This window comes from Haliotis rufescens, unplaced genomic scaffold (assembly GCF_023055435.1).
Source record: "Haliotis rufescens isolate VD_foot unplaced genomic scaffold, xgHalRufe1.0.p SCAF_16, whole genome shotgun sequence".
Taxonomy (NCBI): Eukaryota; Metazoa; Mollusca; class Gastropoda; order Lepetellida; family Haliotidae; genus Haliotis; species Haliotis rufescens.
The window spans coordinates 8,674,471-8,735,094 of NW_025963846.1; the positions used below are offsets into that span (position 1 = coordinate 8,674,471).

The 60,624-nt window shown below is 40.2% G+C and overlaps 1 protein-coding gene across 7 annotated transcripts; it reads left to right on the plus strand.

The window, feature by feature from the left end:
• The first annotated feature begins 17,488 nt into the window (after positions 1-17,488).
• On the plus strand, positions 17,489-60,031 carry LOC124134242 (ETS domain-containing protein Elk-3-like). 7 transcript variants are annotated; one of them, XM_046498998.2, is made up of 4 exons: positions 17,489-17,655; positions 51,202-51,261; positions 52,724-52,843; positions 58,021-60,031. In XM_046498998.2, the coding sequence occupies exons 2-4, from the start codon at positions 51,255-51,257 to the stop codon at positions 59,067-59,069; spliced, it is 1,176 nt and encodes a 391-aa protein (XP_046354954.1). In that variant the 5' UTR covers positions 17,489-17,655; positions 51,202-51,254; the 3' UTR covers positions 59,070-60,031. The 7 variants fall into 7 exon arrangements, with proteins under 7 accessions (XP_046354954.1, XP_046354930.1, XP_046354923.1 ...); XM_046498974.2 differs by lacking the exon at positions 17,489-17,655 and adding an exon at positions 40,533-40,874; XM_046498967.2 differs by lacking the exon at positions 17,489-17,655 and adding an exon at positions 41,013-41,216.
• The last annotated feature ends 593 nt before the right edge of the window (positions 60,032-60,624 follow it).

Consider the following 60,624-nt stretch of genomic DNA (forward strand, 5'->3'; position numbering starts at 1 on the left):
GGAATCCCGTCAACGCACATGTTTTTATACTCATTATTGGGTAGTGAAATGAATGGGGCTTGCATAAAAGTCAACTTTTGCATGGAATGCATGCTTTTCTGTAGCAGTTGCGTTTTTGTGACTTGATTCCATACATGTACTACAATATTGAAAACCAAACTTTACTTGTTTGAAAAATACACTAAAATATTGGGGTCACAAGAACTTTTGTTGTTGAGTATATATTTGTTTGTTTGCTGTTTAACGCCTCACTCCGCAATATTCCAGCTATATGACGGCGGTCTGAAAATAATCGACTCTGGACAATCCAGTGATTGATATCATGAACATCGATCCACGCAATTGGGATATGATGACATGCAACAACCAAGTCAGCGAGCCTGTCCACACGATTTATATTTAAATATGTATTTAATAGTGTTTTGGGACACTTTTCGGTGTCAATTTTGCAGGTTTCAACGGCACATGTAGTTCAAGAAATGAGGAAATGATGGGCAGAAGTTTATCTTTGGCTTTTTATACCCCGCCGGGCCAGAATGGCCGAAGGGGGATTATGTCATGGCGCAAGTCCGTCCATCTGTCTGTCTGTCTGCCCGTCCCACAGAGGGTACTAAACTTGTGAAATCAACTCCTCCTACAGTTTCCAGAGAATATCCCTGACACTCTACACACAAGATGTCGACATGATGATGATACGCATATCGCAGTCCCGTTTCATTTCGACTAATTTTGACAGAGTTACTGCCCCTGTTTTATGGAGCTTCATTTGCCTAATTGTGAGAGCGGTACTAAGCTTGTGAAATCAACTTCTCCTCCAGCTTTTAGAGAATATCCCTGACACTCTACACACAAGATGTCTACATGTTGATGATACGCATATCGCAGTCCCGTTTCATTTCGACTAATATTGACAGAGTTACTGCCCCTGTTTTACGGAGCTTCATGAAATCTACTCCTCCTCCAGTTTACAGAGAATATCACAATATCTAACTATAACTATAACTATAGTTAGTTTCCTTGTATAAGGCTTTTGTGGGTGAGCGACATCCTTATGGCATCAGCATTCAGACTGGATTACTCCCAACAAAATGTTCTGCACAATTTGTTTCAAATGCAGTGCCATCTACTGTCGTTAATGTTGGATGTTGTGCTCTCAGAGCACTCTTGTCAAATATGTTGACATTTAAAAGTTATACATACTGTTTGCTATTTCCTTCTTAGTTGAGTGTACTGGCAACTAGTGATATTTTTCATGTTCATGAAACATGATACTACTTCTAGCAAGACCTTCTTACAATGTCATAGTATTCAACTCCTCAGCTGCTATAACAGTTACGTGTTGAAAGGGGGGCACAGGTGGCCCAGTCGTCTAAGGCGCTGCGATTCGCTGTGCAGAGTTGCGTCCCTTGGGCACGCCAGAAACCTATGATTGTGGGTTCGAATCCCGGTTTGCCCCAATTATGTTTCTAGGATTGTCAGCACTATACCTGTGCTCGTGGGTTTCACATAAGTGGTAAAAGTCTGAGACCTGCATCACTTCGGGCTTTCCTCCCACATTAAGCTGACACGCCGTGATATAACTGGAATACTGTTTAAAGCGGCGTTAAACCAAACTCACTCACTCACTCACTCACTCACTCACTATGTGTTGAAAGCATACATGTTGTATGTCCCCCTATCCTATACCCCATGTTGTCTTGTATTAATCTGTGCTCAAACAACTGATGATGTTCTTCAGTGTCAGCATTTAATGGGCTCTGGGGCCCAAGAGGTTATATCCTATGGTGTTTAAGTTTAGGGACACCAAAACTGTCATGTAGAACTGTGATGAGGATAGGCAGCTTGGACAGGGAGAGACTATTAGAATCTCAACTAGTTATTGATACTTGACAGTGAAGGGAACTTCTCTTTATAATCTGAAGATTTGTATTGTGCAGCGACAGCCGTAACACAGGATTTCTGGTAATGATGTAATGTAGGTAGTATTATTAATACTGATGACTATTGTTTGATATGTCCAGACGAGTATAAGCAGCCACACACATGTGCATAAACATCGCTACGTGAGTGCAATCATCTTGAAAGCAACCTTGAAACCTCACCTTGTTAAGGGGGCGGTAGGGTAGCCTAGTGGTTAAAGCGTTCGCTCGTCACGCTGAAGACCCGGGTTCGATTCCCGACATGGGTACAATGTGTGAAGCCCATTTCTGGTGTCCCCCCCGCCGTGATATTGCTGGAATATTGCTAAAAGCGGCGTAAAACCATACTCACTCACTCACTCACTCACTCACTCACCTTGTTAAGATCGAAATTTCCGAAACGAGGCGGAAAATATTGAAACGGAATTGTTTTGGAAAGAGTACATATTCTAGAACCCACATATTCTTCATTCAATTTTGGGTGGTAAAAGTTTGCTCATTGTTCACTTGACGAAACCTTGTTTGGGGGAATTATATTGAAGTAAGTGATCTGATTGTGGTGAAATTTATATTTATATAAATATGCTGCTCTACATGTGTAGTTGTTCACTGGGCGCTGTGCAGAGTTGTGTCACTTAACCATGACAGGATCCGGTTGTCAAGGGTTTGAATCTGACACCCTGTGATATGACTGAAGTATTGTTCAAAGTTGAATAACACCCAGCTCACTCACTTAAAGAAATGTTAAGGTGTTAAATATATTACATTTACTTTGACGAGAAAAGGTCTTGGTTCTCAGGTACACTCAGCATTGACTGCATCTGCTTGCTGACAAAGAGCAAAGCTACGTCTTTTAACACCATGAAAATCAGAAAATGTGCCCATAGCATGGATATTTCATAGTTTTTTATTTCTTCATTTTACAGTTCTAATGTCCCATTTATTTTACAGTACTGAGTACATACATTAGTCAGTTTACAACTTTCTAGTTCATATACTTGTATATTACCCTTTTGTTTTCTTTACGTTGTTTGCTTTTAGTATATATCTTAGTGTATTCGGAAGACACTGTTTGTTTAATTAGATGTCATCACTGTTTTGAAAATCTGTAAACTGACAATTAATTTTCAAGTATATTTCTTGCTATGGTCGATTCCAATGAAGTTGAATGAATTGAGTACTACTTGTATTTGGAACTTTTACTACATGCACAGGTAACATTGACTTGTATAGACTTTGTTTCTTTCAAATGTTCTGCCAAAAATATGAAAATAATATTTTTCGTTTAAAGTAATGATGAAATGTTTCTGTTGGATTTCTTCAATTATATATTTTAAAACATCTTATAGCACAGTATTTAATTTGATTTTGTTTCAAAGGGGTCTATATTGAACGTTTTGAATTATATTTTTCCTCATGTCACTTAAACCAGAAGTCAGATAACGCCTTTGAAATCGACAATTAATGGAATCTTAAAATTTTCTTTTGGCTAACAATAGTAAATTACATTTCAAATTTGTGAACAGAATCTGTAGGCAATGGATTAATATTTCAAAGTGGTTTGTTTAACTATGTTATTGCTCGTATCCCTTGACCAGAAGTGGTGTAATGTGATGCTTTCAAGAATAAATGGAATTTTAAGAGTTTTTGTTTATTGATGAGTGTCATTCACAACTCAAACACGTATGCTGTTTGTTCTTTGAAAAGTAGATATGTGTTTAAAACACCTTGGTCCTCCTTCACAATAATAATAATAATAATAAATGAGTGTCAACCAAGGGAAGTGCCATATCAAATCGGCCCAGACTCAGTGTTTCCAGGAGAGGCCTGAGATCTGAAAGACCACTGCAACGAGTGTACGTGCAGTGTGTTGAGAAGGTCAGCAACCCTGCAGAGTCCTTACCTTGGATGAGGTTGGCTGGCCTGAAAAGTGACACAGAAGGCTTTCTGTTTGCTGCTCAGGACCAGTCACTTCCCACTCGAAACCGTCAATGTGTGATTTTGCATCAAAATGTAGATATGAAATATAGATTATGTAATGAATTTAATGAGACTGTCCAACAGTGGATGTCAGTGGATGCTCAGCTTTGGCACAAACATATGATGGTGTAGATCGATCATTTTATTACCGTCTTCGCCATGCTTGTGGTTTTGACACAGAGGTTCATCCATGGTACGATCCCGGAATATGTAAAGGGTGTCATGGAAAATGATAAATACAAAATTCTTTGGAATAGGCCCATTTACAGCCTCAGACGTATCCAGGCCAACAAACCTGATCTTGTTCTTTTTGATAAATTCAATGAAATCATTTATATCATTGAATTTTCTGTCCCTTTTGACAGTAATGTGATAGACAAGATAGAGGAAAAACATGCCAAATATGCGGACCTCGCTTTCGAAATGTCATGCTTGCATCCCAAGTACCAAGTTGTCAGACTCCCCATTGTTCTCAGTGCCTTAGGTTTGGTACCTCCTAATCTGTTGACTGACATTGGGAGAGTACCCGGGTTTGTTACCAGGAATACAGCCCTTCTGACAATCTGGGTAATGCAGAAGGCTGCAGTGTTGTGAGTCTTTACATTCTCCGAAAAGTTCCCGGTGGGTGTGACTAGGCAGCGCTTCCTGGGAGAAGTCCCACTCGCTGTCTGGGCTGCGTGTAGAGCTGGTGATATCGATGAGCCTAACCAGCCTGACTGTGCCGAGAAAGAAGAGGATGGTGATTCAAAGGAACATTAAGAAATATTTTTCAAACTTTCTACTCCATCATTTCTATAGGTAATTTTTTCTTCTGTTTCACGTTTAAGTCAGCCTTCTAAGATGATGCACAGACTCACCCACATCTTTCATCTGGTGTGGTTGGTATATGTTACATGTCTTAATAGCATATGTCATGATGTACACAATAATCAGATGGAAAGTTTGTGAATAATAGTTACCACTAGAATCTAACATGATAGTGATAATAGTATTTAACAAAATGACTTTGGGATTTAAGAATAAAAACAACACCAATTACAAGAGGGTACCTGTACACTTTTTAATTCCGACGTAAGTATCATTTTCTTTGTTTGGTGTTTAACGAAGAACTCAAAATATTCAAAATAAGTATTGTAATTATATTACGGTATCTACCCTCCCACAGTTATATTGTGTAAATTATCCCCAATGTTACAATGTCACGAGTGACGCTTATGTATATTGTCCTGCATATCAGAAGAAATGTGCCTAACTTTTATAACTCTCACAAATAGCATAACATAGACATCCTAGGAGTTTTATATCCACGATATAAACCTTGAACTATTACACTTATATCCCCACCCAGGGGGCACGGGTGGCCCAGTCGTCTAAGGCGCCGTGATTCGCTGTGCAGAGTTGCGACCCTTTGGGCACGCCAGGAACCAATGATTGTGGGTTCGAATCCCGGTTCACCCCGATTATGTTTCTAGGTTTGTCAGCACCATACCCGTGCTCACGGGTTTCACCGAAGTGGTAAACGTCTGAGACCTGCATCACTTCGGGCTTTCCTCCCACATTAAGCTGCTGCATATAACTGGAACAATGTTAAAAGCGGCGTTAAACCTAACTCACTCTATCCCCACCTGGGATTGTCATAGCATCTTTTGTTTAACATTTTTAAATTAGAGAATAAATTTATTTCCTAAGACGTGGATGAGTTATCAAAGGGACGTAACTCTTACACGCTTGTTTACACTACTCGTTTACGATGTAGATTTTCTTACCCCATTTACACCTGAATACAGAACAGGGAAATTCTTTAATCTGGACCCCGTTAGTGCGACCACCTCGCATGATGATTGGATATATTTTGGAGGTAGAATATTTTCTACAGTGTATGGTGTCGGGTCATAAGTCTCCACTGCCCCATGCTTGCCGTACGAGGCAGCTAAAGTGGGTATCGGGTTGACATGCTCTGTGACAACTGATTGTGTGTCATACTACGATGTCGTGCAGCGTTACTCATGCTTTCCGTCACTGGTTTCACGCCATGGGTTCGATAATTTAGAGACTGAGTTTTATTTTGCTACACAATAACTCTGAATATTGGTTATCTTCAGATGTATATAACAAAGCAGATCAACTCAGCAACTCTCTCATCACTCACTGCGGTGGGGGACTGTTGTCCTTCGATATTAAACTGTAGTCAACGGTTGAGCTGAACATCTGCCTTTGTCAAATCAGCCGTCTTTTCATTGGGAGAAACGTTCGTAAAATATATACACGTGCGTTCGATTGGTAGTACTGATATTTTACCGTTGTCTCTCATACAGACAGTGACACAAAGCCATCTGAGGCAATACAAGTCTACAATACTTTGGAAAGTCTAGATTTCTTCAGTTACACCTGAAAATTAAGAAATGCTCTTGTCTCCTTTTCATAATATATAAGAAGGTGATTTAAAAAAGTTAAATATATTTATTTCAGAGACTAAACGTGCGTCTATCTTTGACGATTTGGTCGAGTTTTAGAAAAAAAACGATAAATACGTCCTGTCCGCGAAACAAAAACAGGCTGACCCAAGACATCAAGTGAGTGAGTGAGTGAGTGAGTGAGTTGGTTGATATTGCCGTTGACAGCTTAATACAAGCCACAAAACCATTTCCATAATCATAATCAATCTCTCTCTGAAAGCAGAGTCCATTTTACTATACCGATTATATCATAAGCATGTTTATGAATCACCAGATAGCGGTGATATCATGTGTTCACTAAAAGGTAAAGGTATCCTGGCCCATCTATGGGACCCGTCACAAACACATGCAAAGGCAAGTTCATTGTTCACCCGTAAAAAAAGGAAATCACATCCCCAAGTACTGTACGATGAATTGGATCACACTATTCAAAACGTCAGCGGCAGAGAATAATCAGTATCGATTATCTGCCGAAAAAACTTTCCATGGGGTGTAAAAAGGCAAACTAATGAAGAAATTTACATGAATAAAGAACTGAAAATCAGTATAGACACCAGATGTTCGCGTAAAGCGTAAACATGTCCTGCTTTACCGGTAGCACCCGACACTCACACATTTTTTTTTATATAGAAATAAGTGTTTGTATGGGTTTTTTGTATGATTTTATTTCTTTTTGGAGTACACAAACAATAAGTTTACAGAATATAGTTCACATGCAATCTTAAATACATACAAGTTACAAAGTATATCTATAGATGGTAACAAACAAACACTATTCCAGTGTCATATTGTTGGATTGTGCAAGTTCGTGGTTTTAAACGAATAGGTGGTGACAGAGAGACCAAAATGTCATGAACTGTGTGTATTTACATTGTGAATATGATATATTTCTGTCGATGTAAAATGAATCGGTTATTTCTTGTTTGATGTGTGGGAAATTTGGTATGGAGTTGGAAATGTTTGATTTGAATATGTTTTGCTTTGTTACAGTTATAATATGATTTAAAACATCATTTCGTTTTTGTTGATATCCTAATAAAATTGTCAATTTTGAACATTCTAGTTCTATTCCAGTTGTCTTTCATCCATTGTGTAAGGTTGTTCCAGATATGTTTTACAATTTTGCACTCAAAGAACATGTGCACTAAGGTTTGTTTTTCCCGTTAACACAAATTGCAAAGACATGATTCTTTATATCCCATTTTGTACAGTGACTCGTTTGTTGGTATAATTCTATGAATAATACTGCATTGGAAGCATTTTTTGTATGTTGTTTATCGCCGCAAAGAAGTACTCGCAGAGTCTGTCATCCCACCTGAGGCGTCGGGGTGTGATACTACACAATCACCCCGGAAAAGCGGCTCGTCACAAATGATGTTGTTAAATGCCGAACTCAGCAATATTCCAGCTATCTGACAGCGGCCTGTAAACGATCGAGTCTGGAACAGACAAACCAGTAATTGATTATATGAGCAACATTCCACGGTTTCGGAGTACGAAGACAAATAATCAAAATCTGTCAAACCTTCAAAATATATTTCCTAAAAGCACTTGATGACATGAATAGCCTTGTGAACAGACGTGTATTATATGATAAATACTAGTACATAAAATATGATATGACTTATTTATAAGCCGTCTTGTATGTTATTTATATGAATTCTATTAGTATTTATGCTCATGTACCACCGGTGGGGGTTGTTTTTTTAAGAATAAATCCACATCACACGAACAGAGTATCGTCATATCCTTATCATACCTATATTTGGCAGAACAAGTTTGATCTGACTCTTGTGGTCTGCTAATTATAGAAAACAGCCCTAAAAGGTTACCTACCACTCCTGTATGGCGGTTGCTAACCCACGTTTTGCCAACTAACAGATAAGCCAACTGTCTGTATTGTTCACAAGTACTACGGTTGCCATGGCGTTATACATTGTCCACCACAGCTGTTTCCCTATGCACGAGACAATCCTAAATTTAGGATGCAGTTAATGTAACAACATTTTGTTCTAATGACTTGGACCTGGTTTTTAAAATCAGTACATCTTTTGATAGGTGTAGTGGAATTATGTGTTCGATATTTTTTAATTGTGTACAGTGTAACCCCTTTAATCCGGAAACGGCTTGTACGGACCCACTCGGAGGAATGCATCTTGAATCGTGTATGTGTTATCAAAGGTACATTACCCCATACCAATAAATCGTTAATACGGAAATTTGGTAATCCGGACGATTCCAGTATAACGGTGCCATCAGGATTAATGCAATAAACAATATTTCAACTGTAATCGTGAGGATTAAAGCTAAAAACAATATTTCAACTGTAATCGCCAGGATTAATGTTGTATACCATTTTTCAACTGTAATCTTCAGGATTAATGCTATAAACAATACCCCATCTGTAATCGTCAGGATTAATGCTATATACCATATCCCAACTGCAATCGTCAGGAATAATGCTATATACCATATCCCAACTGTAATCGTCAGGATTAATGCTGTTTACAATTTTCAACCGTAATCGTCAGGATTAATGCTATATACAATACCCCATCTGTAATCGTCAGGATTAATGCTATAAACCATATCCCAACTGCAATCGTCAGGATTAATGCTATATACCATATTTCAACTGATCATCAAGATTAATGCTATAGACAATATTCAAACTGCAATCGTCAGGATTAATCCTATATACAGTACCCCAACTGTAATCGTCAGGATTAATGCTATATACCATATTTCATCTGTAATCGTCAGGATTATTGCTATACACCATACCCCAACTGTAATCGTCAGGATTAATGCTATACACCATATTTCATCTGTAATCGTCAGGATTAATGCTATATACCATATTCCAACTAATCATCAGGATTAATGCTATAGACAATATCCAAACTGCAATCGTCAGGATTAATGCTATAAAGAATACCCCATCTGTAATCGTCAGGATTAATGCTAAATGCAATACCCCATCTGTAATCGCCAGGATTAACACTATATTCATTATCCCAACTGTAATCGTCAGGATTAATGCTAAATGCAATACCCCATCTGTAATCGTCAGGATTAATGCTATAAAGAATACCCAATCTGTAATCGTCAGGATTAATGCTAAATGCAATACCCCATCTGTAATCGTCAGGATTAATGCTAAATGCAATACCCCATCTGTAATCGTCAGGATTAATGCTATAAAGAATACCCCATCTGTAATGGTCAGGATTAATGCTATAAAGAATACCCCATCTGTAATCGTCAGGATTAATGCTAAATGCAATACCCCATCTGTAATCGTCAGGATTAATGCTAAATGCAATACCCCATCTGTAATCGTCAGGATTAATGCTAAATGCAATACCCCAACTGTAATCGTCAGGATTAATGCTAAATGCAACATCCCATCTGTAATCGTCAGGACTAATGCTAAATGCAATACCCCATCTGTAATCGTCAGGATTAATGCTAAATGCAATACCCCATCTGTTATCGTCAGGATTAATGCTAAATGCAATACCCCATCTGTAATCGTCAGGATTAATGCTAAATGCAATACCCCAACTGTAATCGTCAGGATTAATGCTAAATGCAACACCCCATCTGTAATCGTCAGGATTAATGCTAAATGCAACACCCCAGCTGTAATCGTCAGGATTAATGCTAAATGCAACACCCCATCTGTAATCGTCAGGATTAATGCTAAATGCAACACCCCATCTGTAATCGTCAGGATTAATGCTAAATGCCATACCCCATCTGTAATCGTCAGGATTAATGCTAAATGCAATACCCCATCTGTAATCGTCAGGATTAATGCTAAATGCAATACCCCATCTGTAATCGCCAGGATTAATGCTAAATGCAATACCCCAACTGTAATCGTCAGGATTAATGCTAAATGCAATGCCCCATCTGTAATCGTCAGGATTAATGCTAAATGCAGTACCCCATCTGTCATGGTCAGGATTAATGCTATAAAGAATACCCCATCTGTAATCGTCAGGATTAATGCTAAATGCAATACCCCAACTGTAATCGTCAGTATTAATGCTAAATGCAATACCCCAACTGTAATCGTCAGGATTAATGCTAAATGCAATACCCCATCTGTAATCGTCAGGATTAATGCTAAATGCAAGACCCCATCTGTTATCGTCAGGATTAATGCTAAATGCAATACCCCATCTGTAATCGTCGGGATTAATGCTAAATGCAATACCCCATCTGTAATCGTCAGGATTAATGCTATAAAGAATACCCCATCTGTAATCGTCAGGATTAATGCTAAATGCAATACCCCAACTGTAATCGTCAGGATTAATGCTAAATGCAATACCCCATCTGTAATCGTCAGGATTAATGCTAAATGCAATACCCCATCTGTAATCGTCAGGATTAATGCTATAAAGAATACCCCATCTGTAATCGTCAGGATTAATGTTAAATGCAATACCCCAACTGTAATCGTCAGGATTAATGCTAAATGCAATACCCCAACTGTAATCGTCAGGATTAATGCTAAATGCAATACCCCATCTGTAATCGTCAGGATTAATGCTAAATGCAATACCCCATCTGTAATCGTCAGGATTAATGTTAAATGCAATACCCCAACTGTAATCGTCAGGATTAATGCTAAACGCAATACCCCATCTGTAATCGTCAGGATTAATGCTAAATGCAATACCCCATCTGTAATCGTCAGGATTAATGCTAAATGCAATACCCCATCTGTAATCGTCAGGATTAATGCTAAATGCAATACCCCAACTGTAATCGTCAGGATTAATGCTATAAAGAACACCCCATCTGTAATCGTCAGGATTAATGCTATAAAGAACACCCCATCTGTCATGGTCAGGATTAATGCTAAACGCAATACCCCATCTGTAATCGTCAGGATTAATGCTAAATGCAATATCCCATCTGTAATCGTCAGGATTAACAGTATATTCATTATCCCAACTGTAATCGTCAGGATTAACGAGGTTTCCGTGTAAGTTTTAAACTGCTGTAGCCTGTAGTATGTTTTAAAGTTAATTCATACCAGTATCGTTAAACATCGAAGATTTGAAACTCCTGTGCAAATAGACGTTTGTGTTATTAAACCTCAGTGTGAAAATACAATGATATAATACGGATGGGGCAGTATCGTTTCTACTGACGCATCAGTTACATGGTGACATGATATTTCTTGTTATAGTTCTGTGAAAGTACTTCTTCTTATGAGGAAGTGCTGTCATGGTACTTACTTCTCCCTCTTGTAAGGTAGTTCTGTCATGGGACTTACTTCTCCTTCTTGTAAGGTAGTTCTGTCATGGTACCTACTTCTCCTTCTTGTAAGATAGTTCTGTCACGGTACTTACTTCTCCTTCTTGTAAGGTAGTTCTGTCATGGTACTTACTTCTCCTTCTTGTAAGGTAGTTCTTTCATGGTACTTACTTCTCCTTCTTGTAAGGAAATTCTGCCATGTTACTTACTTCTCCCTCTTGTAAGTTAGTTCTGACATGGTACATACTTCTCCTTCTTGTAAGGTAGTTCTGTAATGGTACTTACTTCTCTTTCTTGTAAGGTAGTTCTGTCATAGTAGTTACTTCTCCTTCTTGTAAGGAAATTCTGCCATGTTACTTACTTCTCCCTCTTGTAAGGTAGTTCTGACATGGTACATACTTCTCCTTCTTGTAAGGTAGTTCTGTAATGGTACTTACTTCTCTTTCTTGTAAGGTAGTTCTGCCATGTTACTTACTTCTCCCTCTTGTAAGGTAGTTCTGACATGGTACATACTTCTCCTTCTTGTAAGGTAGTTCTGTAATGGTACTTACTTCTCTTTCTTGTAAGGTAGTTCTGTCATGGTACTTACTTCTCCTGCTTGTAAGGAAATTCAGCCATGTTACTTACTTCTCCCTCTTGTAAGGTAGTTCTATTATGTTACTTACTTCTCCCTCTTGTAAGGTAGTTCTGTCATGGTACTTACTTCTCCTTCTTGTAAGGTAGTTCTGTCATGTTACTTACTTCTCCCTCTTGTAAGGTAGTTCTATCATGGTACTTACTTCTCCTTCTTGTAAGGTAGTTCTGTCAAGGGACTTACTTCTCCTTCTTGTAAGGTAGTTCTGTCATGGTACTTACTTCTCCTTCTTGTAAGGTAGTTCTGTCATGGTACTTACTTCTCCTTCTTGTAAGGTAGTTCTGTCATGGTACTTACTTCTCCTTCTTGTAAGGTAGTTCTGTCATGTTATTTACTTCTCCCTCTTGTAAGGTAGTTCTGTAATGGTACTTACTTCTCTTTCTTGTAAGGTAGTTCTGTCATGGTACTTACTTCTCCTGCTTGTAAGGAAATTCAGCCATGTTACTTACTTCTCCCTCTTGTAAGGTAGTTCTATCATGGTACTTACTTCTCCTTCTTGTAAGGTAGTTCTGTCAAGGGACTTACTTCTCCTTCTTGTAAGGTAGTTCTGTCATGGTACTTACTTCTCCTTCTTGTAAGGTAGTTCTGTCATGGTACTTACTTCTCCTTCTTGTAAGGTAGTTCTGTCATGGTACTTACTTCTCCTTCTTGTAAGGTAGTTCTGTCATGTTACTTACTTCTCCCTCTTGTAAGGTAGTTCTGTAATGGTACTTACTTCTCTTTCTTGTAAGGTAGTTCTGTCATGGTACTTACTTCTCCTGCTTGTAAGGAAATTCAGCCATGTTACTTACTTCTCCCTCTTGTAAGGTAGTTCTATCATGGTACTTACTTCTCCTTCTTGTAAGGTAGTTCTGTCATGGTACTTACTTCTCCTTCTTGTAAGGTAGTTCTGTCAAGGGACTTACTTCTCCTTCTTGTAAGGTAGTTCTGTCATGGTACTTACTTCTCCTTCTTGTAAGGTAGTTCTGTCATGGTACTTACTTCTCCTTCTTGTAAGGTAGTTCTGTCATGGTACTTACTTCTCCTTCTTGTAAGGTAGTTCTGTCATGTTACTTACTTCTCCCTCTTGTAAGGTAGTTCTGTAATGGTACTTACTTCTTTTTCTTGTAAGGTAGTTCTGTCATGGTACTTACTTCTCCTGCTTGTAAGGAAATTCAGCCATGTTACTTACTTCTCCCTCTTGTAAGGTAGTTCTATCATGGTACTTACTTCTCCCTCTTGTAAGGTAGTTCTATCATGGTACTTACTTCTCCTTCTTGTAAGGTAGTTCTGTCAAGGGACTTACTTCTCCTTCTTGTAAGGTAGTTCTGTCATGGTACTTACTTCTCCTTCTTGTAAGGTAGTTCTGACATGGTACTTACTTCTCCTTCTTGTAAGGTAGTTCTGTCATGGTACTTACTTCTCCTTCCTGTAAGGTAGTTCTGCCATGTTACTTACTTCTCCTTCTTGTAAGGTAGTTTTGACATGGTACATATTTCTCCTTCTTGTAAGTTAATTCTGTCATGGTACTTACTTCTCCTCCTTTTTAGGAAATTCTGCCATGTTTCTTCCTTCTCCCTCTCGTAAGGTAGTTCTGACATGGTACATACTTCTCCTTCTTGTAATGTAGTTCTGTCATTGTACTTACTTCTCCCTCTTGTAAGGTAGATCTGATATGGTACATAATTCTCCTTTTTGTATGGAAATTCTGCCATGTTACTTCCTTCTCCTTATTGTAAGGTAGTTCTGTCATGGTACTTACTTCTCCTTTTTGTAAGGAAATTCTGACATGGTACTTACTTCTCCTTCTTGTAAGGTAGTTCTGACATGGTACCTACTTCTCCTTCTTGTAAGATAGTTCTGTCACGGTACTTACTTCTCCTTCTTGTAAGATAGTTCTGTCACGGTACTTACTTCTCCTTCTTGTAAGGTAGTTCTGTCACGGTACTTACTTCTCTTTCTTGTAAGGTAGTTCTGTCATGGTACTTACTTCTCCTTCTTGTAAGGTAGTTCTGTCACGGTACTTACTTCTACCTCTTGTAAGGTAGTTCTGCCATGTTACTTACTTCTCCCTCTTGTAAGATAGTTCTGTCATGGTACTTACTTCTCCCTCTTGTAAGATAGTTCTGTCATGGTACTTACTTCTCCCTCTTGTAAGGTAGTTCTGTCATGGTACTTACTTCTCCCTCTTGTAAGGTAGTTCTGTAATGGTACTTACTTCTCCCTCTTGTAAGGTAGTTCTGTCATGGTACTTACTTCTCCCTCTTGTAAGGTAGTTCTGTCATGGTACTTACTTCTCCCTCTTGTAAGGTAGTTCTGTCATGGTACTTACTTCTCCCTCTTGTAAGGTAGTTCTGTCATGGTACTTACTTCTCCCTCTTGTAAGGTAGTTCTGTAATGGTACTTACTTCTCCCTCTTGTAAGGTAGTTCTGTCATGGTACTTACTCTCTCCCATCGACTACTATTACTTGCATTACTTACATGTACTAATATATCATCTTGATGTTGCTCAGTTCTACTTTTGTATGACCCCGTGGTACGAACAGAGCACCAGCAACCTATGCTTGTCGGACGAAGCGACTTAATGGATCGGGGGGATATAGGCTCTGCGACCTGTTGATTGAGTGTTCTCGTATCTCGACGGCGAGGGACATTGTGACGGGCCGCTTTTCTTGGTCCAGACACAATTAGTAACAGACAGACACAAGAACAGTTGAAATATTGCTGATTCCGGCGTTAAACAACAAACAGTTCGGTATTTGGTACCACTGCTCTCTGTGCGTTAATTAATTCAACTACTTCCACTTTCTATGATCTAATGTCTGTGATATAAATTTCTATATGACTCCTTCACTGATAGTTATCTGCTTGGTGTAAGCAGGTGTTAGGGGAATGCAGGTGTGTCCACGTGGCATGTGCACGTTTCTTAACGGTAACCCTGCACGGAGCCTGGCACCTCCCGGAACTCCCGTCATGCTCGACCCCTACCCCCGGGATTAGCCAGGAGGTATTAGCGAGTGTACAAGACACGACATAGGCAGTCATGCAGGGACAGGGGCCCTGATAGTCTGGGGGCAAGACAGTCGTGTGCGTTGGTTCCATCTGTTTATATATGTTTGTTCCAGATACACACACGTTATTTATGCAGTAACATTAATGTATGCATGACGTTATAGATACTGAAAGGCACTGTGGAGGTATTACTCCCCAGAACAGAGACTCCCTTGGCCAGGAGTACTCCCCACTTCATCACAACGGTGTATTGGTGTGCCTTGTGTGGCTGCGTGTCATTGTTCCACGTTGCTTATGCATCCGCTCTTTGGTTTGCTTGGTCCAGATTCGAGGCCCGTGAAATATCATTACTCACTCGTAGTCTACAGAATACATGGATACTTACCATTTGCCCGAGCGTTCTGTGCCCTTAAAACTCATATGCGACGTCACTTGTTTCTTATATATTTTTCGGGGCGGTGGGGTAACCTGGTGGTTAAAGCGTTCGATCGTCGCGCTGAAGACCCGGTTTCGATTCCCGACATGGGTACAATGTGTGAAGTCCATATCTGGTGTCCCCCGCCGCGATATTGCTGGAATATTGCTAAAGTGGCGTTAAACCATACTCACTCACTCATTAATTTTCATGAATAGACAATTTAGTTATCGGTTGTTGATGCCTACATTATACAGGACCAACATTTCAATTAATGTACACTTGAATTTGATGGAAATCGTTGTTATTTTGAGACTCAAGTGAACTAGTCTTATTTACAATCCGACAGTTACGATTATGTCCTCAAACTTCAAACACATCCCTACGTTGTCAGAGTTCTTGCTTTGTTGAAAAAATATATACACATATATATAGACTTTCACAAAACTCTTTAGTGGAAAGGGGGCACGGCTGGCCCAGTCGTCTAAGGTGCCGCGATTCGCTGTGCAGAGTTGCGTCCCTTGGACACGCCAGAAACCTATGATTGTGGGTTCGAATCCCGGTTCGCCCCGATTATGTTTCTAGGTTTGTCAGCACCATACCCGTGCTCGTGGGTTTCACCGAAGTGGTAAACGTCTGAGACCTGCATCACTTCGGGCTTTCCTCCCACATTAAGCTGACACGCCGTGATATAACTGTAATACTGTTAAAAGCGGCGGTAAACCCAACTCACTCACTCACTCTTTAGTGGAAAATATTTTTTAAAATAAACCAGAAATCCTAATATCCTTTATGTAGACTGTATATTCGTCTTCGCGTGATGCACGTGGAATCTGTTCTCTGCAACTTACAGTGTTTCATGTCATGTTATGTTTAATTACAACGTATGTACACAGACCATTAAGTAAAATAGGTTTATGTTGGTTGTTCTAATCGCTATTAGGTCAGGAATGTTGGGAATGTCCGATGTTTCCGTCCTCTTTCGCCTTGGTATTCATAATGATGTAATTATGTTTGAGTTAATCTCAGATTTAAGGGGACCACTAGACTAACATTTAGTCTCTGAAATCTTATATTACACAATATCCTTCTTGACTCTAAAAATAAATAAAAAATTCCCTATGCTGATTTCAGTGTGGAATAGAGCTAGCTTGAGCTGGCTAGACTTGCTTTTGTATGCATTTCTAGATTATTTTTTTAAATAAAATAAATATATTCCACGGTCATGGTGCAGGACTAAGGGACCACCTACATGGTCTAGTGGGTAGAACGTCTGCCCGGTGAGTGGGGGTGCGTGGCTTCCACTCACGCTGAAGACCCGGGTTCGATTCCCCACATGTGTACAATGTGTGAAGATCATTTCTGGTGTCCCTGGACGTGATATTGCTGGAATATTGCTAAAAGCGGCGTAAAACAATACTCACTCTCTCCCTCTTCCATTTTATCCAGTATGTACCCCCTCAACTCCTTCCATTTGAATGTCAAATATCGGGTACCCTACTCGACTTACTGATTTAGTAATGATGATCATTTGTTTAAAACATTGGATAAAGTAATATTGTCGCAACCCTGTGCTATCCAAACAAACGAAAAGAATACAGAAAGATCACAACGTTATTAGAATAATCGGTAAGCCGAGCTGACATCAAGGAAGAGGAAGGTTCCGAAGGATAACAGTACTCACATCCGGGTACCTGATAGCGTGCCTGGACCACGTGACTGGAAACAAGACGATGGTTAATATGCCGATCCGGGAAGAACGGGTACACCACTGCAGGAGGATAATGTCAACCATGTTGTCGCGTGGTTGGTAAATACACCGTGCCCTTCCTGCACCATACATCCTCTGTCGGGACGCCAAGCTGCCTGTAAAAGACGAAAATGGGGATTGGGTGTTTATTTCGCGAACACCTGGTGTCATCACTATTTGATAGCACATGCTAATGGTATTGTCGGATTCGTACAACCAGATCTGGTGTCAGGTGAGATTTCTTATATATATAGAAAGGATTTTGTTTGTATGTGTGTCGGCTGGCTGATTTTGTGTAGTATCCTGGATGTGAGGATAACTGCTGAAAAAACTGCACTCGCCAACTCAAGCAGGCAAGCAAACAACCCACGACCGATTATATTGAAGCAATAAAAAAAGAATATCAAAACTACTATGCCATGACATCGAGTAAAACATAAGAAATACCCATGTACGATTTATTAGGGTTACTACTAAACAGACGGGCAAAAGAAAGTATACTTATAATAAGGTGAGGTGAGGTGAAATGGGATTGAACGTCGCGTCCAAGATTATTGCACTTATATATCGACGTGCATGTACGTGTGTGTGTTTGTGTGGCTGCTTGTACTAGTCCGGACTGATGCCGATTTATAGTGCTAGCTCACTGAGATACCATGCCGTAGTTTAACATGAATACCCCACTCAGACACAGTATACTGACTCCGAGCCGACCAGTCCTTGTGATAGCCCCTTAATGCCGAGCGCCAGACAGGGTAACAACAAGTACCATCTTTTAACGTCTTTTGGTATGACGCGGCCGGGGATCAAACCCCGAACCTTCCGCTCTCCGGGCGGACGCTCTACCACTAGACCACGGAGGCGGTCTACTAATAATAACCAACTCACTTACGACAATTTCAAACAAGGACATATTTCTCGAGTCTGAAAAATTGATTGACCAAATAGTCAAAGGCTGGCGGTCTTTTAGTCTCTGAAATGAAAATATTTTGTTTTGTTAAATCATCTTCCAATAGACCGCCGGGCAGAAAAAAAAGTCTCTCGTAAACCTAAGAAATAGGCCACGCCCACTAGCGGACTATTTTCGTTCTGTTATTTTGCTAAGCGGTGTCACTGCTTTGCATCCGTGTCTACTGTTGTTTGCGTTCATGATTAAAAAACCAATCCGTGAAATTAATTCTGTTTCTCATTTATTTGTGTGCACGCTGGTTTTAAGGTTATACCACCATTAACACAAAACATATGGAAGTCAATTCTGAATTGACCCATTAAACATTAATATGTACAGACCGTGCATATCCACGGGGCCGTTACTTATATTAAGCCGTGAAGATCCAGGTCTTCAGCCACCCTGACTTGGTTGATGCATGTCAGCGTATCCAAATTACGTAGACCGATGCTCATGATGTAAATCACTGGATTGTCGGGTCAAGAATCGATAGTTTACAAACCGCCGTCACATAGCTGGAATATTGTTGAATGAGGCGTTAAACAACAAACATTTATTACGAATGGTCTCTGGCATGAGAAATACTGATTTATGGAAATAACCCTGGCGTCATCACTGATTTTCAGTGATCCATTCATATAATTTTCACTATTTAAGACTAGACTAGGAGTCTCTTTTGGTGGATGATTGAGGCTGGTTGTTCTGAGTTGCCCTGTTTTGTCTACCGGTGAGTCACCATGTAGGAGGACAAACACAATCCTATAGAATTTCTTATACATCGTTATTACCATATTTTTTACCTGTTTTGTTTTCACGTTAAACGGCGTCTTTGTTTCACACAGCGATTAAACGTGTGGCTGGCTCTTACATCATCTGTTGAGAGACAGTAAGGTCTTGGTCGGTTAACGCTGCGAGATTTCTTCACTATCAACCGTTCCATGAAAAATAAATGAGAAATGTAAAAATTCAACAATGTGTACGTCAAAATGCATTTGAGCATTTACAACCTGTTTCATATTATAGCTGCATATGGGCTGCTTAGATGTCGACCTCTTGCGACAAAGCCAGACAATGTCCTCGTTTGATCTCAGCATATAGGTTTATTTAACAAATGTATATTCAACGTCAACGCCAGAGAAGAACCCATCAACTGCCGAAATAGATTCCATTGTCTGTAAAGGGCAAAATAGTTGTGAAATTATATGAATGGGTCGTGTTTAAGCTTTATGCAAAGCACAAACATTTATGTATAGAAATTTGTTTTTCAAATTAACTTATTATCTTATGACTGCCATTGATCGAAAATTCTAACTTATGGTACAAGTCCATTAGGGAATCTCCCATTTCTTCCCAGAATCTGTTGCAGGTTCCATTCCTTTAATAGTAAATGCTAACATGAAAACACTGAGAAAAGTCATCAATAGATACGAAAATACAAATTATCTCATCGGCCAATTTGATACATATGCCATCATGAATATTAATGACATAACGTTTCAAAACTAATATATCGAGATATGTATATTGTCAAAACAGCAAAATCAAATCCTAACAAAATCCAAAGTTTAGAAAATGTAACCTACCTATATAAAATCGGCATTATATGAAAGGTTTGGTAAGGGAACCATCCGCTTGTTTAATGGGAAGGAAATGTTAATCCCACTCGAGACTACTACATGGATAAATTCAGTATTAATTTTGAGAATCGCCAGTTGCTCGCTAATGTACAGTAAAACTCCACAAAGAAAAAGTGTTATGCTTAGTGAAACATTACAATTCTGACAGATCCATGGCCAATGGGAAACTGCCATGCAAACAGCGCACTAAAGATCCAAACTTGAACGATATGTATTGCCTTCTGAAGACGATGAAAGGGAAGTAAGAATGGTGGAACCTAAAAGCTCATGTACGCAAATTTTCATCAGAGCTGAGATTTTTTTTCAAGGCAATCATTTTGACACATGCATTTCTTTCTACGAACCAGGAGTGACAGTATTGCGTTCGTGATGCATCAGGGAGCAGTGCTTTCATCTGGCAGTTCTTTAAACTTAACTGAAATCGGGTAAACTGGCCAGGCTTTAAAGGAATTGAAATCCTGCTTGCAGTAATTGAATGATGCCAGGTGGAACTAGAGAAAATGGAAGTGTTAGAAATCAAGGCAAGAACAACGGCTTAGAAGATTGATATTCTGTCGTGTGTAAAAACACCCGCAACAAGCCAGACATGAAACATAACTTACTGATTTTAATGATTACCTAAGAATTAAAAAAAAAAATGAAGCCTCTTCCATAACGAAAGTAGACACTATTCATGGATAGCTTACTGTTATCCATAAAGTGTGTCTACTTTGTCATCCGTCAACTTCTAAGAAATGCCTATCAAACTATCCTTACCTTAACCATATGAAATATCTGTTACAAACATAACCCATTAAACGATTAAGAGTACATCATAAGCATATAGTTATGAATCACTTTCAAATGTTCCCAACAGAAACACATGCAAATAAAAGCTGAAAAAACCCTTTCCATATTCATAAGAAATCATCTCTGAGAAATGACTCGATTGTGCGATTTCGACTTTATCAGGAGCATGTGTTTATGACTCAAATAATGATAGTACCAGTTGTCCCACTGGTGGCACCCGTCACAAACACACGAAAAGGCAAGTCAATTGTTTACCTGAAAAAACACGGGAACATATGGTACAAGTCGAAAAAGAGTATTGCATCGGACATCATATTGGACACTGATATGTCACATTTTGAAATATCCTTCATTAAAAAACGAAAGCTTAACCAATGACGTGAATGTTTTAACTCCGATCAAACAACTTTTGAGAGAATATCATTGACCCCCTAAGTATAGTGGTCAGTGATCAGTGTGGGGCGGTGGGGTAGCCTAGTGGTTAAAGTGTTCGCTCTTCAAGTCGAATACCCGGTTCGATTCCCCACATGGAAACAATGTGTGAAGTCCATTAAGGTGTCCTCCGCCGTGATATTGCTGAAATATTGCTTAAAGCGTCGTAAAACCATATTCACTCACTAGTGGTCAGTGAAACAGACCAGCAGGTGTGAATTACACCGCACAGCAACATTCGGCATGATTAACCACACCGCCAACTGGGGGCTATGAAGATGGAGCAGTGATCTATGTAATCAACTGCGCCGGATGTACAGAGCATTAAGTGGAGCATCACACTGGCGAGGCAAGCATGCAAGTACAGATATAGTAACGGTCTTCAAGTGAGACCATTGGATGGTCCCTTTCAACTGATGCCTCTTTAACCCTACATTACACAGACATTTATCGGATTCTTGAAGCCATTAATAAAACTATGGTGTGGTATCCAAAACGAAGCCAAGTTTAAGTAATATACTGCTGGGGAAAAGAAAGTATACATACATTATCACAACGTGAGTAGGCTGAAAACAGTTACCAAAACACTGCAAACGTAAGGTTCAAAACACAACTATGATACCCGTGTCAAATACATCGCCATCGAATAACCATTTTTTGTTTGTTTTCATGTTCAGGACCATCAAAGATGGGTGTAACTTTCTTTTGCCCGGCAGTTTAGCTTCATCGCATAATTGCATATCTCAAAGATGCTTTTTTTAATAATTTAGAGGGAATAACGCTATCCACAGCGAACCTATTAACTACACAACGTTTCAACTAACAAGCTGTAAAGAGTGTCGAGCAATAGGCTACATTCATTCATTCATTGATTCATTCATTCACTCATTGATTCATTCATTCATTCATTCTCTATAAGAACCTATATTTCGACTTTTATGTTTCAGAAGCATTTTATTTTGGTTTCAATTATGAGTTGTAGTGGTTATTTCCAACAATTTTGTATATACTTTTTTTTGGGTGCGAGGTGAATATAGATTTATATGTTATGTCTTAAAATTTCAAAAGAATGTGTTACAATGGCCGGTGTTGACCTGATTCCTGGTTCTGAAACAGGTTTTCCTTGACCTACACATGCACTCGAAAAGACACGCCCAACAGACACCTGTTTGGTGGTTATCATTTAATTATCATGATTAGGAAAATGTTTTCCTCCTTGGCGCAGTTAGTTCCGCGTTAATCGTGTTTTATTGCAGCAATCACTCAGTCACACCTCAGTGGCGGCCGACTAATGGAGGAGCTGAATATACCAACTCACCTGGCGTCTCGGTCATCGGATCAGAAATTATGGCGACAGTAAATATATTTGAGAAGGTTTTGTCAGAGGTGGACTCATTCAATATCTTCGAACGCGTTCCTCTCTGATAGCTGAAAAACATAAACTGTCTGGTAAAATAAAGTATACACTTGAAAATTAGATTTAATAAAAACCCCGTTACTATGCTGAAAACAGTTGCTGAAACACTTCAAACTTCAGGTTTAAAACTCAACTATGATACCCGTGTCAAACACCATCAAATAACCATTACTTGCTTGCTTCATTATAGCCATCATCAAACATTGGTGTATATTTTCTTTTGTCCGACACTGTAGTTAAAGAACCTTTGAAAGATTGACTGATAAAGCAAGACAATCATAATTCGACCTGAATGCAATAAAAATTGTAAATACTGTATTGTTTAAATATGAAAAGATGGGTCGTCTTATTAATCGAACCCCTATGTTCCGAGACATGCCGTGCACGTGTAACTTAATAGCAGGACGTCAGGGTGTCCGGCCAAAGGTTTTCTAGAAAGAAAATAGCCATCCCGGTATACAGGTTAGGCCAAAAGTTTTCAAACATGGCGAATAAGTAAATGAGTTATGTTGAGCAACTGAGTTTTGTTGAACGACGTATTTCAGTCATATATTATTCAGTTGTATAGTGATGCAGGTCCTTTGAAATTATGAAAAAGATATCCGGATAATAATATTATTATGAAATTATATATCTACTTATGTAGATCTACATGTATTGCGTTGTCCCATGCCAAGTTTGAAGACTAGTGAGAACAGTACAAATTACGCTAAAGTACAAGTTCCAACTATTAGCACTTGCCCACTGGCAAAATAGTAATACATTCATTTGTATTGCAGTTCAACATGAATACCCCCTCCAGGCACAGTATACTGACTCTGAGTTGACCTGTCCTTTGTTTTAGCCCCTTCGCGCCGAGAGCCAGGCAGGGTAACAAAACGTACCATATTTCGTCATCTTTTCGTATGAAGCTGGGTTCGAACCATAAACTTCCAGTTCGACAGACAAACGGTCTATCCACTGGACAACGGAGGTGGTATTTCACAGTTCGAGGCAAACCGGTGACAAGAATCATTTTGTGAATTTTAGGTCTCGTGTATTGACATTTCTATGATGCTTCTCAAAAAGATCAAAGGCGCCGATTGCACCTTATCCTGTGATAAAGTACACTTTTTTAGTTACGTCATAATGGTCTGACGTCATTGCGCTGTTCACATTACCCCATGATCTAACGAATCCTTGGTGACTGTCAATCAACGTGGCGCATCAGTTATAGGTAAAAAAAAATTTACCTGTCGGTTATTTGAATATTATTACTTACGAAAAATACGGCGAGATGATGTCAACCATTCCTCATGCCGCGGGCTTTCCCCAACAGACACAAACCACTGTCTCCGTGACACAGCAGTCACAGAGTTGTCCGAGGCGGGCGTTGGTGCCCTAGGAATTCTGTATGTCTCTGAACACAGGCATGAGCTTAACTGGAAGAGTGAGTGAGTGAGTTGGGTTTATCGCCGCTTTTAACAGTATTACAGTTATATCGCGGCGTGTCAGCTTAATGTGGGAGGAAAGCCCGAAGTGATGCAGGTCTCAGACGTTTACCACTTCGGTGAAACCCACGAGCACGGGTATGGTGCTGACAAACCTAGAAACATAATCGGGGCGAACCGGGATTCGAACCCACGATCATAGGTTTCTGGCGTGCCCAAGGGACGCAACTCTGCACAGCGAATCGCGGCGCTTTACTGGAAGAGTTTCATAACCACCTCTTGTTCAGTGAAGGGCATGTATCAAAATGCTGCAGTCAAACAAAACGACCGATGTTGCTTTTACCCCGTTCGCCCCACGGCAACGCCATATCACGCCCAAGGCCGTCGATTGACGTCGGTTACGGCATCTCGTAGCGCAACCAGCTCGGTAAGCAATCTATTTCATGGCTTGCAGTTGCTGCAGTCTGATAACATCAGTGGTGGAAACACAGTCTCAAATTTTAGGACAGAAAACTTCTCTACTCACAACAACCAGTGGCACCGAACATCGGCGATGTTCACATGATTGTGTTAGCCCCAGCTCCACAAGGCACAATGCCCCATATCGAGTCACGTGATGAAGTGAATTATTCTTAACATTTAAATTTATATCCTTTTTATTACTGCATGTGGATAATCAAATAAGTCTTAGTTCAACATAAACTACCCCTCTTAGTGGTGTTTAAACATGTTTTAAACGTACATTGTCCTTTAACGCGAGGGTACAGGCAATTGGGGAACAGTTAGCCCTGTTCGAGAATTTTCAATTTAAGGCACTGCTTATAACAGATTTCGGGGCGGTCGGGTAGCCTAGTGGTTAAAGCGTTCGCTCGTCACGCCGAAGACCCGGGTTCGAATCCCGACATGGGTACAATGTGTGAAGCCCATTTCTGGTGTCCCCCGCCGTGATATTGCTGGAATGTTGCTAAAAGCGGCGTAAAACCATACTCACTCACTCACTATAACAGATTTCATTTTAAACCCATCTCCAATAAACGCAAGGGTAGTCTCAAATTCGGCATCTTAGAGAAGAAATAAATTTTGCTCTTTTCCCGTATGTAGCGTAAAAAAAGTGTAGTTTTGCCCTGAACTATTAAAGTTAAAACACGAGAGCCTTGCAAGTTTTTTTCTTAATTACAAACAACCTGATGTTCAGTGGATACCCCAATGAAATAAAAGACAAAAAAATGACGAACCTACAAAGAAACGTTATCACTACTGACGTTATGAACGACCTTTAGCTGTGTTCACAACAACGTAGCAAGATGGCCGCCAAAGTCATGAACGCCGTCGGGTTCAAGGACACGTGACCAGGTCATAAGTATCCATGCAAGCAGTTCTCATAGTAATGTGTCATTACGGCTATTTTGACAGAGCATAATCTGGCATGACCATCCCCATGGGAACCTGACCTGAGGGAGATTATGCCAACAATATTCAAGCATCGTTCAACCTCATAATCCGGCATGTTTTCATATTGCCTTAGTTGTTCATCAGGTTTTCCATATTTTGTAAATATTTCCAAACTTGAGCACAAAAGCATGCCGAACAAACGACAAAGTTGCGTCAGCAAAAGAACTAATTCATCATTAATGCAATCTGGATTATGATAAACGCGATGCTGATGAATCTCACTTCATTGCAGTAAATACGCAATGAACGGCCTTGACACCAATTACCACTGTCGGAACCATATGGAATCATTTGGTGAAATATCAGCACTTGTGCTGTGCTATCTCGTAAGAAAAAGATATGTGAGAGGGCTTGACAGGGAAAGATTCAAAATGTAAGATATGCGTTTGTATGTGTGTAATGCGTCATTGTGCGTATGAAGCGTCAGCGTCTGCCAAATGTCTAATGCGTTTTATATGTGTACTGTCAGGAATCGGTCTTCAGCAACCCATGCATGTCATAAGATGCGACTAAAGGGATCGGGCGGTCAGACTCGCTGACCAGGTTGATGCATAACATCGTATCCCAACTGCGTAGATCGAAGCTCATGGTGTCAATCACTGGATTATCAGGTCCAGATTTGATTATTTTCAGACTACCGCCAAATATCTGGAATATTGTAGATCGAAGATCATGGTGTCAATCACTGGATTATCAGGTCCAGATTTGATTATTTTCAGACTACCGCCAAATATCTGGAATATTGTTAAGTTTATTGTTTTGTTTTAACAACAATTAAATAAACAAAAACAATTTATGTGTGTGTTGCATATATGTGCATGTTAAAAGTCCGCATGTGCGTATTTCGTGATGCAGCAGTATGATCGCGATACATCAATCAGCGCGTGTATGCGTTTGTGTGCATGTGACGAGAGTTTATGCATTTCAGAAATCTTCATTCGTCGAGGTGGCCTTTTTGTTGTATGAGGTTTCTTTTCTTGTGAAGACGTTGAAGAAATCTGACAGACATTTTAAACTTTTGTTTCGCAATTCCATCTCCGTGAAATTACAACGTCATTCTATACATGGAAACATGGAAGGACTCTGCACGGAGCAATGCATGTAGCCAGACGCCCAACAGTAAACACTCACACATATGTCATCACTGTTGTTTGTTTCAATAGGCTTATGTAACCCGTAGAGTCCAAAGAGTACACATACAGTTTTTAAAGTTTTTTTAATTCATTTACATTTCTTTGTTGTAAGAAGCAAAAGTACGATGAAGCATGCTCAATTCAAAGTCTGACATGTGACTGACTTTAGATTAAGAAATAGAAAAGAAGGAGTAATTTGTGGATCGCAGGTGCCATGGTATGTAAATAGGATCACGATTGGCGAGCCTGAACTTGCATGTTGCTGCACCGTCAGGAAACGGTTAAGGTATCAAGAAGTGCATGAGATTCACGTTGGTTACACTACTAGGAATCATGGAAAACGCAGTGCAAATCGTGAAAGCATTATGGAAATCGTATGTTAGCCGGGGGAGTGTACCTGTCCCCGGAGCCGGAAGACGATGGCGGGTATTGCACCAGTAGGGATGTGATGACATGCGCTGTCACCTCTGTGATGTGTCGTGCCTTGCGCCACTTCCGGCACGTTACACCTGTTGACAAAGCATAAGTCAAACGTCTGATCGACTAATGTATGCTGTATATCTATATACCATTCGCGCATGCGTCAAAAGTTCATATGGCGTTTTTGTCCCTTTTCAATAAATGACATTGAGTTGACTATTTGCATACGATGACAAGGAGGTCTCGTTTATTTATACCTATTCACACCATGCTTAAGTGAATCAGATACATCGTTTTCTTGGTGGTCTGCCCAGTAACAATGCATCATTCATCAAGGTACACGTATAACGCTTGGAGAGGACGGTCTGAACTCGGCTTGCCCGGTAAGAATTCTCATGTTTTCCACAGCGTCCGCCCGGAGAGCGGAAGGTCCGGGGTTCGATCCCCAGCCGCGTCATACAAAAAGACGTTAAAAGATTGTTCTTGTTGTTACCCTGTCTGGCGCTCGGCATTAAGGGTTTAAAACAAGGACTGGTCGGCTCGGAGTCAGTATACTGTGTCTGAGTGGGGTATTCATGTTAAACTGCGTCATGGAATCTCAGTGAGCTAGCACTATAAATCGGCATCAGTCCGGACTAGTACAAGCATCCACACACACACACATACACGTGCATGCACGTCGCTATATAAGTGCAATAATCTTGGACGCGACGTTAAACCAAATTTCACCTCACCTCACCTAATGTTTTCCACAGTGCATGGAATATATATCCGGAATGCAAGTTTCTACGCTCCTTTTACTTTCTTCCAGACATTCGGAACAACCTCGGCTATTACTTTTAATGCCCTGGAAGAACACTCTAAATACCCTGTTAAACCATCATATATGCGCATGTTTGCTCAGAGTCAACTGACATTTACTTGAAACGAAAAGTCATACCTTTAGTACATATATACCACGAAGATATTACCAAATGTTTACATGTTATATATCAACATATTGGACATGTTTCATCGGAGAAGAATTTGCTTGTATTTCTGTAACCACGAAGTCATCCCCAATAGATCGATTTATCCGTATTTCGATCCAAAGGTGGGTGATACCGATATAAACCAAGAGTTCGAGTTAATATTTATCTCGTTCGTCTTATGTCGTCGAATAAGAATTTGAGGTTGGATAAAGAAAACAACCATTACTAGTTACATACATACATACTGACCATATTGTACAAGTCAACACAGGGAATTGAATCGGACATCATTTTGTCACTGATCCGACAAATTTGATTAATACATAATACCCAGTATATTTAGCGCCCATATATCGATGCTGTAGATGCAAATGTGTCTTGTTGTCCTGTATATTATAGGCATAAACTATTTAATTATTCCCCTACCAGTATGTAATTATTATGGATCTAAATATGTACACTTTCCCTGTACCTTATGGATACACGATTGAATACAGTATTATTCCTGCATCACTTCGGGCTTTCCTCCCACATTAAGCGGACACGCCGTGATATAACTGGAATACTGTTAAAAGCGGCGTTAAAACCAACTCACTCACTCACTATTATTCATTATAAATGTATTTACTTTACTCCACGTATTATGATAATCGGACAGTCTCTCATTCAACCCTATTCGGCAGACACTGACACAAGATAGCTTGATGCAGTAAATAATCTCCATCTGTCACTGGGGGCTAAGTCTGGGCTGTAGGGTGGGTGATTTAACTGTACAGCCCAGACTTAGCCCCCAGTGACTATTTCCTGTTCCGGCAACTGAAATCTGCCCTATGTGGAAGACACTTCCAGGATGACGAGGACATAAAGGCTGCCACAGAGGCGTGGTTAGAGGGCCAATCTGCGGATTACTCTTCTATAGATAAATACATATCCTTCTATAGATAAATACATATCCTTCTATAGATAAATACATATCCTTCTATAGATAAATACATATCCTTCTATAGATAAATACATATCCTTCTATAGATAAATACATATCCTTCTATAGTTAAATACATATCCTTCTATAGATAAATACATATCCTTCTATAGATAAACACATATCCTTCTATAGATAAATACATATCCTTCTATAGATAAATACATATCCTTCTATAGATAAATACATATCCTTCTATAGATAAATACATATCCTTCTATAGTTAAATACAAATCCTTCTATAGATAAATACATATTCTTATACAGCTTATATAGATAAATACATATTCTTCTATAGATAAATTCATATCTCGCCTATAGATAAATACATATTCTTCTATAGATAATACAGATTCTCCTATAGATAAATACATAATTCTTCTATAGCTATAGTCGTATATTTTACATTGACAGTATCCTATTCCTCTGTAGATAGTATCATATTATTCATAGACATTTCATATTCTTCTGTAGACAGCATCGTCGTCTGCTACTGGTAATCCAGGATAAAGTAGGACGAGTTCTATGGATGAACAACTTCTTTATTACAATTAGTGCGACGTTTCGATGTAGATCCTAACACCTTTATCAAGCAAGTGATTTGCTTTGTATTTCTGTAACCATCACTTGCTTGATAAAGGTGTTAGGATCAACACCGAAACGTCGCACTAATTGTAATAAAGAAGTTGTTCATCCATAGAACTCGTCTTACTTCATCACACCAACTTCTAAATGCCACTCTAAGAAATCCAGGATAAGTTGAACCAACTCACAAAACGCGTGTTAGACAAACAGAATTTGAGCAAATGTATTTGGTTTTCTTACAGGTTGAGAGGTAGCACGTGTATGGTGTGCACGTGCAGGTCATGACGCATCTTCCCGAGGCAAAGGGGTTAATTGACTTTATAAAAGTCCAGTGTCCAGTTAACACCTTTGCCGCGGGAAGATGGTCATGACGCTGAAACTAACTACGTTACCGTGGAAACTCGTGTTGCTCATAATGCTATTTAGAGGTGAATGTGACAAGTCGATAACAGAATTCTCTAAAACTAATTTTGAAAGAAGTTAATAACAAACAAATAAACATGTAAAAGCTGGGTAAGCATGACCAAATCATGCATTGTCACGATACTTCTCAATTGTTGTTATCTATGCAAATTTGCCGTCACCGTTTAGACAGTCATTGGGTACCTGCCATCAGCACGTACTGTTATTTGCTATTGGACAAGCCACAAGACCTAGTTGTTAGCCGAGACAGGACACGCACCATCGTACTACTTGTCGCGGACCACCCGCTACCCCTTTCTCCCCATTGGTGTCCGCCAGTGGGGGGACCTAATAAATAGTCACATGGGGCTTATTATCAGATCACAGCTCACTATATCCTGGCTAACCAGTAGATACACTTATATTCTTACATACACAGTATCATATTCTTCCACAGACAGTATCATATTCCACTGATCGTATCGTATTATCGCAATATCGGCATATTTGCCTATAGGTAGCATCAGATTCTTCCTGAGAATCTAAATCTTCTTTTGACATTGTCATATTCTTCGATTGATATAATTAAAATGTTTTCTATCGGCATTACCCTCTTAATCTGTAGATACTATCATATTATTTTGTATGTATTATGCTATTCTGATATAGAGGATATTTATGATTAGTCAGAATTGCATGTCGTATCTAACCAAGTGTCAAAGCCTATAATCATAGACGTGGCATTTGGATAAGAAACACGGATGCAACTAGAATAGTATACAAAACACTCCATTCCAGTGATGAGTATCGGTAATGTATTGTACAAAGATAGACGGATCACATACTCCATACAGGGCCAGTCGGGGACAGAAGAGAGAAGGAAACTGGCGGACATTTTACAACTGAAATATTCATGATACATTGCTTTGATGTTCATTACTTGGGAAATTCAGTGGGTGACCATATTGCTTCTCCATGTACAACGCATGCTTGTTTGATGTGTAACGCCACCCTTAGCAATGTTCCAGCTATATGACAGCGGTCTGTACATATTTGAGTATGGACCAGACAATCCAGTGACTGACATCATGGGCATCCGTCCGCGCAATTGGGATACGATGATATGCATCAACCAAGTCAGCAAGTATGACCACCAGAACCCGTTAGTCGCCTCTTACGACGTTTTGTAATACCCTCATCTTATGTGTTTACTTCTATACATATATAGTACCGTATCCAATGATGTTCAATGCATGTCATCGTATCCCAATAGCGTGGATCAATGCTCATGACATCAATCACTGGATTGTCTGGTCCAGACTCGATCATTTACAGACCCCCGTCATATAGCTGGAATATTGCTGAGTGCGGCGTTAAAAAATACAAATAAAAACAACAATGGTGTTCACAAGTGTGAGTGAGTGATTGTTTGATTGAGTGAGTGAGTATGGTTTTACGCCGCTCTTAGCAATATTACAGCACCAGAAATGGGACTCACACACTGCATCCATGGGGGAATCGAACGCGGGCCTTCGGCGTGACGAGCGAACTATATAACCACAAGGTTACCCAGTCGCCCCTCGTGTCTTGAGACTTATAGAACTAAAATGGAAGTTATGCAATATAGAACAAACCAATACATAGCAATGTTGATTCTTATACGTTTAGTTCCGCCCTTTTCCGTTAAATAAACTCGTAGTGGAGATGTGTCTAGATTGAATATAGTCTGCGTTTCAAATATTGAAAAAAAAACATCAAAGAAAACTTATTTGTATATCTTGTGGTTGATATTTTTCGAACGCATTGAAATCACCGAACGCATCAATTCAATGACCAATTTTTCTTTATCAAGAATACGAACATTCAAATTTAACAATAGTCGCATGCATAACAAATTCATTCAAAGAGTGCGAAGCACCTCACCTGCATACCCGCCTACGCAGGTGACAACAGAGGTGTATATGAACAGAGTTCTAAAAAAACTACATAACAACCAAACAATCCTTCACCATCCAGTTATAAAGTGTAAGAGCAACAACAACCCTGTCAACGCTTCAAGCGCCCCGGGTGTAGCCACCGATCTAATGTGGTCCTGTCTTGTTGACCCGAGTTGGGCCGAGATTCACTCAGCCGTGAACACCACGAGGCGACTATTATATTCCAACAATAACTCAGTTGTGTCTTGCAACGCGTTCCGGAAAGAGAATTTTGCAAGTCACTTTCTTTTCTCATACCCTCGAAAAATGTTGAGATTCTAGAGGCGTAGAATTTCCCTATGAATAGGTGCTATCTGTAACATCTCAGCAGGGGATCCCGAGACCCACAAGCGGAAATAGTTTGACATAATAATATTCATAAATATCTCTTTACAAAATATGTACTTGTATTTATTTCAAAACATTTTGCAAGTCATGTTAATGTGATAGGTAATCACACATTTAAATGATATACCACTTGTCACGGTTGAGACGTCAGCTGCAGGCAATTTCTCAATGGAATAATCGTTTGATTTGTTTCCTTATTTAGTGAGTGATTGTGTGGATGTTGTTTCCTCATGTCGTGAGTGATTGAGTGGATGTTGTTTCCCTATTTAGTGAGTGATTGTGTGGATGTTGTTTCCCTATTTAGTGAGTGATTGTGTGGATGTTGTTTCCCCATATAGTGAGTGACTGTGTGGATGTTGTTTCCCTATTTAGTGAGTGATTGTGTGGATGTTGTTTCCCTATATAGTGAGTGATTGTGTGGATGTTGTTTCCCCATATAGTGAGTGACTGTGTGGATGTTGTTTCCCTATTTAGTGAGTGATTGTGTGGATGTTGTTTCCCTATTTAGTGAGTGATTGTGTGGAGGTTGTTTCCCCATATAGTGAGTGACTGTGTGGATGTTGTTTCCCCATATAGTGAGTGATTGTGTGGAGGTTGTTTCCCCATATAGTGAGTGATTGTGTGGATGTTGTTTCCCCATATAGTGAGTAATTGTGTGGCTGTTGTTTCTCCGTTTAGTGAGTGATTGTGTGGATGTTGTTTCCTCATATCGTGAGTGATTGTGTGGATGTTCTCTCCCCATATAGTGAGTGACTGTGTGGATGTTGTTTCCCCATATAGTGAGTGATTGTGTGGATGTTGTTTCCCCATATAGTGAGTGATTGTGTGGATGTTGTTTCCCCATATAGTGAGTGATTGTGTGGATGTTGTTTCCCCATATAGTGAGTGATTGTTTGGAGGTTGTTTCCCTATCTAGTGAGTGATTGTGTGGAGGTTGTTTCCCCATATAGTGAGTGATTGTGTGGATGTTGTTTCCCCATATAGTGAGTGATTGTGTGGATGTTGTTTCCCCATATAGTGAGTGATTGTGTGGATGTTGTTTCCCCATATAGTGAGTGATTGTGTGGATGTTGTTTCCCCATATAGTGAGTGATTGTGTGGATGTTGTTTCCCCATATAGTGAGTGATTGTGTGGATGTTGTTTCCCCATATAGTGAGTGATTATGTGGAGGTTGTTTCCCCATATAGTGAGTGACTGTGTGGAGGTTGTTTCCCCATATAGTGAGTGATTGTGTGGATGTTGTTTCCCCATATAGTGAGTGATTATGTGGATGTTGTTTCCCTGTCTAGTGAGTGACTGTGTGGAGGTTGTTTCCCCATATAGTGAGTGATTGTGTGGATGTTGTTTCCCCATATAGTGAGTGATTGTTGGGAGGTTGTTTCCCAATATAGTGAGTGATTGTGTGGGGGTTGTTTCCCCATATAGTGAGTGATTGTTTGGAGGTTGTTTCCCCATATAGTGAGTGATTGTGTGGGGGTTGTTTCCCCATATAGTGAGTGATTGTGTGGATGTTGTTTCCCCATATAGTGAGTGATTGTGTGGATGTTGTTTCCCCATATAGTGAGTGATTGTGTGGATGTTGTTTCCCCATATAGTGAGTGATTATGTGGAGGTTGTTTCCCCATATAGTGAGTGATTGTTTGGAGGTTGTTTCCCCATATAGTGAGTGATTGTGTGGATGTTGTTTCCCCATATAGTGAGTGATTGTTTGGAGGTTGTTTCCCCATATAGTGAGTGATTGTGTGGATGTTGTTTCCCTATTTAGTGAGTGATTGAGTGGATGTTGTTTCCCTATTTAGTGAGTGATTGTGTGGATGTTGTTTCCCCATATAGTGAGTGATTGTTTGGAGGTTGTTTCCCTATCTAGTGAGTGATTATGTGGATGTTGTTTCCCCATATAGTGAGTGACTGTGTGGAGGTTGTTTCCCTATTTAGTGAGTGATTAGGTTGATGTTGTTTCCCCATATAGTGAGTGATTGTGTGGAGATTGTTTCCCCATCTAGTGAGTGATTGTGTGGCTGTTCTTTCCCCATCTAGTGAGTCATTGTGTGGATATTGTTTCCCTATTTAGTGAGTGATTGTGTGGATGTTGTTTCCCCATCTAGTGAGTGATTGTGTGGCTGTTGTTTCCCCATATAGTGAGTGATTGTGTGGATGTTCTTTCCCTATTTAGTGAGTGATTGTGTGCATGTTGTTTCCCCATATAGTGAGTGATTGTGTGGATGTTCTTTCCCTATATCGTGAGTGATTGTGTGCATGTTGTGTCCCCATATAGTGAGTGATTGTGTGGATGTTGTTTCCCCATATAGTGAGTGATGTGTGGATGTTTTCACCCGATATAGTGAGTGATTGAGTGGATGTTGTTTCCCCATATAGTGAGTGATTGTGTGCATATTGTTTCCCCATATAGTGAATGATTGTGTGGAGGTTGTTTCCCTGTCTAGTGAGTGATTGTGTGCATGTTGTTTCCCCATATAGTGAGTGATTGTGTGGATGTTGTTTCCCCATATAGTGAGTGATTGTGTGGAGGTTGTTTCCACGTCTAGTGAGTGATTGTGTAGATGTTGTTTCCCCGTCTAGTGAGTGACTGTGTGGATGTTGTTTCCCTATTTAGTGAGTGATTGTGTGGATGTTGTTTCCACATATAGTGAGTGATTGTGTGGAGGTTGTTTCCCTATCTAGTGAGTGATTGTGTGGGGGTTGTTTCCCCATATAGTGAGTGATTGTTTGGAGGTTGTTTCCCCATATAGTGAGTGATTGTGTGGATGTTGTTTCCCCATATATTGAGTGACTGTTTGGAGGTTGTTTCCCCATATAGTGAGTGATTGTGTGGATGTTGTTTCCCCATATAGTGAGTGATTATGTGGAGGTTGTTTCCCCATATAGTGAGTGATTGTGTGGATGTTGTTTCCCCATATAGTGAGTGATTATGTGGAGGTTGTTTCCCCATCTAGTGAGTGATTGTTTGGAGGTTGTTTCCCCATATAGTGAGTGATTGTGTGGGTGTTGTTTCCCCATATAGTGAGTGATTGTTTGGAGGTTGTTTCCCCATATAGTGAGTGATTGTGTGGAGGTTGTTTCCCTATTTAGTGAGTGATTGAGTGGATGTTGTTTCCCTATTTAGTGAGTGATTGTGTGGATGTTGTTTCCCCATATAGTGAGTGATTGTTTGGAGGTTGTTTCCCTATCTAGTGAGTGATTATGTGGATGTTGTTTCCCCATATAGTGAGTGACTGTGTGGAGGTTGTTTCCCTATTTAGTGAGTGATTAGGTTGATGTTGTTTCCCCATATAGTGAGAGATTGTGTGGAGATTGTTTCCCCATCTAGTGAGTGATTGTGTGGCTGTTCTTCCCCATATAGTGAGTCATTGTGTGGATATTGTTTCCCTATTTAGTGAGTGATTGTGTGGATGTTGTTTCCCCATCTAGTGAGTGATTGTGTGGCTGCTGTTTCCCCATATAGTGAGTGATTGTGTGGATGTTGTTTCCCTATTTAGTGAGTGATTGTGTGCATGTTGTTTCCCCATATAGTGAGTGATTGTGTGGATGTTCTTTCCCTATATCGTGAGTGATTGTGTGCATGTTGTCTCCCCATATAGTGAGTGATTGTGTGGATGTTGTTTCCCCATATAGTGAGTGATGTGTGGATGTTGTCACCCGATATAGTGAGTGATTGAGTGGATGTTGTTTCCCCATATAGTGAGTGATTGTGTGCATATTGTTTCCCCATATAGTGAATGATTGTGTGGAGGTTGTTTCCCTGTCCAGTGAGTGATTGTGTGGATGTTGTTTCCCCATATAGTGAGTGATTGTGTGGAGGTTGTTTCCACGTCTAGTGAGTGATTGTGTAGATGTTGTTTCCCCGTCTAGTGAGTGACTGTGTGGATGTTGTTTCCCTATTTAGTGAGTGATTGTGTGGATGTTGTTTCCCCATCTAGTGAGTGATTGTGTGGCTGCTGTTTCCCCATATAGTGAGTGATTGTGTGGATGTTGTTTCCCTATTTAGTGAGTGATTGTGTGCATGTTGTTTCCCCATATAGTGAGTGATTGTGTGGATGTTCTTTCCCTATATCGTGAGTGATTGTGTGCATGTTGTCTCCCCATATAGTGAGTGATTGTGTGGATGTTGTTTCCCCATATAGTGAGTGATGTGTGGATGTTGTCACCTGATATAGTGAGTGATTGAGTGGATGTTGTTTCCCCATATAGTGAGTGATTGTGTGCATATTGTTTCCCCATATAGTGAATGATTGTGTGGAGGTTGTTTCCCTGTCTAGTGAGTGATTGTGTGGATGTTGTTTCCCCATATAGTGAGTGATTGTGTGGAGGTTGTTTCCACGTCTAGTGAGTGATTGTGTAGATGTTGTTTCCCCGTCTAGTGAGTGACTGTGTGGATGTTGTTTCCCTATTTAGTGAGTGATTGTGTGGATGTTGTTTCCCTATATAGTGAGTGATTGTGTGGAGGTTGTTTCCCCATCTAGTGAGTGATTGTGTAGATGTTGTTTCCCCGTCTAGTGAGTGATTGTGTGGATGTTGTTTCCCCGTCTAGTGAGTGACTGTGTGGATGTTGTTTCCCTATTTAGTGAGTGATTGTGTGGATGTTGTTTCCCTATATAGTGAGTGATTCTGTGGAGGTTGTTTCCCCATCTAGTGAGTGATTGTGTAGATGTTGTTTCCCCGTCTAGTGAGTGATTGTGTGGATGTTCTTTCCCTATATAGTGAGTGATTGTGTGGATATTGTTTCCCTATTTAGTGAGTGATTGTGTGGCTGTTGTTTCCTCATATCGTGAGTGATTGTGTGGATGTTGTTTCCCAATTTAGTGAGTGATTGTGTGGATGTTGTTTCCTCATATCGTGAGTGATTGTGTGGATGTTGTTTCCCCATCTAGTGAGTGATTGTGTGGAGGTTGTTTCCCTATTTAGTGAGTAATCGTGTGGATGTTGTTTCCCCATATAGTGAGTAATCGTGTGGATATTGTTTCCACATATAGTGAGTGATTGTGTGTATATTGTTTCCCAATTTAGTGAGTGACTGTGTGGATGATGTTTCCCCATATAGTGAGTGATTGAGTGGAGGTTGTTTCCCCATCTAGTGAGTAATTGTGTGGGTGTTGTTTCTCCGTTTAGTGAGTGATTGTGTGGATATTGTTATCTCATATCGTGAGTGATTGTGTGGATGTTGTTTCCTCATATCGTGAGTGATTGTGTGGATGTTGTTTCCCCATCTAGTGAGTGATTGTGTGGAGGTTGTTTCCCCATACAGTGAGTGATTGTGTGGATGTTGTTTCCACATATCGTGAGTGATGGTGTGGATGTTGTTTTCCTATTTAGTGAGTGATTGTGTTTATGTTGTTTCCCTATTTAGTTAGTAATCGTGTGGATGTTCTTTCCCTATGTAGTGAGTGATTGTGTGGATATTGTTTCCCTATTTAGTGAGTGATTGTGTGGATGTTGTTTCCCCATATAGTGAGTGATTGTGTGGATGTTGTTTCCCTATTTAGTGAGTGATTGTGTGGATGTTGTTTCCCCATATAGTGAGTGATTGTGTGGATGTTGTTTCTCCGTTTAGTGAGTGATTGTGTGCATGTTGTTTCCCCATATAGTGAGTGATTGTGTGGATGTTGTTTCCCCATATAGTGAGTGATTGTGTGGATGTTCTTTACCTATATAGTGAGTGATTGTGTGGATGTTGTTTCCCCGTCTAGTGAGTGATTGTGTGGATGTTGTTTCCCCGTCTAGTGAGTGATTGTGTGGATGTTGCTTCTCCGTCTAGTGAGTGATTGGGTGGATGTTGTTTCCCCGTCTAGTGAGTGATTGTGTGGATGTTGTTTCCCCGTCTAGTGAGTGATTGTGTGGATGTTGCTTCTCCGTCTAGTGAGTGATTGGGTGGATGTTGTTTCCCTATTTAGTGAGTGATTGGTTGGATGCTGTTTCCTCATCTAGTGAGTGATTGTGTGGATGTTGTTTCCCCGTCTAGTGAGTGATTGTGTGGATGTTGCTTCTCCGTCTAGTGAGTGATTGGGTGGATGTTGTTTCCCCGTCTAGTGAGTGATTGTGTGGATGTTGTTTCCCCGTCTAGTGAGTGATTGTGTGGATGTTGCTTCTCCGTCTAGTGAGTGATTGGGTGGATGTTGTTTCCCTATTTAATGAGTGATTGGGTGGATGTTGTTTCCCCGTCTAGTGAGTGATTGTGTGGATGTTGCTTCTCCGTCTAGTGAGTGATTGGGTGGATGTTGTTTCCCTATTTAATGAGTGATTGGGTGGATGTTGTTTCCCCGTCTAGTGAGTGATTGTGTGGATGTTGTTTACCTTGTAGCCAGTTCGATTTCATCTGTGTACCGGCGGTCTGTTAATATCTGAACCAGATAATCCAGTGACAGAAAACATGATTGCCGCTGCACTCACTCATTGTTTTTTCGTGATGTTTATTTGTTGTTCAACGCCGCACTTGTATAGATGTAGTTATATTTATGCGTAGACAGTACCATATTCTCCTGTAAGTGTGTTTGTTTGTTTGTTTAACGCCGCACTCAGCAAAATTTCAGCTATATGACGGCGGTCTGTAAGTAATCAAGTCTGGACCATCGATCATCTACGCAATTCGGATGGATGACATGCATCAACCAAGTCAGCGAGCTTGACCACCCGGTCCCGTTAGTCGCCCCCTCCGACAAGCATGGGTTGCTGAAGACCAATTCCAACCCGGATCTTCACGGGTCCACTCACACACTGACCAAGCATCGCGATATCTATCTTCATACATTTAAACAGTGTAGATGCTGACGTACACATCAAGTTTAGACTGACATCTCTGTCTCAGAAATGAACATATTTTTCAGAAAAAAAAAACAGTTCTTAAAATTATAGTTATAACATATAATAAAAAGAGACCAGAGTATTTTTAGATACTGCAGTAATCTAGACTTGTCAAACATTATATACTTCGGCTGTATTGGATATATTTGTTTCAGGGTCTGTATGGCAGACTAACATCAAGTGCTATCGTGTTAGTTACTCGAGTCATATTAATGAATCTGAACTCACGTCAAACCCATTCTTCATCTATGCACAAACAAGTTTCGACGACTAAATGGAAATGTTACACAAACACTCTGCACTATATCTATGCTTTAAATCAACACAGACATGAAATCTAACAGGTTTTGTTTACACGAGTAAGCTCGGCGACTGTACCCTTAGAAATGAACTATTTTTACACAGAATGGCCCTGGTTCTGGCATATATCCCGTCACATGAAAGATGTGTGTTTTGAAGTGCACTGGTGGAGAAATCAGGGGAATCAGGGACACCTCGTTAATCCGAACGGTGCTGTTCTCATTGATTGATTGTCCGGTTTAATAAATGTCCGGATTGACGTATCATGGGTATGGAGCAATGTCCCTTTGTATGTTTATACACCTATATGTAAATTGTAAACGCCCTGAATACGGGGGTTCTTTTCTAACGGGTTTTTACTGTACACAGGTGGATTTGATTTACGATTTGGCGAAGTGTCGTGGCGGCTAGGGGTATACTATATATAGGTCCGTATGTATCTACATGTACACTGGTGCTAAATATACACTATTTGTGGAGAAAACATGCCAGAAAACACAAATAGCACCATATGACAGAAACTCGGCGTGAAAGTATATTAAGAAATGAAAGCCAGAAATAAAATATTTCCATAGTAACGTCAGTGGCCGTGAAGACTCCAGGGAGTGTTTTGCCATGAATAGTTATAAATCAATTTTATGTTAATCTAATGTGATTTTATAATATCTCATAATTTATCATATATTTTTTTTACAGCATACCATAATACATTTTTTTCACAAAGCAGTTACATATTCAAACAATTGCATCGTTCAATTATCTCCGACTAAATTTGTCGCATCAAATAGTTTGATGACAATCTTTACTTTACCCAATTGTGATAAGTTGGTTATTCTTAAGCTAATGTGCCATATTCTAGTATACACTACATTCGTGGTTGCTTCTCTAACAGTTCTAGGTCCCGTTGACCCACAATCCCCGCCACACGATCGACCGCGGCAGTTTAACCACAAGACGACATATACTTGCCTGTACAATGATAGGCTGTTTCTTTGCCATATTAGGACGATTATGGACATATGACGTCACAGTGACGTCAGAAGGAGTTCCCATCGTAAATAATAGACTTCCGGGTGATTGTATATTCAATAGCCATGAATCACGCTGTGACATGCGAGGTATTCGGGAGTGGAGCCTAAAGATTGACCTCGCGTTCAAACGATTTTGGATTCGGGTCAGTGAGCTCCCGTAATTCGAGGATTTGAAACGAAGACGAGGATTTGTTGTCGGATAGATTGTGGTGAAACATTACGTCAGATACACGAAGGATACACGAATCCTGCCCCCGAGTTTAACACTGAAACTTGTGGAATGAGCGATCGATAATTAACTAACATCACAATCGGACTTAGATTTAGCTAGTTGGGCCCACAAGGAAAGAAACAGAGTCTAAACCAGACTTCGTCTCGAGGTGAGTAGGCGTTAAATTGTCCAAGTTCATGGTATAACGGGGAAGTAGGTCCCAGCGATGAGCGGGATACAAACATATTACAATCCCGTTGTAGATTCCACATCCGTTTTAAATCGCAGTCCGTTGTTCACATGTTCCCAGTCAACACAGACGAACCACCCACTCGCTTCCGGACGTGACTCATGTGAATAAGGCTCTTTACTACTCACTCGTGTCGCAACATGCTTCTCTAACCGGACTTTCACGCATATCTAGACTTAAAACAATTTATATGACCTCATACGCATGTGGGAAGTCAGTTCTTCCGACCGAAGTCCAACAAACACCTGTTGTCAGTGAACGGTAAGTCAGTGATATTTGACAGCCACGTAGTGTAGACATTGGTGTGTAATATACATTTAGATATGTATACACACTGTTACTGTTATAACGACATGACTACCCTGAAGGTACATCAGTCATATCGATTAACATAGTTAATACTTGTGTCAATGAATCGATAGCCAGTGTGCTGCTGTTTGCTACTCTGTGTAGTCCGTGTGGTCGATGATACAGGTGTGATCGTGTTACACTATGGTATAACTGCATTGATCGATATTACATTTACAGGTTCACCATTGTATAATCTGTTGATCAAGAGTACAGGTTCACTGTTGTATAACTCTGATGATCAGAGTACAGGTTCACTGTTGTATAATTCTGATGATCTATGTTACAGGTTGACTATTGTATAACTCTGATGATCAGAGTACAGGTTCACTGTTGTATAACTCTGATGATCAGAGTACAGGTTCACTGTTGTATAATTCTGATGATCTACCTTACAGGTTGACTATTGTATAACTCTGATGATCAGAGTACAGGTTCACTGTTGAATAACTCTGATGATCTATATTACAGGTTGACTATTGTATAACTCTGATGATATATAGTACAGGTTGACTATTGTATAACTCTGATCTATAGTACAGGTTCACTTTTGTATAACTCTGATGATCTATAGTACAGGTTCACTATGGTATAACTCTGATGATCTATAGTACAGGTTCACTATGGTATAACTCTGATGATCTATAGTACAGGTTCACCATTGTATAACTCTGTTGATCTATAGTACGGGTTCGCAACTGTATAACTCTGATGATCTATAGTACAGGTTCACTATGATATAACTCTGATGATCTATAGTTCAGGTTCACTATTGTATAACTCTGATGATCTATAGTACAGGTTCACTGTTGTATAACTGATGATCTATAGTACAGGTTCACTGTTGTATAACTCTGATGATCTATAGTACAGGTTCACTGTTGTATAACTCTGATGATCTATAGTACAGGTTCACTGTTGTATAACTCTGATGATCTATAGTACAGGTTCACTGTTGTATAACTCTGATGATCTATAGTACAGGTTCACTGTTGTATAACTCTGATGATCGATGATAATATAGATACGATCAAGATACACTATTGTATAATGACGGTTATCCTCAAGGCATATCAAGGGTATTAACATACGATAAGACATTGTTAGACTAACACTTATTCAATGAGGGGCGGTCGGGTAGCCAAGTGGTCAAAGCGTTCGCTCGTCACGCCGAAAACCCGGGTTCGATTCCCGACATGAGTACAATGTGTCAAGCCCATTTCTGGTGTCCCCCGCCGTGATATTGCTGGAACATTGCTAATAGCGGGGTAAAACTATACTCACTCACTCACTTAGTTAATGAAAACATTTCTTTAAAATAAATGTCTTTTTTTCTTCGAAAGAATCTTTCCTCAAAGCAAACTTGACTTGGTTAGTTTGATGTAGACGTTTAGTAATAAAAAAAATACCTAAAAAAACATCAATTCCATAGTCATGGCACAAGACTTAGACATTGTGTACATCAACTGAATTAGGAACCCTGGTATGTTTTCTCCTGTTTCTTGCTCTATTACCAAGGAGTATAGTTCAAACCATATTGAAATAGTTGAGTAACACAGTGCATCGGCGTTATTTGGTTAAACCTGTATGGTATTTTAGATCACAAGTATTCCTTAACAGTAAAATTTTATGACACAGCAACATTGTTGTCTCTTGAACCTTCATTTGAACTGTTAGTTGAATTTTGACTGTGATGATATTGGAACAATCCCATTAAATCCCCGCAGTTCTCAAGGCATTCAGAAACCTCAAACCAGCGCACACCCACACACAAGTTTAAGCAACCCGGATTCTGTTTTTTTTATGGGACAGAGATATCACCTTACCGCTAAAGTTTGTATGAGTACTTTTCATGGTTCCGAAACAACAAATATATATTTATTTATTAGTTTGCCTTTCTAAATTGATTTAATCAACCAAATGTCATGATGTTTATTTATGTACGATTTTATGTATTTCTTATTTATGAAGGAAATTGAATTTTTATTTTTTAAAATTAGAAAACCAGGAAATAGATATTCTATGCCTTTGGCAGGAAGTAAATATTTTTTCCTGTGGAAGAAGCAGCTATCGTGAGGAAAGAAAGATTAGGGTTTCATCAATTATCGTATTAAATAAACATTCGTCCTATTAATAATACTGATATGCTTTTTTTAACTTGAAATGTTCAATTGATAATGTAAATGCTTAGTAAAAACGGCGTGTGTGTGTGTGTGTGTGTGTGTGTGTGTGTGTGTGTGTGTGTGTAAAAAACAAACTATTTTTAAAACCAAATTTTCTACGTACTTTAAACATCGCCCGGCACGGGTACAGAGGCGCTCAGGTGGAACGAAGATCCCAGGGCAATTCGTTATGGAATCCATCCTGTTTCGATAACATTTGTTTCACGCTCAGAACATTATTGGTTTAATCCCCATCACGACAAATTAACCCCGGAATTTACTCGTCTCTGTATTACCAAATCGCATTACCTCCCTGGTCGGATCCCACTGAGGGTCATTTCAGCACATTCCTCAACACAAAGCACCTCCGGATCGTTTCGTTTCGCTTCTGGAAGTCGACAGGTTTTAGGACCACCCACATTAAACGAGTATGCTATGGATCACAATTCGCCAGCAGTCGTTATCAGCGTTGCACAGAGAATTCCTCAACTTAAATTTATCTCGCTCTAAAAATACACATGTTTTTAACTCAAACACCACGTCTCCGAGGTCCCCGTAGACCGAGAAATGTCGGCATATATCAAGGGGTAAAAACAGTACGGCATCAACACCCCATCTCCCAATCGCCCGGGGGTGATCTGTGACGTAATGGGATTTGTTAATTGACATCTTACATCACATAGACATTATGACCCATCGGCAACACAAAAGGTTTACCGTGATACTTAACAATAAAGGCGGTACCCCTTTGATGGTTACCTGTAGCAGTGATCCGGAAAATGCGAGTTCAGATTTTCTCTGACCACAATCATCAGTGTGTGTTTGAAGTCGGTCGCACATCAAGGGTAGGTCACTCGGGTAGGTCGTCCTTACGTTGTATGTTTGTGTACATGCATCTTGTGTGTGCGTTCAACATTCAGTCAATACACATGATGTTGCTCTTCAAGAACTATCTGTTGATGTGTGTTCCTATCGTTCTGTTATTGTAGTAGGGTATTTCAGTGTTTAGTGTGATGTACACGACACTATCCTTCAAGGATTGTGGTAGATTTTAATGTTGAGTGTGTGGTACACAGAACGATGGTTCAAGGATTCTGCTGGAAGATCTCGGTGTTTAGTGTTATGTGCAAACAACCTGGATTAACTTCTAGTCCCTGAAATGAACATATCGTACGGAAAGGAAATAGTTGTTATATTATCTTAACAACAATTTAACAAAAAGGAGCCCAGAGACTCTCTTCAGTTTCAGAAACTGCAGAAATCTAGACTTGCCAAACAATATAGACTTGCATGGGCTGTATTTGATATATTTGAATCAGGGTCTGTAAGACAGACTAAACCTGGTCTTAAAAACGAATAATTGGATTGATTCCATGATGGAAACCTTGTGTAGTATTTGTAATAGGTGTTACCACAAACATGGTGTGAAGGTTTAAATTTGCACCCAGGGGTCACCAGCTGAACTGTCCGCACTTTGAGGATCCAACCTGTGTGTTGCTGCATAGGCAGTCCCACACAGTGGGGAGCATATCTATGGTTGTATGGAAGATAGGGTATATCAAACGTTGTGTGGAAGATAGTGTCTGTCAAATATTGTGTGGAAGGTAGTGTCTATTAACTATTGTGTGGAAGGTAGTGTCTGTCAACTATTGTGTGGAAGGTAGTGTCTGTCAAATATTGTGTGGAAGGTAGTGTCTGTCAAATATTGTGTGGAAGGTAGTGTCTGTCAAATATTGTGTGGGAGGTAGTTTGTATCAACTTTTGTGTGGAAGGCAGTGTCTATCAACTATTGTGTAGAAGGAAGTGTCTATCAATTATTGCGTGGAAGGTAGTATCTATCAACTATTGTGTGGAAGGTAGTGTCTATCAAATATTGTGTGGAAGATAGTGTCTATCAACTATTATGTGGAAGGTAGTGTCTATGAAATATTGTGTGGAAGGTAGCGTCTATCAACCATTGTTTGAGAGATAGTGGAGTGAAGATCGTGTGTAATGGGTAGTCAATGCCTGAGAGATTCTCTAAAATGGTGGCGTGGGTAATTCTTTTAGGGAGACTCTCTGATATTGTATTGCGGTCAGTTCTAGCAGAGAGACAGACTCCGGGTAATTCATAGTAGATTCTATTACAGCAAAACAGTTTGCAGCGAGAGTAGGAATGTGCACCGTCTCTGTTAAAAAGCTGTAACCTACAATTAGTGTTATTGCGAATTATGGCCATTACGAATGAAACGGTTAACGCTGACATGTTCAATGAACAGGATGTTGAAAGTTACAGTGAACATCCTTGTTTCACACTAAATATTCACCTTGAGTAAGATCGAACCGGTTACTGCAGGAGAGATGGCGAAAATTGATGTACGAAAAATTTGGTCACATAGGGTGAAATTTATATTAACATTATTGCGCCATGACTGGAGTATATATATGTATATGTTTTACTCAAGCCACGGCAAGTCTAGATCAAACTAATTCAAGTCTAGTTTCCGTAATTCCACCTGAAACAGCAGAGGAGAAAAGGTTCTTTTGAACAAATATATATTACAATTATTTCAGAGAAATGTTTTCATAGACTAAGTCTAATTAACAAAAAACTTTCCTGCAAAATACGTCAACGTGATATGTCAAGCACTGACGTGATGTCTTATTGTCGTGATAAAGGTAATAGTGACCAATCGAATGAAAAAGCGTCTCCTAGCAACCACGGTGTTCACATTTTTAACATGTAAATAGCTGTCTATGTGACGGTGAGAGAGCCGTGTGTTAGATTCGTCGTCGCAGTCATATGAAGGTGCACGTTGTGTTTCAGCAGCCGATGTAACTAGATCAAGGTTACTTGCAAGATAGGTATCACATCATTTCTCCCAGGTTTCGTTAGAAGGGCAGCACTATCATTGTGTGGCCCAGGGTTCGAACCACCCGTGGTTGTCTGTCTGTTTCCCTGTCTCTGATTGTGAAGTGTTGTATTAAGCTATCATGTCACCGTTGATGTTTTCATTGCTATCGTGTAATATTCTTGAACAAATTTGTTTTGTTTTTATCATTCATTGTTTTCATAGTTTCGGAACAACTCCCGAGTGCACATTTTGCTATTTGTTGTTCAAACAATTTGAGTAAGTGAGTAATTATTGTTTAACGCCGCATCAGTCAAACATCTTGAGACTAAACGTGACGTACTACCATGCCTTTAAGTCCTGCATTTAGAATATTATATTTTTCAATTATCGATCCGAGAATAGAGCGTTCATGAAAAACTCTAGAATTAAAGTAAGCACGTCTTTTCTTACCCCCCATGATCAGAAGTTGTCCCCCTGGCGCGTGCCACTTCTCCCAAACTAAATTCCAACACGCACATATTCCGAAACTATTAGTGCACATGCACAGAAAGCGCGATAGACCTGCCGCCGCATAAATTAATTCATCCGGAATCTTTCCTGGTAATTATAAAAATCACGTTTTATCCTTACAAAATGTCGTGCAGATTTAATATCTCGGGCTGTTGGAATTTAAACTATGTACCTTGTAGCCGTTACATTGCCTTGAGAAACAAGAGCAGATGTTTCTTGTTTACTGTTTACTGGAGTTATTCCTTATACCTGTCGTAGCAGAGTTTAATCTCGGTGACCCAACTTAGGCAACATTGTCACTGTACAACGACACGGACGCAAATCATTGTCAGCGGGGCGGAGTAAGGAATGGCCTGGTTTTCCTGTATACTGGACGTGCGCGTACGTACAACGGTTGTTTGCACGACTTCTTATCGTATGACGTAAGTAATGTTTGAGTGATGCCCCAAATCACCGCGCGCTGAAGTTGTGACGGCGTACCGCTCTGCCTATACACGACTTTGGTTTTTAGGAGGACGGGTTTTGATTAACAACTTTCCACTTCTTTTTGATGAAACAACTTTGTTTTTTTTGTAAGTTCCTCTTATCGTGAATATCACACAAGTACATGTTCACTCCGCAGTGAATAATATTGTTTTCTTCAGCGATTCAGTAGATGCTGTCAGTGAGTACAATCAGGAATATACTATTGCAGGCGTGTATTTATTCTGACATATGGAAGTTAAGCTCTCTAGAACCTGAAGCGAAATTGATAGAAGTAACACCATTTCTAATCACCCGTCAACTCTATGTAAACATTTTAATCGCCAGAAATAGAGTCGAGTCGAAAGTATATAACTGTCAAACTTAACTCCAACTAGCTGACCCGTCGCAAGGAGATAAGCTTACATAAGCATACGTTAAAGAAGAATGATTAAATATCACTTGATAACGCGTCTTAAGCCAGCTCTTCGCGGCATGAAGTCGTTCACTTCATGAGGGTCATATCTTTTTTCCAACCGTTCTTTGGCAGTTAGAAATTGAGAACCCCCTGTTTTAGTTTCCCCGGAGCTTAGAGGAGAAGAAATATCAGTGTGCACGTGCAGGTCTCTTAGACTCCCCTCCCGTCCGTTAAACCACGGACCTACACATTTAGGTCCGTGGTTAAACCCACATGTAATCATCCGTGTACTTTATGTGTGATGTACGTAAACTACACGTGGAACTCCTGTTACCACGTGTGCAGTGGACTCTGAGTAGTGAGTGTATTTCATTGTTGTGCGTAGCAGATGTGTAAAGTTGTAACTTGATGTAGATATTTTTTTTAATTCTTGTATGTATGTCCTGTTTAGACAGGAGGAAAATCGTTTTACATAGGAGTGGTTTGAGTGAGTGAATGAGTGGCTTAGTGATTGTGATTGTGATGTACTGCAGTGCACGCGGTTGTAAACGGGATTTCGGTATTCTTGGTTGGGTTGACATGTGATATACGTCATACTCAACCTTTGACCTGTCAACAGGCGTTCGGCTGTGTCGTGATGTCCTGCGTTGGGCTGAATAAAACCCGGTCTGGAGCAAGTAAACCATTGAATGTTCACCCCGATAAGGAACGTTTGACGTGACCCGGGCTTCGGTGACAAACAGCCTGGATATGGTAATCCACACTCAGCCCACTCAGCCCACCCAGCCCCCGTTTGCTGAACAAATAGTGTCCAAACAAGGAAACAAACTGAATTACAGCCTGATGTCGTATGTGTGATGCGAGGGGTGTTGTTTGCTTGCTTGTTCGTTTGTTTGCGATTGAAATCATGAGCATCTACCTACGCAATTGGGATACGATGACATGCATCAACCAGGTCAGCGAGCCTGACCACCCGATCCCGTTACTCTCCTCTTACAACAAGCATAGTCGCCTCTCGAGACAAGAGCATGGATTGCTGAATTCCAATCAGGATCTCGGGGGGGGGGGGACCAAGTTGCGTTAACTCCATAATATGCATCCACAAGCATAGAATAGTTTGACAAAACGTCGGGTGTGTTGATTCACACATATCGCGATCCTGCTCGGACGCGGACGTTGTGTCACATAAGGAAAGACTGGCAATAAATTTCAAGCACATGTGAGAGTCCACTTTCGTAAAACACATCGGCTTGATGATTTATGAAGCGTGCGATGGAAGTATCCGAAATATCTCCACCAACCGTAAAGACAGACCTATGATCGGGCAATTCTTGGACATCTAACTAGTCAAAGCTGTGGTTGTCTTTATGAATTATATCCCAAAAAAATCTTAGAGTTTTTTTCATCTTTGATGTTATGGCTTCTGCTGATGTTAATGCCTGGTAAAGTTTGATGCCTTGTAAAGTAATGATGAGGCATTCCGTTTGGAGTAAGTAATATCCCCAAACTAATTTAAACGAAACGTGAATTTTCAGTGATCCATATATATACTTTTCACCGCTATTTTGCCCCCAATGGAATATGTTTTGGGCAGGTAATCTGGACTAATTATATCTCTGGGGTTGTAGGTTATATCCCATTAGTTAGACGTCCCATTTGTTAGACATTTTTATTTAGGCAAAGATCGAATATACCTACAGGTATAATGGATCAGTCCTAATTAGATTAAATTACTGAGTAGGGATAGGGGACTCACAGTATAGGGAGTATATATGTTACAATTTCGTTTAATTAACCTAAATTACCTTACTCTCAGCACAGGTTCAATAGGCATGAGATTAACTATGTAAACTAAGGTCTTACTGTATGTTCAGTTGAAGGACTTGAGTTTAGATTATCTACTTATCCAACAAATAAAAATGATCATGGGGTATGTATCATTATCAGTATCGATATGACTGGTTTAAGGAAAGTAGAGTACTTCACCTCGCGGCGTGGAAGTAAGTACAAAAAACAGGTCTTAAAGGTCGAATAATTAACTACATCCAAAGTTTCCTAACAAACCGCAAAATCACCGTGGGCATAGACCAAACGCTATCGGACCAATGTCCCCTAGAAAATGGCACTCCCCAGGGCAGCATCCTTAGCCCAACACTCTTCAATATTATGATTAACGATCCTCAGAACCGATCTCAAAACACACTGGTTTCGGAGTCCACATCGCACAACCAACCCAAAACACACAATCTTACCGACTCCCAAACAACCAATCCATATTCACGGCCGAACTAATGGGCATGGCCTCAGCAATACACAATCAGCAATCTACAAATCCAAACTGTATAAAATTTATCAAATGTAAAGTGTCATTAAATGTTAAGTATAATATTAAAGTATCTATTTAAGCTGCTTTGCTTTGTTTGTTAGATCTTATCTGGACTATTCCATTTTAAAGTCAGAGGTAACAGGCAAAAGGATTTGTGTGCACTCAACCGTTTAAAGTGTTGTTTTAAGCTGTCTAACTATTGGGACGTCTAACTAATGGGAGGACACCATCTCTGGCCTTGGCGTTTTATATGTATATTGTAATGATCTTGAAGCACAAAGAATTTGTATCGCAATACACTGTTGCACTGACGATTTCATCATGTTTATATCCCAACTTTAACTCACATCCAAAAGCTATCAAAATTGCGCGGTTATCTTTTTTAAAAGTTGATGAATATTTTCAAACCGCCGACATCCTTTCTCTGTATAATTCTAGTTTGCTGAAAAGTTCAACCGGAAATTTGCAAACGAATCCATCAATTTTCGCTTCCTTTGTACACCTGCAAAGTGCGAGTGACATTTGTCACATCCGATCCCGCCGACTGGGATACAATGTAGTGGTGTGTATACGTATGTATCTGTACACATAAGTGTATACAGCTCTATACTCACAGCATCACTTGTTGCTAGGATATCATCGATAGCACATGTTTGTGTAACCGGTGTGTATTGATTCATAGTCGCGCAGGTTGTGATGGCCTGTTACAGTGTACGAATTGCATCCAGTCCAGCATTAATAACCTGGTTCTTAAGATCGGGATGGCTACTACTACTACTAGTAGTACACCTAGTACACCTAGTACACTAGTAGTAGTAGTACTGAGAATAATAATAGTCCCCATAGTCGTCATATTTTGAGGAAAAAGGAAAGAGTTATTGTTGTTGTTTTTTTGTTATTGTTATTATAATTATTATTATTATTATTATTATTATTATTATTATTATTGAATGGCTTGGCGTCAAACGACAAGTGAATGTGAGACTTTAATTTTCAAGCCGGAAGAATATCTGGAACGGAGGTAGGTTTTGGCGCAGACAATAGGAAGGATTTGACAGTTCCGGGCAATTTTGTGGAGGAAAGGGGAAGTATTTTGTGGAAAATCCCACCTAAGCTGATGTTACGTTTTCGCAACACTAACAGTGTTTGTTTCCGTGTGTCATAGAGAGTATTTATTGTCTTTCAGTGACGAGACCCAGTTTTCCTCTACCCTGCCTGTACCCCTGGTGCAGTTTCAGCATGAGCGGTGAGTCGAGTTATTTAAGCATCTGTCCAGATAAATATAAACCGTATCATTAAGTGCACCGTACACGCAGTTTAAGCCCGCCCGTCGGTATATTGTTGTCAGACTGTTTTGATTTTTTAATTTTATCTTTAATATCGCTTTCCAATGCACGAGTAAGCTGTATTCCCGTTTGGAAGGCTTAATTGTTGCTGTTATTTGTATTAAATATTAATTTACCTTATCTCTCTGCTGTTACAGCGATTGGGTTATTAAAAAAATACCCCCACATCTGCAAAATTTAGACCATGTTGGTACCGTTTCTCGATGTTATAAACCTGTAAACAAATAGTTTTAATGTTTATGAATTAATTGTTTAATAATTACAAGTTTTCTTGTGTCGGCATTTGGTTTTATTGCTTATGCAATCAATCACGTTAAGCCGCTTCAAGTGAATAGTGTTTACTTGGATGGATTTGACGAGCATAAACACCGCGAGGTTATCGTTCTGCCACACCGTACTGTTTACACCGAGTTCACTTTTAAAAGTATCTATTTCAAACTACGAACTTGTTTACACAGATGAAAATGCCCATTGTGGTGTGTGTATTTAGCCCAGAATGGCGAGTGTCTTATGTAGCCAGTGTTGTACGGGTTGTCTTCTTCGTCCCGTCGCCATGTTCCACTGGAAACACGGGCTAGACAAGGAAAGGGGGGTCTCGTTATCGTTTACGTGATTCAGGGGGATTCCATGCGGCCATGGTTTAGAGTTTCCCTTGGCGTGTCGAGTAGCGGACTCAAGCGCAGGGCGAGGAATTTCGGCTATGCGGCTGTCCCACCGAAAGAACGCGACCCTCTCCGCCGTCACTCGCGCTAATCCACAACGATTCCAGTTGCCACCAAAAGCTGATAACCACGTGAAACGAAAGAGGACAAAAATCGGACAAAAAAACAGTGTAGAACTTGTAACGCTCTGAATTGCGAACCGGCTTGTGTTCTAGAGAATATCAGGCGAGGAGTGCACTTTGTCTTATCATTTGAGCCCGGTAACGTATAGCAAGATATTTTCAGCATTTTGTTTAGATTTGAAATCGTGATTTCGTGGAAATTTTAGAAGGCGGACGATTGATGTAGAACGAATGTGCGTGTGTGAAAAACGATTCGAGATGATACACTAGTTAGCTTGGTGAAAGGCCACAAGCATCTGGGTCTAGTTGAGATGTCAATTTGGGGGGGACTACTGCTTGTGGTAATACTTGAAATTATCGTAATATTTAATTCTGTCGTGATAGACAGTGGCTTCGCGAGTTGTTGACACTCCGAGAAGCGAACGTCTGGAAATGAACGTGATAGATGACCCAGGCTTGAGTGAGACACGCTCATGTTACCACATATCACAACACTAGTTCAACGACCTCACTAAGGGAGGGAACTGCTGTTGAATTTGAAAGTATGTTATGGACGGGTTGTGTTTTGTAATTTGCAGAGTTGCCTAGAAGTTCCCCATCTCCAGCGGTCTCTGATGGTTTAACATCTAAACAAACTGATCCTACAGGTCAGCATGCTAAGTCACAGTGCGTGAACAACTACAAGCCAAGCGTAAAGGGTAAGTGTCAATATTACTAGCTCCATATTTCATTGCTGGGACGACGCGATGACGAAAGTGTTTAGTCCGAAGGAGCTTCCCCGATACGCGGAGGGCTCTGATAGTAGATAAAACTTCCTATCAGCCTATTTTAGAAATTTTAAACTACTCTGATTTTTGTTGTGGAGGCATGGTTGTATACGCGTGGATCGATCAAGGGAATCATATTCCATATGAAAATATTTTTAAAAATAATTTCAGACTCCGAGTTCAACACATTCTGTGATAAGTTTCTGATAACACTACCCATGTTTTCGTTCACAATGTTTCGTGTCCGGATTTTAAACTCTTGGTGAATTGCGGAATTGGGCCTCTTTGAAGTCTTGGGTGATGCGAAAGGAAATGAGAAAGTTTTCCGCTTTTCACAGGCGGATGATGATGTGAATGGGAAGGGAAATTGGGGTTGAGTTTTTCCTGCTTCGGCTGACAATCGCCCGTCCTTCGTTTCCAATAAGTCACGATCGATAGGGAACCACGACAAACCGGCTATTTCCTTGTCCCCCCTCGATAACAACTTACACATGTGCCGTTATGCCACGCGATTCCAAGAATCCCCCTCGATAAGCGGATATGATCAACAGTAAACATACGGATCTCATGTCATTATGGCGAAGTGTGTGACTCACTTCCAAGACAGGCACCGCTGTGAAACATTTTCTGTATCAAAATGCATTTTGAAAATAATAGATTGTAATTGATAAGATAATTATGATAATTATTATGATTTAATTATTAACAAAATAATTGGTTCTGTATGAAAAAATATAGACCTGCAAGTAAATTACTCATTGAAAGGCGTTTTCAGTCTGGTTGATTGAAAGCAGATGGGCAGCCATATAAAACAGTACAGGTTTTTGTGTTGACAGCTGAAAGATTTGGCCTTTTCCCCAGCACAGTATTTTATGATGAATGCCATTTCGTATGCTTGTTTGTTTACAATTATTTGTTTGGTTTTTATCGTTTGATGAAGAATGTGAAAAATCATTGTTTTCAAAAAGAGTCTTAAACATGTCAGAAGAAAAATGTGCACTTGAAAAAGGTCGGGAGAAGGAATTCGGTAATCTCGTCTGTGGGTGAAATTGAGATAATCTTTGCTTTTGATAGCGGGCCAAACTGGAAGCGATAAGTCTGGGCAACAAACTGCTTTGACAGTCGATGAAACACTTTACACAGTGGGTGGCGAAATCATTTGCGACAGCTTAAGTGCTGTTTCGAAAACAAAAAATAGGTTTTATTAATTATAAAATAAAAGCACACCAACCTCCTATGATAAGCCTTCGGTGCATGTGGCTCCGAATTTAATTAAACTAATAAAGATTACAACACTAAAATTATCTTCCAAAACTTGAAAACATGAACTTTGAAGTCCAATGTGGGTGTTTGTTAAAAACAGTTTCGTTGACAGTCTGTTGCGAGTGTATATTAGTTGCTAAGAAAAGTACACGAGTATATTTGTATAATATATGGCTTTTTGTATGGACATGTTTTGAATTCGAGAGCACTGTAAAGTAAGTATTGACAGTAATTTGGGAATGAGGGTTGAAGTAATGTTTCCAGGGAGGAGAGATGATTGATCCTGTAGTGGTGACCGTTAGCATGTCCCCTCGTTTATCTAGAGTTAACTTCGTCAAACCAAAACACAAACATACCACAATTGTAGCCATTGAAAATATCGTCGGAATCTCCGATCTGCCTTTTCAACGCTGGACGTATTGTTAATACAGCATACCTTTCCCCAAATGTATCCGTCAGTGTTGATTTTGAGAGCTTCAGGGGTCTCGCGTCACGTACCAGGGCAAATGGGGGACTCCGGCTTTAGAAGAGCATGACTTTTTGGCTGTTTGAGATTTAAGAATGCCTTATTTCTATACCCGAGCTGAGCCACTGATTGGCATTTTACTCTGGGTTAAGTGTAATACCGTTAAGGGGGAGCCGTGCCGATTAATTTCATTTGTGGCCACAGCCTTTTGGAACTGTCTGGAGACTTTTGGCTTTGATTTTGGAGTCAAAGATAAATATTATTTTTGTGTTTCCTTGTGGATGAAAAATCTGACATGGCAAGTCAGTCTTGATTGTAAACGCTCTGGACTCGGCGAGAATCCTCGAGATTATCATTTAAGCAGAGACTTCTCGTGACAACGTGACTTGAGCCTCTTCAAATTAGAGAATTCTTTCAAGAAGGATCGATCATTATTACCGAATGATTCAATTAGTTAAATTGATGGACGATATCATCTTTCTCGGATCATAAGAAATTGCCATTCACTTCTTGGCAGTTTATGTCTAAAGTTGCTCGTGGCACCTCGTGGGTTGTCTAGAGATTGAAAATGGATCATTACTTGTGGAGGGAGTATCAGCTCTCACGTCACACTTGGGCTTCTAGGTGTGTTACAGGTATGTTAAAACTGCGACAATGTGACATCTTTAACCAGGTGTGAGACAGGTAGGGGCAAATGCTTAACCCCAAGCTAACCAGGCGTTCATGGATTAATGCGTAATGACATGGACGTCAGACAACATCGCATCAGATGTTGCTGTGTGCTGGCTGCCACATACCGCCGTTACGCATGTAACCCCCCTGTAACCACATTTATTTTTGGCACTTGTTACAGCTTCTGACTCGCTTTTACGCGAAGCACAAATGCGCGTCCAGTACGCACAGAAGTTAAGAATGGACGGAGAAAAAGAATATACTGCGTCCCGAGGGTCGCACAATAATAGCCATACCTGAAGCTCATCAAGAGCAGTTATGGTTGTCTGCCATTTCATCCACAATTCATAACCACTGTCCACATGATCATTGAATCATACCAGGCTCTAAAGTAATTTTTAAAACTTGCAGTACACTACACTATTTCATTGATTTGCTGGACCCTCATATTACATGCGGGGCGGTAGGGTAGCCTAGTGGTTGAAGCGTTCGCTCGTTACGCCGAAGACCCAGGTTCGATTCCCCACATGGGTACAATGTTTGAAGCCCATTTCTGGTGTCCCCCGCCGTTATATTGCTGGAATAGTGCTAAAAGCGGCGTAAAACAATACTCACTCACTCATATTACCTGCCAGGTCCCTTACAGTTGATTAATGAAAGACCTGCATCTGTAACCTGTATTGCTGGACCCTGTTTGATGTTGGTGTGGCATCGCTCAAAATGTTGAGTAATATTTTCTTATTTATCGCGAAAATTCGATAACAATTGAGAATACTAGTGCCTCACAGATGCTATTGTGATAATATGGCATGATAAGATAAAAAAAAATTTGAGCGTATCTGCACTGTGCAATAGATCATATTCTTTTAGAGAGAAGATTTTTTAATTTCATTGTTGTAATTGGCGTTATCATGAATAGTAAGTCAAGAATATTTTAGAGATTTTTCACATGAAGTTTTTCAACGACTAGCCATGCATATTCTGTAGGTTGTCACAACAGGGCTTGGGAGTCGGGGAGAGTGTATTCCTGGGATCTGCCTCTGTGCATGGATACCAGTGGCACTTCGGTGAAAACGTCTTTTTTTCATGGTCAACATTTGTTTCTTATTTGCCTGGTAATAAACAACCCCGTGTAGCGGGAGCAGCGATATCGTGCACAGCGTGTGCATTAAGCTAAGCGATGCGCCCTTAACTTAGTAATAACTCGGCTTATATCACAGCTGTGGCTTTCCATATCCTTCACATTTGTCACCAGGCGTAAACCTCAACAAGTTTCAACGGGGATTCGATAATGAAATCTTCAAAGTATATGCTTATAAATGATACCATATTAAGACACAGCTATGTGCCTAGTTAACAGACGAAAGGTTTGGGAGCGAATATAGGCTATAATAGCATTACAGTTCATCCAGAAAACAAATAGGGTCACTGGCGGAGTGTTATAGACACCGGTCAGTGTGCGATAGGGACGTGAGGCCACGTTCAGGTGTATATTGATGTTAAGACCGGGGCTATACTGCACGCAGTCTGATCATTTAGGCACAGGCGGAATCACACCAGGAGAGCCCACGTTATCAAGCAACAGATCAAACATCCATGCCTGCTACTAATTTAACTAGCCTACATCGCTAAGTACAGCATATGCGCGATGGCCTTGTCCCGATCCAGATCTCAAATACGTCTACTAACAGTTGACACTTTACAAGACGTCAATATCTGCCGTGTGTTTCTCGTTACGGTATTACGAACAGGGAAAGTTATTGCTTGGTGACCACTCGAAATGCCACGCTATTAATTTCACGGCACGCCTTTGTATACAGTTGGCAATGGAATATTTTTTCTGCTTTTCGTTGTTAGGTTGAGTTATTTATGGCAACTGTTACGTGTTATGGTGTTTCCGTTATTTCATGTTGTGGCTGCAACTTTGCCTTAAAGAGTTCAAAAACCTTCTCACCACCGTTGATTCTCATAAATATCAATTTCTTGTGCACAGACCTGGGCATATTGTTTTATATTACTCAAAAGAAGTTAATAAACCCTTCCATATTCATAAGAAATCTATGCGAAAAACACACCGGATTTATGACAGATTAACTATTGTCGCATAAAATAATCAGGTGGCACTTAATTTCCTCTGAGTAGAATATGTCTCGCGGCTCGTGCGTTCACCTATTGGCAGTTGCTCGGGTTCGAATCCCAAGGTTCATGTGTTCATCCTTGTTAGCAGGTCCAGATGAAGTTTATTTTTTTCTCAGAACTCAATGAACGTCAGTTTTAATTGGGACGTTTTCATAATTGTTCTAACAGTTATTGCAACTAGTAAATAATCGCGTCGCCCAAGATTACGCACGATCAGCTCTGTCACACAATATATAATCACCCATGGTTTTAATCAGTTGTTACAACAAACATGAGGTATTGAGAGTTGTGAATCAAATTCAAGTGCACGCTAATGATCGGGAAATAATATAATGTATAGCGCTTTGAGCATAAAGTGTATGGAATCTAGCGCATTATTATTATTATGACGACGTCGATGACGATGATGATGATCATGATGATAGGTAATACGTACGTAGCACTATGTGTATGCTTCAGACCAGGTACTGTGCAAGAGAAGTATTAATAGTCGTGACAATGTCTCTGTCTACTAGTTTTGTCTGTCCATTTCATCTTAGAATACTGATCGTTTGTTGTTGTGTTTCAGCCATGGACTCGAACATCACTCTGTGGCAGTTTCTCCTGGAGCTCCTGGTCAACCAGCAGCACCACCAGATCATCCAGTGGACCAACAACGACGGCGAGTTCAAGCTTATCAATGCAGAAGAAGTGGCTAGGTTGTGGGGACTGAGAAAAAACAAACACAATATGAACTATGACAAACTGAGCAGAGCTCTGAGGTACTACTATGACAAGAACATCATCAAGAAGGTCATGGGTCAGAAATTTGTGTACAAGTTTGTGTCCTTCCCTGAAATCGTCAAAACAGAGAACAAGATTCCCTTCAAAGTCAAGATGGAGTCTCTAGCTCATGAGTATGGACAGAGGGTTATGCCTCATTTCGCCTCCTACAATGCACAGGACATCAAATCCTCAGCAATTCAAGCTTCAGCGTGGAGCATCCCGGCTGCTCACCAGAGTGAAAGGGAAAGAGAGAGGGAACGAGAACGAGAGAGGGAGAGAGATCGGGAACATGAGCGACTGCAGGAGAGAGAAAAACGAGAGAGAGATCGAGAGAGGGACAGGGAGTCTGAATCTGCGGTTAAACATCTGACGGAGCCAAAGCTGGAACTGACTCACTCCTCGTGTTCCTCGTCCTCATCTCCTACATCGAAATCTCGCTCCTCCTCATCCTCATCCTCCTCGTCTGTCAGTAAGCCAAAGCCCTGCCCCATCAGCCTCAGCCTGACCCCCGTGGGGGCGTCCACCACCCTCACCCCAGCCACGACAGTTCCCATCACCAGCCCGTCTGCCAAGTCCCTAGCGTCGGCCTTCCCCGGACTCCACACTCCGCTGCTCCTCACGAGTCCGATGGGCATGCCACGGACACCCCAGCTTCTTCATTTCTGGAGCTCGTTGAGCCCCGTAGCTACTCTCAGCCCCCGTGTGAGCGCCGCCACCGCCTTCCAGTTCCCCAGCTACATCAACGGGCACATCCCCTTCTCCCCCGTCACACTCAGCAACATCAGCGGTGGCCTGGAGAATCTTTCTACTCCCGGTCTTGTGACGTCCCCAAGGACAATCCCTGTGTTATGAAATGTGTAAATACCGTACGGGAATACTCGATATTGTCACTGTGGTGAAAGAGAGTGGATCTATGTGTATGTGTGTGTGTGTGTATGGTGACTATATGCATAACGCAACTCGTGAACGCATAAAACGTGTCTTTACAAGTGCATAAATGAACGTTGTTTTAAACATGCGCATCACCCTTCTTTAAGTGCATATTAACTCATTAAGACTGAAAGCGTTGAAGTGCTATGGGACCATTGTGTATATATATACCCATATTGTTAAGTTCTTACTTGAATGATCCATTTTTATCTATACTATGACGTAATCATGCAAACATGATGACGTAGTGCTGCAGAACTAATGACGTAGTGCTACGGAACTGATTACATAGTACTTCAAACTGATGACGTGGTGCTGCGGACCTGAGATGATGTAGTACTGCAAAACTGATGATGTAGTGCTGCGAACCTGATGACGAAGTCATTGGATGTGATGACCTGTTGATGTATCTTACGACGTAGTCTACGTATTTGATGACGTATTCGTGTGAGTCATGACCTGGTCATGCGTTGCTGTGATTCCGGTGATGACTCGAATTTGAACAATAGTGTAAGACTGACATGGTTATGAACGCATTGTTCAGTGGTGAAATTTGTTCTAACGTGCACCGCTGGTGTCAGAAATATCGCTGTATATATTCATTTCTCTCTTCGCAACCCATAACTTGCTTACAGATTAATAACGATTGTGTGTATAGCGTTACTTGATTCGACTTTTCCCACGAGGAAGCACATTAATAGCCCTCTCACGAGGAAGAGAGTTCTGACCTGCCACCGAATAGTCAATGTCACGGCGACCCAGGCAATAGCCCGAGATACCCGGATGCAAGTTATTTATCTCTGATGATTTTTACGTCCGTTTATACGGATTAATACACTTGACTTTTATCATAAATATTGTGATAATAAATGTATTTTGTGTAATCTGAATGTTGTTGTATGGTATAAGATTGACGTTTGGGTTTCAGCGTTATAGAGGGTTGTTACCAGTTAAGGCCTGGACGGCCTAAATACTGGCTTATGTGAACCTGAGACTTAATTTCGTTCTAATTGGGGTAATCATTAATTGCAAGACTGACGATCGTCATACAGATCGAATCGGCAAACAAATCGTTTTTTGAATAATTTCAATCAATTTGCAACGCCGCCAAGTGTGGCCCAAGCCAGCCTCATCATGGGGAGATTAGTTGTCCTAACGTTGTTATTTCAATACTGTTGTTATCATAACTCCTTTTTTAGGGTGTATATGCGCCTAGTAGGTACAGATTTACTCAATACCCAGAGATATTTTTTTCAGTTTCACACATGGTGCTTTTCAGAATGTCTAGGCCTACACTGAATCAGTGGCTCAGACCGTGGGCATACCGCTTTAAGGACATAATGTAGTAGATTTCACTATGGATACACAGGTAAAAATCATATCATTCCGGGTATTGTATTTCGTAATTAGCAAGACTTCATGAACAGACATCTAAGGGGTTGAGTTTTACGCCGTTGTTAGCACCATTCCAGCAATA

Excerpts from the sequence above, each read along its gene's own strand:
- LOC124134242 (XM_048396835.1), top strand. The coding sequence starts at position 47,984 with ATGTGTGATGTACGTAAACTACACGTGGAACTCCTGTTACCACGTGTG. Across the intron at positions 51,262-52,723 it reads GTGCAGTTTCAGCATGAGCG|AGTTGCCTAGAAGTTCCCCA; the intron begins GTGAGTCGAGTT and ends TGTAATTTGCAG. Across the intron at positions 52,844-58,020 it reads CTACAAGCCAAGCGTAAAGG|CCATGGACTCGAACATCACT; the intron begins GTAAGTGTCAAT and ends GTTGTGTTTCAG.